The following is a 72,089-nucleotide window of genomic DNA, read 5'->3' as shown; positions in this document are numbered from 1 at the left end:
CTGGTCTCAAGGGGGAAATTGGTGTGTATTCATGAGTTCACGATCAGAAGAGGATTTGGCGGTGGCAAGAGCTTTGTTGAGGGTGGCGAGTCCTTATGATATACAGGATTCTGTTACCTTGGGTGCATATGGGAGATCGTATAAGGTTAAGATTAGTGTGGGATCGGTCAGTTATAAACAGGAGAGTTTTTTTTGCAGAAATTCTTCAGGTGGCCGGAGATGGTGTGTCTAGAGTTGATTCTTCATCGGAAGAGAAAGAAGTCCGGAGTTCAGGTGGAGTAGGTAGCCCACAATTGCCAGCTGAGAATTCTAGGGACACAGTACAGATGGTTGGTAGGTGATGTCTGCACAACAGTGGCAGGAGGCAGTGGAAGTAAACATTTAATACTGCAGGAAGGAGAAAGTCAACCTAGTGGTGCTAAGGTGTCAGGTTTTTCTGCAGAAGATTTGAATTTTAAAGAGGACTATAGGGGCCTGGTCTAAGGAATGTCTCTATTAATGAATTTGAAGAAGCCCATTTAGAGGCTCAAGTGAGTCCAATACAAATATCTACAGAATAGTACCTTCTGGGCCAGCTGTTAATTTATTAAAACTGGGATATGGTAACCGTTTGGAGTCTCGGGTGGAATTTGCAGGTTCTCAGCAGCAATCTGATTCAGATAAATAAGGTGCAGAATTGGGCTAATGTCTCGGCAGACTTAAATCCAAATTGTTGCCTGCTGGGTCTTCACAATCTAACAGGGAGTATGATTCACCAGCTAATAATCTAATTCCAGGGGGGCATGATGTTAATTAAGTAGGATGGAGGTTCAAGGAGAGTTTCAGCATTCTGTTTTGGTAGACTCAAAATGCAGAATTCGAATACTGATTTGTCAGGTTACAAACATATTTCGATTGAGGGTGGGTTCACGGATAGAGTACAGTCTCAATCTGAAGGGATCTCAAATAAGCCAAATAAGGATCTGTTAGAGGAAGTAGTAGTCTTGGAAAGGAAGATTGTAGGGGGGTTGGAACTGAACTGATTAGGGATAGAGACAGATCGTTGTTCCAGCATAGAAGAACATTTTGTCCCAAAGTTTGCCCATAGAGAGGAGGAAATGGCCAGCTATAAAAGACATTATACCAGGTCGAGGGTGAGAATTAACTGGTTTGAGATAAACACAAAGGTATTCCGGTGAGAAAGGATTTGCAGCCTCCTTCAATAATATGGAAGGTGAAGGGAAGTGATTTTAAATGGTGCAGCTGATGATCAGAACCCTTATGTGGCACCAACTAATTGTAATAGTTCTCGGAGGTCTTGGCAGTAGTTCCTTTCTCTGCTGTAGGGTCAGAAAGGTCTAAAAGAAGGGAGAGAAGAGTTTTAACAAGGGAAGCAGTTGATATGGTTAATTCTCCTTTAGTTTTTACTCCTCAGTTCTCGAAGGCGGTTGAGGAAGCGATGGTTACATGGGAAGTATGTAAAGTTCTAGGAATTTCTTTCAAAGATGGGAAGAAGGCTTTTTGGACAAAATTATCAACCTTGAAGAGGGTTCGGCTGAGAGTAGGGAACAGGGAAGTCAGGGTTTAGTCTCTATTTTTCTGGAGACTAGCTATAAGGATTTGGTGTAGATCTTCTTGATATGATAAATGTCAACATTATTCTTGGAATGTAAGGGGTCTTGGAAAAAAGGAAAGTCAAGAGTGGTAGCTAATTTGGTGAAGAAGAATAAGCCGAACTTGATTCTAATTCAAGAAACAAAACTAGAATCTGTTTCTTTGGCTCTTAGAAGAAGGATAGGGGGAGATTCCTTAGAGGAGGGATTGTTGCGCCAGCAGTGGGATCTGCTGGTGGATTGATGATTATGTGGAATGAAAATGATTTTGAAGTTTCGAACACCCATCTTAATGGCAGATTCATAGCAGTCTTTGGGAAGTTCAGAAATTCAAGTGAAGAGTGTCTGATTATCAATGTATACGGTCCATCAATTGAAGCAGAAAAGGAAGATTTCTTCAGGGAATTGTTGGAGTTTGTTTCGGCTCAAAATATGTTAGTGTGTATTGGGGGAGATTTTAATGTGTATCTTGATCCGGACGAGAAGTTGGGAAAAATCACAAAACTGGCATTCTATTGATTTATTTAGAAACTTCTTACAGCAATCACATTTAATTGATCTACCGTTGGTGGGAGGAAGGTATACTTGGTGTAATAATAGAGAAGACTCGACTTGGGAAAGACTAGACAGGTTCTTAATCTCTGGGACGTTTCTGTCATTTTCCAAATGTAGGCAAAGTCTCTTGCCTAAATCCCTATCTGATCATAATCCTGTCTCATAGAGGACAAAGCTGTTAATTGGGGACCGAAACCATTCAGGTTTTTTAATTATTTACTAGAGGAGGAAGGATTTGAGGAATTGGTTAAATCTTCAATGCTTGCTATGAGGGGAGAAATAATAAAAGGGGTATTTTCAGTATCTTAAAAGGTACTAAAAATTCAATCAGAAATTGGTCCAGCAGTAAATTTACTGGGATCCCTGAGTCGATTCTGATTAGAGAGGAAAATTAATGAATTGGATCTTAAAGCTCAAGGTGGAATTCTTTTGAAGCAGGAGTGGGATCAGTTGAGGCTGTGTAGGACAAATCTATGGAGGTTGTATAGGACAGAAGAAAGCATCTGGTTTCAGAAGTCAAGGGCAAGATGGATCAAGGAGGGGGATAGGAACACAAGGTTTTTTCATCTGTCTGCTCTGAACAGAAGCAAAAGAAATGAAATCTTAAGCTTGAAGATAAATGGGAGTGTGGTTTCAGATCCTCAACAATTAAAGGTACATATTTCAGAATTTTTCAAGGCAGCCTATAATTCCAATTCAACATTGGAAACGGAGGATTTACTACTGGATTTTGCTAAGCTATCAGGGGATCAGTCTAAGAAGCTTGAAGAGCACTTCTTAGAACAGGAAATTTGGCAAGCTATAGTCTCATCAGACAGCTCTAAAGCTCCAGGACCAGATGGTTTCACCATGGGTTTCTTTAAAAACTGCTGGCCGATTTTAAAGGAGCACGTGGTGAAATTTTTTGAAGATTTCTATTTTGGAAGGAAATGGGAGCACGGTATAAACCATGCTTTTATCACACTTATTCCGAAGAAGCTTAATCCGGACAGTGTAGAGGAATTTAGACCAATCAGCCTTGTAGGCAGCTTATACAAGATACTTTCTAAAGTTCTTTCGAAGAGACTGAGTTGTTGTGTTGGTGATATTATTAGTCACTCTCAGTTTGCGTTTATACCAGGGAGACAGTTGCTGGATTGTGCTTTTATAGCAAACGAAGGGATTGATTACTGGAGGAAAAAAGGGTTAAAAGGGGTTACCTTCAAAGTAGATTTTCGTAGGGCTTATGATTCCGTGGAATGGCCAATTTTAATTAGAATAATGTCAGAGATGGGTTTTGGTAAGAGATGGTTGTCGTGGATATCTCAGTGTATTTCAACAGCTTCAATCTCAGTTCTCGTAAACGGGTCTCCATCGGAAGAGTTCCACATGGCCAAAGGACTTAGGCAAGGGTGCAGTTTATCTCCGCTATTGTTTAACATTGTAGGTGAGCTGCTTAATTTGATGATATCTAAAGCAGTGGACAGGGGTCTGTTTCAAGGCTTTGTTATTGGGGAATCTGAAAATTCTGTTCGATTGACACATCTACAATTTGCAGATGACTTGATCATCTTCTGTCAAGCATCTCTCTCCCAGATTAAAAATGTCAAGAGAGTATTGAGGATTTTTAGTGTTATGACAGGGTTGCATCTTAATCTAGCTAAGAGTAAGCTATTTGGTATTAATGTGGAAGAGGAAGTTTTATCAGAATGGGCATCTTCGGTGGGCTGCTCTATTGATTCTCTTCCAACAGATTACTTGGGACTTCCTCTAGGTGCTAAGAAAAACTTAGAAGCCTTATGGGATCCAGTTTTCAAGAATTTTAGTTCCAAACTAGCCGGCTGGAAGCTAATTGTCTCTCATTGGCGGGCAGGACAGTTTTATTAAAGTCGGTGTTAACATCCCTACCAATATTCTTCTTATCTCTTTTTAGAATGCCTTGTAAAATTGGTAAGAAGCTTAATTCTTTAATGGCCAGTTTCCTATGGGGGATAATGAGGACAAAAGGAAGATACACTGGGTTAATTGGAAATCAGTCTGCACGCCTCTAAATTGTGGTGGCCTTGGTGTTCTTGATGTGAACATATCTAATCGGGCTCTTTTGGGAAAATGGGTGTGGAAGTTCGCCAATGAAAAAATACTTTGTGGAAAGTGTGTTATGTTGCAGGCACAAGGTAAGTAGTAATTCCATGTCTATTTGTAAGGTTTTTTCGCCCAAATCTTCTTGGATTTGGAGAGGGATTGCCAACATTTCTTGAAGAACGACTCGGAGGTGAACGTATCAGATCTAACTCCAAGTTGAAACTGGGAAATGGAAAGTCTATTGCATTTTGGACGGATTCATGGGCTGATGAGTCTCCTTTAAAATATCTTTTCCCTAGAATGTATGCGTTGTCAAAATAAATGGGGTATGGTCGCTGAGTTTGGAAGTTCAGATTCGAACGGTTGGGTGTGGAACATCGATACCAGAAGGAATTTGTGTGACTGGGAGTTGGATCAGTGGCTGGATTTAATGACAAAACTGAAGGACTTTAAACTGACTGATTCAGTTGAAGACTTTCTTTCTTGGTCTGCAAGGGGATGGACTGTTTTCAGTGAAATCCTGTAGAAAGGAACTCGGCAAGGTGTCTGGGGAGTCCGATTTATGGGTAAAAGGGGTGTGGCAGGGTTTATCTCCTCCTCGTGTTGAAGTCTTCTGTGGCAGCTAGCTCATCAGAAAGTGGCAGTGAGAGAGGAGTTGGTGAAAAGAGGTTTGCAGCTAGGGGATGAAATTTTATGTCCGTTTTGTAAAAAACAGGGGAATCAGTTCAGCATTTATTTATTTCATGTGATGTTGTTTGGGAACTTTGGAACAAGATAGCAAGCTATTGGGAAATAGCCTTAGTCCTTCCAAAGGATCCACCTTCTTTGCTATGTTCTTGGGGTGAGCTGAGGGGGAAATCGTTGATTTGGAAATTTATCCCGGGAGTAGTTTTGGTCGATATGGAAAGCTAGGAATGCAATGGTGTTCGATGGTTCCCCCTTGGATAGGATGTCTCTGTTTTTTATTGCTAGATTCAGGTTATCTAAATGGTTTCTAGCCAAGTATCCTAAGTGTCCTATTCAGGAGGATGTGCTGATTGGTGATCCATCTCTTGCAGATGGTATTAAAGCTCTCAACATTTACAATTTTCAGGTTTCTCGCTGGATTCCACCCCCTATGGATTTTTTGAAGATGAATGTCGATGGAGCTGTTAGACTGGATGGCTCAAATGGAGGTATAGGAGGTATTTTGAGAGATTGGAATAGCAATTCCCTTCTGACTTTTTCAGAAAATGTAGGTCAGGGTCCCCCGCCGGTTGCTGAGTTAAAGGCTATTAAGAGAGGCATTGAAATCTATATGTCTTCTTGTTGGGTTAAGGTTGGAAGGTTGATTGTGGAAAGTGACTGTAAGTCGGCTGTGGAATGGGTCCATACACCAGCTATGGCCCCAGTTTTTATCCTCCCATTAGTTAAAGAGATTTCATCTTTTATCACGGACAGGGTGCACTCTATTAGACTGATTCCAAGGGTGTGTAATGGGGAGGCTGATAGTTTAGCAAAGATGGGAATTGGTTGATGTTTAGTCGTTTCCAGTGCGTTTTATCGTTTGAGTTTAGGTTTTCGGTTATGTTGAGTAGCTTAGTCTGTTGTGTTTTTTTCAGTATGGTGTCTACGTTAAATCTTATGTAATTTCGGAGGAGTAATAAAGTTTCTAAGGCACTCTTTTCCTCCTTCTTTGATCAAGAAGGAGGTTTTTAAGGAGGCCTGTCATTCTTATCAAAAAATAAAATAAAAGTTGAACTACAACCATCTTATTCATAAAAGGCTACACGATTTATGATTAAAGTCTTTTACTAAATGAGTATTATTTAGAAATGAGAATCAAATTACAAACATTGCATCAAAGTGGGGGAAAATTATTGCAATAGATGAAAAATCCCAATATCCATCGTCCTTTGATCGGGTAAAAATCCAAATCTACACAAATATCATCTCTAGAATTGATGAGGTAGTACGATTGAAGGTTGAAGGTCAATCGTTTAACGTCCTGGTTCGCGAGATCGATCCGAGTTTCAAGCCTATTCCTTGGGTTCCCGAGGAAGATGAAGAAGACACGATTGCCCATGACAATGAAGCTCCTCCCACTGGTCGATGTTCCCCTGAGGCTTCACCAGGTTCCTCTCCACTTGGATTAATGGAAAACTTGTCGAATCAGATTGGGAAAGAAGTTGTGCCTGGCGGTGGAACCAATGGTGGTGAGATGTGTTTGGCTTCAAAGCCATGTTCAGTTTTGGGGTCTTCCTTACCTTGTGCCCTCGATCGATCAGATCAAAACGTTGAGGAGTCTCATGCCTTGGAAGACGGTCTCAGTAGTGGGGCAATAGGTGATTCTAACCGGTTGCAGGGAAAGGGTCTTCGGAAGGGATCAAAGTGCGGAAAGAGAAAAAAAAACCTCGCGAATCTAAAAGTAGCAAGCAAAAGGATGAAGTGGCTTAACTATCTCGGACGAATATTGGGTTTTTGTCTGTTAGCGGTTTTGGAAGGAGTTTTAATTGATTGGAGTGTGTTGCTTCTCCAAGATATAGATGGTTAGCCGTTAGGAGTCGGTTGTGTTATATTAATGGATTTATGTACTGCTTTCGAATATTTTTGGTTTTTAGTGATGTGAGGCTTGGGATAGGTGTGAGTGGGTATCGGATAGGGTTGACCTTGTAATATTTGGATGTTTAAGGGGGATTTTAGAGATTTTATGGTTGAGATGTGGTGTATGTATCTTATTGGGGTGTTATTTCATACAAGGTGTAATGGTTATATTATTTAATAAATCATGAGGTACTCTTTTCCTCCTTCCAATTTTCGTTGACATACGTTTTAGTATGTTGATGATTATGAAGGGGGTTTTTAACGAGGCCTCTAATTCTTATCAAAAAAAGAAAGAAAGAAATGAGAATCAAATAAACAGTAAAGATTTAATTATCAGAATGGAAGATCCCTCAAAAATGATAATGAGACCGGCAGTAGTTTTGAGTTCTCGCTAGTTCTATTTCTTGGTCACTCCAGGAATCAATTCATATCTTGAAAGGCAGAGCATGTTTCAATTAAGTGATAAGCTTCGTAATTATCAAATCCACTCCTTGATTGAGATACACAATTGATGAAAAGTATAACATATTAACAGATTATTGAAATTATGTGACACAAGTATGTCATAAGTTTTCAGAATAACCCTTAATCAAGATTCACTGTTGCTGAGCTACCATAGTGCTAACTTAAAGTGCATCTTTCAAGAAGCATTTAAATATCCAGAAGTTTAGAAACTATATCACTTGGATTTTGAAGTCTTTTCAACCCTTCTAACACTTTTAAGTTTTAACCCTATTTAAAGTCTATTTATCTATTGCCAATAATTCTTGGATGGTAAGCAACAATGAAAACTACACCCTAACATTAAAGTGTGCAACAAATTGCATGCAAAAGGTACAAATCTTCCCAATATAATTTTTTAAATGCAGCTACATCAAAGGGTCAAGTCACATGAATGGATATGCACAGCTGCACAAGTAACATCTCTATTGTATTGATATATTTGCAGCGAGACAAATGAGTCATTGTTACCTTTCGGTGGCCTTCACCTGCTATTTGTGCTAACAGCTTACCATTGGGTCCAACGATGGAAAATGTAGGCCAAGAATTTATACCTAACTCTCGCCATAAATACATATCTCCATCATTGACAACCTAAATCATAAATCTTCATATGGTAAGCTTCTTTAAAAATTAATAAATAAAGAAAAGGGAGAGGAAAATAGGAGACGAGCTACCCAAGAAGATTATCAGTAGATGAACAAAAATTTATTATAAGATATATAATATTGATTAGATATCAGGGGGGGGGAAAGGGTCGAGACTTGCTCATGTTATTTATATCTCTGAAAAAAAATGATTCTTCCACAGTTCATATTATTTATATAAAAAGGTATCTGTTCAGTTATGACTCATTACATGGATCTCATCAGTTAAAAGAAATCAACTCGGACATGCTGGATGAATTAAAGACTTCGGTTTGCCAAGAAAACTATCTACCTAAAACTTAGTTCTACTTCTATGATGCCCAAGCACATTTAGAAAGTTAAGGGTTCTGCTTAATGTATAACCCAAGAATTCAACTTACAGGATGCGGGATGTCATAACGCAGTACTGCATTACGGATGGCCTCTAAATCCTTCTCGTTATCAAACTTTTCTGACTGCACTCCGATAACAGTGAACTGTAGAAATAGCCACCCAAAAACCAATCTGATACAGGAATACAGTTAAAGATTTGGCATCCATTGAGAATTTTGAAATTAATTACATTCAGTATATCAAATATTAAATAGTTAGATTGCATACAATATGTCTTTTGTCTTTCTTTCTGTTCATCTCAAATCTTGACTCTTATTTTTACCACAATTTTTACACAGATATAGAATTACCACTAATTACATAAAGTTTATCTTGGAGAACCTTTTTTAACCTGCAATTTTTCCCCTCTAAGCATATTTAATCCCAAAATTTCAATCTTCACTCTAACGCCTCCAAAACTATGTTTGTGCCCTTTTTCTTGTAAGTTCCCAGCTGCACATGCATTAATTGTTGGCAAAACTACTCAACCCTAAAAAACTAACAAAATTGATAAGAAAATATCACACTGAGAAATTCTGAATAGCCATAAGATGAAACTTGTTTCATTTAGTGAGAGGAGAGGATCTTACAGGCTTATCTTTGTATTTCTTCTCCAAAAAGTCTAGATCTGGTAAAACATGCATACAGTTTATACAACAATAGGTCCAGAAGTCGAGCAAAACTACTTTTCCTTGCAAATCCTGCTCAAAATGTATTAAATCATGGAATCTCACATTGAATTACATTATCTCAAAATATAATTAAAAAATTGTTCTGAATTGATGATTTTCTATAGCTGAGACTGTCCTGATATCCCAACCAGAAATAAATATAGATGTATTTTTTCTGAAATGAGCCATATTGGTGGTGAAGAGGGCATACCTTTCATGATTAATAGCCATTTTACTTTCAATTCTAGTTAACAAAGAATAAGAATAAGAAAAGACATTGATTCCATAACTTGGAAGTTAGAAAAAAACTGATGTTGCTCTCTCCTTAAGCCTTTTCACTTTGAGCATGAAACTTCTTATATACATTAAAGGCTACATAGCATGTGAATATATGGTTGGAATGAGCCCAAAGAATTTTCCCTTTGAAACTGAAGTGGTGCCGTATTCAGGCAGTCAAGCTTTGCAGGAAATTCTGGCACTTTAGGAGCAGTTCCTCTTACAAAAGTGAAAGACGATACATTTAAACCAAGTAAGTGAAAAATTTAAGAAAGGCAATTAAAAGAAAAGATGCTGCATGAAGCTGAAAAAAATGAATGACATAAATGATAAGAATGAACCATTAACAGTGGAGAAAGAGAACTTCTTACCTGGATTCCAGAGCAGATAAATAATTCACGAATTGTTGAACTCTTGCAGAACGTGATCCATCTATAACCAATCAAATGCAGCTTGGTTTGAGACTATGGCTTCATATGACTTGAGCATATTTTAGATCTTCATAGCAGTTTTCTTGTTAACCAATTGGTAGGGAAAGTGGGGAGTCCAATTTGAATATAAGAGCACAAGAAATCCAAGACTTAACAGATGTGAGATAGCACCACCTAACACTCTCCTCAGGTGAAGTTGAACGAGGCCATGGACAACCTCACATGGGTATCAACAGAACAGAATGGGCTTTGATATCATGTTAGTTATAAAACTTAAACCGATTGGTAATAGGCGGAGGGTTCAACTTGATTGTAATACCCGAGAAACCTAAGATTTAAGAAATGTAAGATAACGCCACTTATCGCTTCTCATATAGAATAGAGCACGTTTAAGATTAGAAGAAAAAGAATATGGCACAAACACTAAAAGAATTGCTCGACACATACTGTACCTTCGGTTGGACCAGAAAATGGGTTTTGAGCTGCAAACAACGTATTCCAAATTGCTTTTGGTGATGCTATTGCATTGCCTGTGAAAAAGGTCAGATCGATGATTGCACATAAATCATACAATAACAAGAATACCAAAAAAAGTAATAATAATAATAAAACAAGAAGAATATAATGCCTTTCCAGTATCCTTGTGAAACCAAGTCAGTTGTACCTTCCAGTTTGTAAGAGCGAAGTAGAGACAAGATAAAGCAATACCCAAACTTCCATATCTTAATATGTCTCGCCTAGAGCCCTGCAACATGCCATAAATTATTTCTGCAACCTCAAGTAGTTTCAATAACTCCTTTGCTTATTGATAACAGAAAGTCAGTGAAAACAATTTCATTCTGATGGGTGAAAGTTTTGTCGTATGTTAAATGTTGTAAGCTAATTACAGACCATACATGGCGTGAGTTGAACAAATTTCATCTATAAAATAAGATACATCTTAAAGCTGGATACCAAAATTTCAAGTCCAAAAGAACTTTTATGAGGAAGAAAATTTTAAATTTTTAAATGATAAGAGACAATGTTTTTTTTTTGATAAGAATGACAGGCCTCCTTAAAAACCTCCTTCTTGATTAAAGGAGGAGGAAAAGAGTGCCTTAGAAAATTTCAATTCTATTGATTAAATGATAAGAGACAATGTAAGTTCAGCTTTTTGCACACATATGGGTTACATCTTACCCTTAACAGAGAAGACATCACTAGGGACATCCACACCAAGGGTTGATCCATTATAAGTTCTTTCATTGAGAACTGTTGATGAATTTTGTTCAGAAACTTGCAGAAACTGCATATCCTGCACCGTCTTACTTGCAACAATATGTTCTTATTAGAACTTTATATGCCAAAATCTACATGCCCTAGTAATTACTCAGGAAAAGAATGGGTAGAAGGATATTAAATGCCGCTTAGGTTAAAGGTGAGCACTTTCCACGTAATTTCATCTAATTCAAGATCAAAATTTAGTAATACTAGCTTGTATGTGCACAAGGACGGATTTTATCAATAGAATTGAAATTTTTCCAGTACATAGGATACTCATTACAAGAAAGTGCCAAAAAAAAGAACACTGAAAAGCATCACCAGTTACAATGTTGATAGTACAAAATGACATTTGCAGCATATTCTCAGGACTACAGACTATAAGCACCTGAGCCACCACTGAGAGTATCATCAAGCAAAACACTTCCTATATCATTTCTGATAAACGATGGACCAACAGCTTTTAGAGCCTCTTCTGTCAATGTAGTTGTCACCGCTATACATCTGCAGCCATGGAGAATGATTAGAATTTACTATAAAGTTACTCCATTTCTGTATGATAAGAGAAGCAAATGGTTGACATACAAAACCTGAAAAACTAAAATATCATGGTAAGAAAAGGGAAGCAGATGGTTTTGAAACAACATACTAATCCTGTATGCAAATAATTTCCTTCACCTAAATTGAGAACATTTAAAAAAAAAAACGCATAATTGAAAGAAACATGCATATAGGATCATTACCTCATATTTGCTGCATTAGCTGCCTGTACTCCAGCCACAGCATCTTCAATAACAATACACTGGCAAATAATAGGCAGATGTCATATTCCTCAGCAGGAAAACTACAATGTCACTTTAGAAAACAAAGAGTTCTAACAACTGAAATCTGCAGGATTATTAGAGCAAGTATATGAAATTTTCCAACCAAGTAACAAAGCTATCAAAATTCCACATTATGACCACCCATGAGAGAAATGGGAAGTACCATAGGAGCATGAAACATGGCAACATCAGTAAGTTTGTATATAGAAGAAAAATCCATTCTCTCTTTCACAGAAATACAAATAAAATTTGCAAAAAGTATACAGGAGAATCACCATTCTCATGCAGAGTAACTCTTTCGGTAAATGAGAAGGGAAGAAAGACGTTTCAATTGGTAGAGGGGAGAGAATTAGGTATACCTCTTCAGGGGAAATGTCTAATATCTTTGATGCAGCTAAGAAAATATCTGGAGCAGGTTTCAGATTCTCGAAAGCATCTGCTGACACAATAGCATCGAACCTGGTATAAAAAGGCTAGAACCATAAGAAGAAGAAAAGAACAGAAAGAATGATGCTGCAAAGCTAAAAACTGAAAATTTACAACCACTATATGCATCTAAACAACTATATTAGGTTGGCTTACATCGATATTGGCAATCCAGAAGCAGCTAAGTTAGCATCAACCTTGACACGATCAGCACTGGATGCAACACCAACTTTGAGGCCTTTGTTTTGACACTGTCACACAGAATACTCCATCATATGGCATGAATCTGATGTGGCATCATTATCTCATTTGTGACAATTGGCATACGTACCTGAGTAATGAGCTCAAGAGCACCTGGGAATCCTATTCCAGAATTTGGTTTTGCATACTACGAGAAGGACATAACATTTTGTGTGAAATTTTGTTCATTGAAAAACACTAAAAATCAGCATTGAAAGATTGTAGTTTCATAAGAAGACACGCCTACTCTATATAAAAAGGACTAATTACCTTATCTAGATATATCTCAAAGAATCTCTTTTTCGCTGCCTCAGTGTCAAATTCTTTAACACCCTTAACAGCAGCAACGCCTCCTAAAAAGTTTGCTTCACCTGGTATATCAGCAAAGTAGAAAAAGGCAGGTAAGATCACAGATTTACATATATACAATTAATCAGCTACATTCCTGAAAATTCATACTTTTCTGAATCAATCAAATTTAAGGAAGACTATCCATAACATAATAAACTTGAATCAACAGCAAGGGATGAACCTAAGATTTTTACCCATTCCAGTGAAAGGAGCTAAGTCCTCAGCAGTGCATTGGACACCCATTTCTGCAAAAAACATCAACAGCTGCCTTCCTGGAAGGGTTCTCACTATTGCACAATACACCGTCCATGTCAAAAAGTACTGCCGACACCTTGCCCCATCCTTGTTTACCAGTTTCTTTCACGTTCGTTTCTTCCAGTTTAACACATGTCGTTACCACCATTTTCCTCGTGAAACCTCTGCACTTGGATCTCCATTGAAAGAAGGAACTTGTTTTGGTGATGGGATGAAGAAGAGCTTTGCTGGGTGAGATAGAGCAGTTGGAGTTGAGAGTAGTCTCACGGCCATAGCTCAAGTCAGTTTTCTGTTTCGAGTGGTGGTTAGTGGTTTCCAGGCAAGGAAGTTTTTTCAGGATTAAATTGGCTTTTTCCTGGACCAAATCATCATTTATGTGATTACACTATGCATCTGAATAGTGGTTTCAAGTTGGGTTTTTTGTCCTTCTAGTGCACTGAAAATGATTGGAAATATAAGTGGTGGAGAAAAAAGACATCGTCTTGGGCTGGATTTTCATTTAAGGCTCTGAATAATTGGTGCTTTATCCACTTAAGTGTTAGAGGGAGAGAAGCAACCATTCTTTTCATTTATCTGTATGGTTAGAGTCCAATTCCAGCCTCGGATACTGATCACAAAAAATTTAAGGTAAATTATCTATTTAATATCTAAACTATCAGTTTTAATCTATTTTAGTACTTAAACTTTTAATATTTTAATCTATTTTAGTACTTAAACTTTCAATGTTTTCTCAAATCATACTTAACATTTAGTTTTTATTTCATTTTAGTAATCCGTCATTAAAAACTTAACAGATGGGTTGACGGGGCACAACTCCGGTGGACGGACGACTAAACCGAACGGTGGACCACGAGAGAATGATGAGTCGACCAACATAGTACAGTTTAAGGCTCATCGAACGGTTGACAATGGAGATCGAAAGATGAAGAAGCCAAATAGTCAATCGTCGATTTGGGGAGATTGTGACATTTTCCGATGAAACGGAGACCAAAATCATGTTCAGGGTGTTAAAAAGGTGCAGGCTGGAAAGTTCGACCGACAGATGCTACGACCAACAATTATAGACGTGGCGGCCGACGAGCCCGTTCGTTAAGTTTTTAATGACGAGTACTACAATGAAACAAAAACTAAACGTTAGGTATGATTTTCCAAAAATTGAAAGTTTATGTACTAAAACAGATCGAAATTGATAGTTTAAATACTAAACGTGTAATTTACCTATATATATATATTGTTTAGATCCACTTACACGGTATAAAATAATAAGTTTTACATCAATTTATAGCCATTATATTTAAATAAATAAATTACCTGGATTTAATTAAAATTTATAACTAATAATATTTCTTTCACTTTAGTGTTAGATTTTAGAATTTAAGGTTTAAGATTCAAGTTTTAAGGTTTGGGAGTTAGAGTTTAGAGCGAGGATTGTAGGGTTTGGGTTATCGTAATATTAAACTTTAGATTGCTCCTAAAAATAAAATTTAATTTAAGTCCTCTTAAAATAATATTTTCAAACTTCAATTCAAGAAAGATTTATAATTTGATCTTGGCTTCTCTTATGCCAAGTTTCTAGCTGCATCCTCGAAAATGAAAGTAGAGGTTGCTAATGGAAAAAATTGCCAAACGATTTAGCAGTGTTCTTAAGCGATTGTGAAGGTGGGCCATGAGTTCTGGTTACAACACTAATTATTGAACGGCTTACTCAATTAGGCCAAGAGTTGTAGGGTAGTCATGGAGATACCCACTAGAGAGCGAACGGAGGAAGATGATGAAAAATCACTCTCATCCATACCCAGAAACCAGAAGAGAATACGTAGCATATTGAGTAGTATATGTTTAGGGCGGCTGTAGGACATGAAAAATTTAGGATATGCCTCTTCGACGTAGCTGATGAGAATTTAGGTGGTTTTGTTGTAAAAGCTGCCCCCAGATTTAATAAATGTGCAAGATCATCATATTTATGATCATAATAACAAGTTTCGCTATATTCGGAATTATTTCATGTATTTACATGAAATAATTCAGGATATAGTAAGTAATTGAAACCCATGTTCATTGTCTGCTTTAATGTGTTATCATCTAAAGAGATCTGGCTAAATTAAAGACCTGCTATACAGAGGCTTATTTACCAAGTAATGATTTTCCATAGGATTTCCTTCCTATGTCAATTCACCGTTACACAATATATATATACAAGCCTATATGCACACTTGTCTGAAGAACATAGATCCATAGCTTGCTATCACTGAAGCAAAATGCAGTATAAACCACCACTCATGCTCATGTTGTTAACCCTTTCTTTGGGGATCTCCGTAGTCGATGCCGATGAGTGCACCGGAAGTGGTGGATCTCAAATTGCATACACCATCGTCGTAGACAAGTCCGGTGGTGGAAATTTCACCTCGGTTCAATCTGCCATTGATTCGATTCCGTCGAACAACGATCGATGGATCAAAGTTCATATTAATCCCGGTGTTTACTTGTAATTTTCTTTTCTTAAATGCTTATCAGTGTACCTTTTTTTTCCATCAGTTCAGTAACACAAGGTTGTTTCAGGGAGAAGGTAACTATTCCGAAAGATAAGCCTTGTGTTGTTCTTGAAGGACAAGGTCGTTCTGTCACGACGATTAGCTTTAACGAACACGATCAAACGGATAAAAGCGCGACTTTCACCTCCGCTGCGGATAATTTAGTTGCAAGTGGTATCACTTTTGAGGTAAAGCTTCAAGCCGTTTTTGTTTCATGTCCAAGTTACCAGATTCAACTTATGTGTATGTAACTCTTTGAGTTTACCAACTGTTGCTTCTATTGCAGAACTCCTTCAACCATCCATTGCTGATAAAACGTGCTCTGAACTACGGACAAGTTCCTGGGGTGTTACCGGCAGTTGCAGCAAGAATTTTAGGAGACAAATCTGCATTTTTTGAGTGCGGTTTCCATGGGGTGCAAGATACGCTGTGGGACGCGCTAGGCCGCCATTACTTCTACAAGTGCTACATCGAAGGTGGAGTGGATTTTATCTTTGGTATTGGCCAATCTTTGTACGAGGTAACCAATGAGAAAGAACAAAGATCATCCCGTTGACTTGTAACGCAAGCAATCAAAAACATGTTTCGCTATGTTTTTTTCCCCCACAGGACTGTTCGATCAACGTTACCGCTGGTGAATTTTCTTCGGAACTTCCGTACGGTTACATAACAGCTCAGGGCCGACAATCACCGGATGATCCAAGTGGCTTCGTGTTCAAAGGCGGAGTAATCTTCGGCACGCTGCAAGCGTATCTAGGAAGAGCCTGGGGACCTTACGCAAGAGTGATATTCCAGGACACAACGATAAACGCAAATGTGACCCCTCAAGGGTGGGATTCCTGGAAATTCCCTGGGAAAGAGTAAGTTTTTACTAAACCCAGTTCATAAACACATAATTTGCGTCTTAAAACTCTGTCCAGTCATTAATTAATGCGTGTTTGGCGTAAAAGAGAGAACTTTATGTATGCTGAGGTGGACTGCCAAGGACCAGGATCCGACACATCCAAGCGTGTTTCATGGGAGAAGAAGGTGAGTACAGGCCAAATGCAACAATTTTCACTCTCGTCTTTCGTTGACCAAGACGGTTGGATTAGCAGATTGCCATGAAAACAGACCAGAGATTTTCCCAGTTGTTCTTTTCCTTTCTGTTTTTTGCAAATGCAGATAGACTTGACAACCCTGTCCCTGGTTGATTTGATTTGTAGGATGACTTGTACAACACACACAGTTTCGAATTTGTAAACACAAATTTAAATACAAATTTGTTAGAACTATAATAATTCGAGACGATAAAAAGAAAATCTTATTAAAAGAAATTGATTCGCACAAATAGCGACAAATAACATTTCATTCCAAGACAATATCTCATCGTAAACACATATTAACGTCTATGATTCCAAATCAAACTTGCCTGATGTATATGTAATAAAGTCCATCTAAACTATAAAAGGATGGATGAATTGGGACATCTAACTCCCCATTACTTGTAGGAATTTAAAACTTTAAATTATAAGAGACTCATCTTTAGTTAAGTAAGGATTTAATATTTTTATATTTAATTTTTAAGTAGATCGAATAGAGACCAAACATGAGCCCCTGTACATATATATTTTCAAGAATATAAATTTGAAAAGACCTTAAAATTAAAGAAAAACATAAATTATTTCGAATAATTTCATAGAAGATTTTTTTATTGTTAGAGATCCAATAATACATTTTTTTTTCATTTAAGATTCTCTATTTTCAGATTTTTAGTCAAAAATATTGCTTCCACTTTTCATTATATTTCAGCTTCCAACTATGATTTTTTTTCTTGAAATGTATTGAAAAAAAATAAAATATTGTATGATTTTATTAGGAAAAGCTATGGTTTTTGGGTAGACAACGAAACATCATTGAGAACCTGAAATAAAATTTTAGCCTTATTATTTTGGGTGTTATTATCGTGAAGACTGAAAAGTCCTAATTGTCATTTGTGAGTGAGTTTAAAGTAGGAATTATTATTTGATCCTAAAAAGTTTTAAGTTAATTGAGTTGTTTTTTTTAAATTTTATAATTTAAATTTGATTTGATTTTTTTTAGTCGAGTTAAATTTTTTAAGATCCGAGTAAAATCGAAGTTGTTTGAACTTGTGTTTAAATTTTATTATAAATAATTATAATTGTAATACTAATTGATTTCAATTTAAACTATTTTCATAATCATATATATATATATATATAATGCCTATATTATGTAGATAGTCTCTTGACAACACTCCCAGTATGTTCCTCTTTGTATATCAGTTTATTCTCGACTCGGGTTTTATATCCTCTAACATTTTCCTTTTGTTCTATTCGTTTTCTTGATTAGGTACTATCAGAGGAGGAGCAGAAGGCTGTTTATGCAACTCCGGCGCACCCGCAGGCATTATATGGTAAGACATTTTATTTTAATTTATCAAAGCATAGTAGAATAATCTTAAAGACGTTCATATTACTAAGCTGTGGTATTACCAGCTGCTAACTTTAAGGACATTCATATTTCAGCATTTTATGCAAGCTGTCTGGCCGGGAATGTAGTGGAACAACTTTGGAATTTTGCTTGGCCTTCTGCTCTTGGATTGCTTCATCCAAGCCTTCTACCTGTGGCCGTCATGGGATTCTTCACTAAGGTATAGATGAGACTACCAGCTTAAGTTCACTACTATGACGGGATAATGGAATATTTTCTAACAGAATTTGTGTTAATAGTCTATTATCATCATTGGAGGCCCTTTGGTTGGAAAACTTATGGATCATTCTCCAAGAGTACCTTCATATATCTTTTTGAATGTTGTTCAGGTACTACAACTAACATTTTTTGTGGTTCAAGATCAATGTAAAATTAACAGAGTCCTAATTAGTTTTCTAAATTTATTGGCATCTTCCACGCTTCTCAATTGTTGTCAGCGGCAATGATAATTCATGCTCATAGTGTTTCTTCTACTTCTGCTTCATCTATTCTTCTATGTCCTTGGTTTGCTGTGCTAGTCTTAGCAGGAGCTATTGAGAGGCTATCTGGAGTAGCACTCGGGGTTGCTATGGAGTGTGACTGGGTCGTATTGGTATTACCCTATTCTGCGATTTTTTGTTGTTTTCACAGGAAATATTGATCATCCATCTCTAGGAAAGTGGACTGTGAATTAAACTAGGGTTCTTGTGTTTGAAGTTAGCTGGAATAAGTAGATCAATTGCACTGGCACAAGCTAATGCTGTTCTCAATCGAATCAACCTGCTCTGCGAGGTATTTGATAACCTTGAGATCTTATATATTTTGGAAACATTGGTCTATGGAGTTACCTTTTTTGGTTCAAGCCATCATAATTCTTTGTTTATTTGTAATACATAGAGCATGAATCCTAATTAAATGCTGGGAATTTTATAAGCTTGCAGTTATCTTAGCAGTCAAGTTATGGAAGAAATTTCTGAATGAGAGATTCATTATCATCCAATATTGCAGATAGCTGGCACTTCATCATTTGGAATTCTTCTCTCTAGATATGATCCAGTAACGTGCTTAAAGTTTGCTGCTGGGTTGATGATGTGGTCATTACCTGTTATGGTAGTTGCTTCTATTCTTGTTCTGATTATATATATCATTTGGAGAAAGGATCCACTTTCTCTTCTAATTCTAACAACATTCTTCACATTGCTCCGACATGGTTAACAAACAAACTTTCTACTGGAGTTCTTGACCGTGCTAAGTGTTCACAATCCTGTTGCATATCATCTGATGAGGGGCCTCTTCCAGATGTCGATAACTTCCGTAAAACTCGTTCATCTGATTACTATTCAAATCCCGACTTCGTTCTTGCTCTATTTAGGGATTGCATCTTTTCCAAAAATTGATTTTAGCTTGACATATAAGTTATTCTGTTTTTGTGGATGGCCAGTTAATACAGGTTTGGAAGCCATCAAGCTTGGCTGGAGAGAATACATACAGCAGCCAGTTCTTCCTGCAAGCCTAGCATATGTTCTCCTATACTTCAATGCTGTTCTCACTCCAGGAAGTTTAATGACGGCGTCTTTAACTCAACATGGTATTTTTCTATCTATATAGATGCAACACTCCTGATTGTTTATAGTTTCAACCGAATCTTGAGGAGAGTTTGCCAGTTTGGGAAAGATAACAAAAGCAAAAAAATATGTATTACAGCAAAGAGGGCTTACATATTCAGAAGACATGCTATAAGAGTTTTTGTCTAAATGTGATCTCTTAAAGCATAGCATTCAGTGACATGCCTAAAGTCGCTCCATGCCAATTGTTTATTGTAAATTACAGCCTTTTTTCTTCATTTGCTAGATTGCTCCTGATTACTTGAATGGGTTCTATATTTAAGCTGAGAAAAATAGCTTTGTATTATTGCAGAAATTAATTTTTGACTCCAAAGTGCTATGTGGTTTTGTGTAACAGGTTTAAATCCATCTATTATTGGGGGGTTTAGTGGATTATGAACTTTCATGGGTGTTGCGGCAACCTTCATATCTGCAACTTTGGTTGAGAGATTCGGCATTTTAAAGGTAAGGTTGGTTCTTTTGTTTGGTTTGCGTGCAGGAATTTTCTATTTTTAGGGCAGATCTAACTGCCATTTTCTCTTCAAACAGGCTGGAGCAGTCGGATTAATTTTTCAGGCTTCACTTCTCACCATAGCTGTTGCTGTTTACCAGATTGGATCTCTTGCCCACAGGAATCCCCTTCTTGTCTTCTTATGTTTGATTGTAAGAACAACTTTTAACTTCCATGTTTCTTCATGGACTACTTTGACTTTTAGCATAAACCGAGCAGCCTTGTGGCGAACTGGGAATCTAGAAAGCAGGACTCAATTCGGCGTACAGCATTGTCATGGTCAAAATTTAGATTCAGTGACACAGCCGTATATCTTACTTATCCACTATAGCACCAGAAAAAGACTAATAGAAAAGATCTCCTAAAGGTCTTAACTCTTTATTTCGGCAGTATCAGAACCTACTGCAACCATCACATCCATTTTGATGTCTCTAACAAGTTGGTGGCTGCTCTATCGAAGGCCTGGAAATCAGGCTTAACATAAACATGATACCTTAACCATCGTCATCTCCTGTATGCAGGTATTATCAAGGTTGGGACTCATGTCATATGATATTGCCGTGGCCCAGATTCTGCAAACAGGAATCCCATCATCCAAAGCAAATCATATCGGAACAACTGAGATTTCTGTTGCAAGTTTAGCTGAGTTAATGATGTTGGGAGTCGCAATAATTGCAAATGAAGTTTCGCATTTCAGGTTTCTGGCAGTGCTGTCATTGTTGTCGGTAGTTGGAGCCGCATGGATATTCTGCCGGTGGTTGTCGAATCCTACAGATGAACAAAGAAGCCTTTTCTCTTTTGATTAGGTTCCATTGTCTATGTGGGTATTTTCCCTGGGTTTACATATCTATTCAATTGTCTTCTCTCATTTTTCTTCTAAAGTCATCAACAGCAAAATGCCGTGGAAAAGTAATGAGATGATTTATTGAAGTCTAAAACACTGTCCATATCCAATTTACATACTGAGATGCCCCCTGTATATAGCTTGATCCAACATGGTTCTATGATTTTATTGTCAAAAGACGAGCAGCTGTTTTTGATCTTTCAGAATGGCCAACATTGGCACTTTATCGATTAAATTTCGGTTCACGAAAAAAATGGCTCTTTTACTAGCCATTGTAATAGATCATTAATGGATAACATCACTAGGAGCTTAAGAAATAAAAAACAGTAAAAAAGCATTCGCAACCACATTAATCAAATGATAATCAGCTTCAATCTCATAAGGTCCAACCAGACAAAACATGCAACAAATTCTCTTCCATCTCTGTTTAATGTTCTTTTGATATAACTGCGAAGAAATTTCCAGAAGGGTTGGAATGTTTGCTACAGCTACCATGATCCTACAGCACCCTGTGTGGGGTTCTCGAAAGCAGAGAATTCCCAGCAGGTCTTCAATGAATATGGCTGGGAAATTGTCATGCCTTCTTAAGTGATCTTCGCGATCTGCAATCAATAGAATTCAAGTACGCAAAACATCAATATTTATAGAATTTTGCCTCGGATTTCAATTTTCGGGTTGAAATGAGTAAGTTTTGGGCAAAGGGTATCGGTACTGGATGAACAGTGCCGATACTCCAAAGCAAAAATAAGTGAAATCTGGATTTGGGTATCGATACTGGAAGAACAGTATCAATACCATAAGATAAATTGTATGAATCAGAAGAACAACATCTATACCGGAGGAGTAGTATCGATACCAATGAATAAGTATTGGTACCATTTTTAGAAGGCAAATTCTAGAATGTAGAATAGGTATCGTTACTGAAGTATAGTATCGATATCATAGTGAGGAAGTATCGGTTTTGGGCCTAGGGTACTGATACTATTCAAAATGAAAACGTTAATTAAGTGTTTATTTTAACTTAAGCTATTAATGATTGATTTTAGTGATACGAATTTCGATATTCATATAGATCGTATATTTGTGTAGATATCGAACGAAGGCAAGTCCTAGAAGATTCAAATTTATAAGATCAACCAATAGTGATAAGGATTGTGCTTTGACTAAGTAAGGCTGAGGGGAGTGCATACTACAATGCACTTTGGGACATTTCTATGTGGTCCTACGGGACATATCTATGTGGTCCTTCGGGATATTTCTACGTAGCACTTCGGTGTAATTTCTACGCGGCACTTCGGTGCAATATATATGAATTGTGGTGACAACATTAGTGCACAACCTCAATGCACTCACATACCTTTAGTTCTCAATAATGTATTTGGGCTATTAAAAGAATAACTTAAATGACAGTGCATCATATTATATGTTCTTGTTTGGTGAAATGTATGATGGCTTTTGTACCCTATGATGTATATTAAAAGTTAAGTATATGATTAAATGTTTTAATGTTTTATTTACGCATTATATGCCTCACTAAGTCAAAGACTTAGCGTGTAAGTATTTCACACGTAGGTGCAAAAAATCAAGAAGATTAAAGCTAGGCAAATCAGGACAACATCTCTTTCCCGAAGATTAGATCAAAAACGAATTGAACCGTATGTATTTTGTTATACTGAATTTGGTTGGCATGTGATAACTTCCTAAAAAGGCTACTTTTAAGGCCTTTTTCACTTAAGTTATTGTTTGTTTAAAAGCTCATTTTAGTCATTTTAAGATCATGTAATTGCAAATAGTTGCATTTGTGGTGGTATTGCTATTTTATCTTTTAAGGATGTTGTATGAGTGAAAGGCGTAGTTGCTTATGGTGTGCATGAAATAGTAAACAGAAGGTTGCACTAGGAAGGAATGTCGTGACATCACGCGCTGCTGAAGCAGATTGAAACGCCTTAGCATTTCTGGCGCAGAAACGAACAAAAAGATTTTTTGTAAAAGGACAGTTGGCAAGGCGCGTGTCTGATGGTTGTAACCGCCTGTTGGGGACCACTGCCACCAGGAATGATAAGAATCACGCCCAAGGAGTGACTCTAGGTGTATGATGGGTATTTTGAGTGCAAAAATCCCATTAATACCTTTAGATATTTTTATTATATAATACACCTCATATGAGAGAGAGAGAGGATCTTCAACAAAATTTTCTTACCTTCTTCACCGTATCCTTCTTTTCATTCTCTAGTGGTGTTCCTCCATTAACAAGCTCCAAGGAGTGGCGAACTAGACGTCCGAGAGGAGCTAGTGAGCTAAAGCGAGTATTAGTGGTTGAAGAGAACTCCGGATGCGCACGTCGAAGGTTTCTTCTCCATTCCCTTTTGCTGCTATTTTTCTATTTGATGATTGGGTTGTTTGGAACATATATATTTCATGGCTTGTTTCATGGATGATTCGAACCCCACCATGAACTAACTTTATTTGGTGGGGTTGTTTTATGGATGTTTAACGTTATTTTAATGGTAGATTTATATTTATCTTTTGTATTCGCTTATTTTGCTTATGAATTCTTCATCGTCTAAGTTTGTAGGAGGCATGAAAGTGTCCATTTCTTAGATGAAGGCTAGGTGTTCGAGAGAAACTTTGCTAATAATACTTGTAGTATTCGAGAGAAACACAAGAAATATCCACATAAGCAATGGGGTGTAGTATTTTCTTAAGCTTTGAGCCAACCTAGTAATACTATACCCTAATCCCTTAGTACTTGATAGAGACTAAGATAGGATTTCAACGACTAAAAGGGGTAGTTTTTATCAATAGTGTAGGTTGTCATAATTGAGACTAAGAGGAGATATCATGGCATTATATGTTATTAGGTTCCTTCGACTAGAGATAGCGGGAGCATTTTCAGTAAACCTTGTCCAGCAGGTTAAGTTTAGATAGATTAAATCTGCCTGAGAGATAATTTTTTGCATCCTTAAATCAATTCCTACCATTCTTTCCTGTGGAAGCTTGTTGTGTGAGGATTATCAAACTATCATTTATTTGTTGTTTTTACTGTTTTTCATTGCCTTGACATTTACATCATTTTCAATATTATAATATGTTCTTGCCACTACATTTCCATTTGCTACCCCATCAGACTATCAATCCATATCCACCAACATACACTTTCCATTGCTGTGACATTTTTCATTAGTACATATCAACACTAACTATACTTAGATAGAGTAGTGCTTTGCTTTGGTTAAACTTTGTAATTTCCACCAATCACGATACTCACTCATCACTTTATTACTTGAGCGATTGTGTATACTTGCACATTATTTGCATATAAGTTTACAGTACTCACAACATGCAACATCATGTAATTAAATGTTCGAATCGTATATGCTCTAATTAGTTTTGTAAACAACTTTATTGTATTTATGTAAATTATTGAGTTTATAATTTCAAATTGAGTTTGAACTTTCTTTATATACTTTGATAAAGGGTTCCACCATTTTTATATAAATAAAAGTTTTAAATTTTCAACTATCTTTTAAAAAGTAAATGATTTGAAAAGTCAATGTGACACCTCGGATTCGTATTCGAGTCGGATACGGGTTGGGGGCGTTACATTGATGTTACCAATCCCTAAAATTCATAGAAAAATTCTCTGAAAACTTAGAAAAGAAAATTATACTTTAAGAATATATCACTAAATTACATGAAGTCCCTCAATTATGGGTTGAACCCCAAGAACACTTAAGCTCTAAATTGAATAAAATCAGTATAAAATGAAAGCTAGAAAATAAAGCTTACCAAATATGGAATTAGAATTGATTTACAATGCCTAAATTGCAAGCTTTTTGACTTTATAGTCCATGAATGCTTAAAGAGGGTTTAATAATGGTGGAATGGTAATAGGTTGAAGATGAAGCCAAAATGTTTTCTATATCTTATGGGTTTGGAGAAAAAAACCTCCTAGTCGTCTCTCATTTCTATCAACCTAGTTTTCTTTCAATATTTTTGTGATGTCTTCTTCTTTATCTTTAATTTTTATTTAGTCGGCGGCTTCATTAATCTTATTGTTGGTTACCGACTGCCGGTGACTATTAGTTCTCTTATTTTTTATATTATGTTTTTGTTTTTATTTTTTTTGCTTGAGTCTTTTTAATTCTGAATAGGATTCTATGTCATTGTGATTTTAAAATGTATATGATATTATTGAATTCATTGAGTGATTTTAGTGGTAAAAACAAAGATTGCTATCTATAGAATACTCAAATTCGAGCAGTTGCGTATGTAGAATGTGTATATGTTATCAATAGACTAAAAAAATTAAAACAAATCTTACCTTATAATTACCCTAGAATCCTTATAATATTAGATAAGTTGTGTTTGGTTTGAAAGAAAGTAGAAAATTACATTTCATAATGAAATTATAGGAGCACAAGATTACTTGTTGAAATGTTTGGTGTATTATATTATATTGTTTGTTTAATTTTGTTGGAAATAACATCAAAGAGTTTAGTTTATAAAATATAAAATTACCCATTAACAATTAATTAAAAAATACCCGTAAACAAATTTTACGCATTTATTTTTATTATGGGTTTTGTTTTTGTTTTATTAAAAAAATCTATTAAATTATCTTAATGAGAAAAGATTGTTATATTTAAATGATTCGAGTTCAAACAATTACATCTGCAACCTATGTAAGTTGTTAATATATTAACAAATCCTATATCTGATTATAAAACAAATTAATCTATATATGATTATAAAACAAATTAATCATTCTGAATATTTAATTTTAATTCTATTATTGACACTATGTAGATTAGAATATGACTTCAAATCTCATCGATCACAAATATGGATCGAAGCAAAAATTTATATAAGAGGTGCAAACTTAAGAAATTATATTAAAAATTTTAGGAGTGTAAAGTTATAAAATTTTAGGAGATACGAAGTTGGATAATCAATAAAAAATATAAAAAAAAATTAAAATATAAAATAATGTAAAATTTTTAAAGGTACGATTTCACCCCGTAACCCTTGTTTCCATCCCCAATAAGAGTATAAACACTCTTGAAAATCTAATATTGATTGATTTTTAGGGTTTATCGACTACCTGAAAATAACTTCGCATACTTTTTTCCAGCACTCTTTTTATTAATACATAAATAAAATCTTAAGACTAACATCAAATATAGATACTTTAAAATTATAATATTATAAAACTATTTAATAGTTAATGCTTTTAAAATTACACTAGTAATGTATTTAGTTATTTCTAAAATAATTTTTATTTATAATATCTAAAATTAAAATAATAAATATTATTTAAAATAGCCAATGCATCATGGTGTATATATTTTAATTGGTGTCGTAGTTTGAAGTAATGCGCAAAATATCCGGGTATCCCACTACACTTTCCGGTGAACAAACTCAGTAAGATAAGCAATAACATAACGAAACGTGGCATAATGTCATGTCTCTCCGCACAGAGAATTAGATATATATTTTTCACATTAATTAACTTAATAATAAGAACGGGTTTGGTTTACAGAAGGTAAGATTACCAGTATGAATATAAGATTATCAGTGGAAATGTAAGATTACCGGTGGAAATGTAAGATTACCAGGGAATAGGATTACTGAGAATGTTGTATTTTGTGTTTGATTGGTTTAGCAGGAATGTAAGATTACCGTGTTTGGTTAAAGGAATAAAAGATTATTGGAATATATATTTGACCAAATTGTCTTCATTATATATTTATTTTTTAACAAGTTGAAAAATATTTATATATTTTCTTTAAAAAATTTAAATTCATAAAATTCATATAATTTTGTTTACAAAATTGAAAATATAAAAAGGTTTAATGAAAGGGTAAAATTTTATTTTAACCCTTGAACTTTATATAAAATTTTAATTATAGATTTTTTTTGTAAATCTAAAATAGTTTAAGGATAAATTTGTAATTTAACCTTCATATAATTTTTATTATTCAATGAAAGAAGAAGATTTTTTTTGAGAATTTTTTTAAGGACATTTTAGTCCAAAACGATGGTAATCCAACAATACCTAAGGAAAGGGAGGTAATGACATTCCCGGTAATCTACCCCAAAAAATCTACTATTGTTAATCTTACATTATTGGGAATGAGATTCTCATGCTAACCAAACGGGAGAATGTGGATTCCATTATGAGGGAATGTAGATTTCATTCCCATGGGAATCCCACATTCCCCCAACCAAACGCCCCCTAATGGTAATCCAGACGTTTGTACCTAAAAATTATTTTGACAGGAATTAATTATTTGTCAAACACAATTTTAAAATTTTTTATCGATCTAGCACCTTTTCTGATAAGATGCAGATCATCATCTGCACTTTTTGTTGACGTGGCGTCAACTCAGGTAAGTTGCGGATGATGATCTGCGCCTTTCTGGGATGGGTGTTAGATCCGTAAAATTTTCTAAAATGGTGTATGACATATAATTAATTTCTGTTAGGTGATTTTTGTGTAAAAACGCCACGAAATATTAAGATAGTATATGTGTTTTGTTTGTTGAAAAAATATAAAATTTAATTAGCTAATCATTTTCATTTTCTGTCTTCTGAAAAATTAAGTTATATGACCATAAAGAAAATCACGTGTCTTTTACACTTATAATTTTCTTCAAATAATTATTTTTTTCTTTTTTAATAAATTTTTTCATAAAATCCTGGAAATAAGATAATAAAATAACTTTTTTCTTCAATAATAATAATAATAATGAAAAATAATGTTAATAAATTTTGTCTCGTCTCTTGATTTTGTTATTTTTTAACCAACCTTTTTGTGTTGAATACATTTTTAAATTTAATTGAGTTTTAAAGTTATTCTTAGATACGTTGAGATATTATATATATGTCGAATATAAAATTCTTATAAATCTATATTTTAATATGTTTATGATACGCTGATTGAATGAATAATTAGTGAATTCTTATAAACCACTACTTGTTTAAGGGGATACGTTGTTTAAGGGAATGACGTACATTTAAAGGTTCACTAGCATGAACTCATTAAATTTTTATTAATGTGTGATGCCAGTAAAAGAATACAAATTAGTGACTCAATTATCAAAATAAAATGAATTAAAAATATAATAATAAAAAATATTTTTTTTTAAAAATCAATAATGAAAATAAAATATATTAGAAAAATACAATAACACAACACATAATTGCAGGGGGGAATGGTTCTTTAACATGGGATTCTCGAAAACTTTAGCTCAAAACTCATTTTCATCTTTGTAGCAACAATCAAAACTTTACAAAGAAGTAAAAATAAGATCAAATAAAAAAAGTGTACCAAGTAATTCGCCCTCTCCAATGCAAGTTTCCAACAAAATGATTAACTAATTAAATTTTATCTTTTTTTCAATAAACAAAACAAAGCTACTCCCTTAATATTCCATGGAGTTTTTACATAAAAATTAATCTAACAGAAATTAATTATCTATTAGAAAGGGTATTAAATTAATAATTTTTTTAAAAAAGATATGTAATAGGTAATTAATTCATGTAAGAGTGATTTTTTTTAAAAAAAAACATCGGTAATCCAGGTTGTTTTTGGTCAGAATAAAGGTAATCCAAGTTGAAGTTGAATGAAAAAAAAGTAGGGTTTTTTGTCAGATGAAATGGAAATGCTTCATGAATGAAGCACCTTCACTGATAGAGAGCGTGGGAACACGTGTGGTGAGTGATCGAGAGACCTTCCCCCCCCCCCCCCTTGTTTTTATCCTTTTATGTCTCGTCTTTGTCATTAGTCATTACTTCAACTTAACTAAGATGTGAATTCTACTTTTTCTGAGCTCTCATATGTTTTTGCTTCCTTCTCCTCCTCCTTCTTCGACTCTATCTTTAAAAGGGTCCGCCTTTGGTTTCTCTAATGGCTGCTATTGTATCTTGTTAGCCATAGTTTATTGGTGTACAAGTACTCAAAAGCTTGCATTTCTGGTGTTAGTCTAAGGTCATTATTTAATAAACTAGGGCAACTCAAGTTGTTTTAAGCTAGATTACTATACGTTTAGATTTTGATACCTGCACTTTTCCTTTGGAAATACATTTACACCATGGAGGATCTGTACAGGCTTGATGATCCTACAATCTCCTGTTCAAATGATATTGTAAGGGTTGATAATTTTCGTGCAGGAAGCTTTTCTGCTACTGTTACCACTGATTTTCTCAGTCCAGTTTATCATTTACTTCAATTCGATCATCAAGAAGTTGATACAGATGCCACTGGATCAGATATGTCTGAGCTCATCAAGTCCCAGATCTTGAATCACCCTCGTTATCCATACCTAGTATCTGCCCACATAGAATGCCAAAAGGTGGTTACGTTTTTAACCTTTTTTTTTTGGGTTTTAATGATTCATTATCATAATTACCTTTTGCTTCTTTTGTTTACTGTTTAATGATAGTGCGAAGGGCTTAATCTTTAAATGTTTTTTATTATTTTGTATATATAGGTTGGAGCAACGCCTGAGCTGGCGTCGCTTCTTGAAGAAATTGGCAGAGAGAATCGCTCTGTTAGTGCTTGTAGTCAGATAGGAGCTGATCCAGAACTTGACGAGTTCATGGTAAATCTTATGGATTTTTATCTTTAATTATACGCTTTGTTTGGTTCTTGAGAAAAAGTGCCAGGGAAAGAGAAGAATATTACTTGTTGCATGAATCTCAATATTCCAGGAATAACTTTTAACTGGTCTTCTTTGTTTGAAGGAATCATATTGCGAGGTTCTTCATCGCTACAGGAAAGAGTTATCAAAGCCGTTCAATGAAGCGACAACGTTCTTAAGCAACATGGAATCACAGCTAAGTAATCTCTGCAAAGGAGCACTGACCGAAAAATTGGATAATCATCCCTTTGGTAAAGTTTTTAATTAACCGTTTTCTCATCCCAAATTGCATATACTGTTACTGATAAATGGTGCTGCAAATGCAGTATTTATAATTTTACTGCCGTTTCCTTTTGTGCGCTTACCTATTTTGCTGCCCTTTAAGAAACCCAGAGTTTAAGACCATCCTAGAATGGCAAAATCCTAGAGCAAGAGAACTTAAGATCATGTCCAAATAGTATTAAATTGCGAATGAAACGTTTTTAAATGGAACCTGTAATAAAAATCATAATTATTTTTAGGAAATAAATCACACGGTAACGTCCGCAACAGCGCAGCTGCGATCACACTTGCAATTTAGTAATATCCTGGACATCAGTTTTATAGATATTTTGTGGATTGAAATGTTCTTTCTTCGTTGCTGAGTATTTGAGCAGACTATTTACATGTTATTTGTTTCATATAACAAATACAGTGGAAGAGTTGAGTTGCGGTGGGGAAGTTGAAGCTTCTGAAAATCAGGAATCTCTGGACTACTGTGGAAGCGAGGATGTTAAAGGAATGCTCATGCGCAAATACAGTGGCTATCTGAGCAGTCTGAGGAAAGAATTCTTGAAGAAAAGAAAGAAGGGTAAGCTACCAAAAGATGCAAGGGTGACACTGCTTGATTGGTGGAACAATCATTATAGATGGCCTTATCCCACGGTAAATACAACTTAATTACTACTAGTTTTTTCTTCTTCAGGTGACTTTCAATATGGAGTTTTGTGAAAGAAAATACTACAAACAATAACTAATTTCATTATGAAATGCTAGTGTGCTCTCAGGAGGGTTATTTTCAGCGTTGGAGCATCGCACTCTTTAGTAGAAAGACTACTGCGTTGTCCTTGAACCCTAATTTAGTATGTTTTCATCCCACCCAGTCCTGAAACAATGATAGTTAACACGAATGTTTTGATGAACATCAAGTTTTGTTTGCTAACTAAAAGAAGATCTTTATCTGGCCAAAAAAGGAAAAAAAATGAACCTGAACATAAGGTTTAGTTCAGATTTTCAATGTAATTATCTTTGAAAAGTGATCTCAAACAGATTTGGAGTTCAAATCTCGACATTTTAAACCTTTGTTTTATTCCAACATTATATATCTTGTTGAGATTCATGTGTTTGTCTAGGTTTAATGATTAAGAAGGGTTTGTGGTGTGATTGCAGGAGGAGGAGAAACTAAAATTATCAGAGATAACAGGACTAGAGCAGAAGCAAATCAACAACTGGTTCATCAACCAGAGGAAGCGGCATTGGAAACTGTCCGAGGATACAAAATTCGCTCTTATGGAAGCGGTTGCCGGACACATCGGAGGGCCTATGTGCTTGGATCATGGAGTTGGAACCAATGGCAATAATATTTAGTCAAAACAACTATTTTAAATCATCCTTTCATCATGTAATATTATTTAGGTTTCAACATGTGCAACATTCCACACCTGTAAATCAGTAAATGTTTTAATCTTTTACTATTATTTTTTTTTTAGAAGTTATTAGGTCACATTGGTACTTGTCAATGCATAGAATGGTTACTGATATCTCCATATTTGATCCAATAAATTCCCTGCTGTTGTGGTGCATGCAAATAGCTTCTGAAAATGTTGCAAAAATATGGGTCACTGAATCCCGTTTGGCCATTGGTGCCACTGAAATAAGAAAATTTGTAAGAAATCACCAGTTTCTGGTGTTTACCTTGTTTGATGAATTTGGTTTATGACTGCTGGTATTAATGTTGCTTTCAAGGCTTTAATTGACGAGTCTTTCCGCGTTGGAATTAAGTGGTTCGATGCCTTAAAGTATCAGCTTTTTCTTTCTTTAATAACCTTTTAAGTGAATTAAGTGGTTCGATGCCTTAAAGTATCAGCTTTTTCTTTCTTTAATAACCTTTTAAGTGTTTAGTCTCGTAAGCAGTAGTATGTAAGGCGGGTGAATCCATGAGATAATGTTCTCGAACTTTTTTATTCACGAGATAATGCACATCCCAGATTAATTGTTGAAATGGGGTGAATTCTACAGTGAGCTTGGAGGTCGCCATGGCATCCGGGCGACCTTGGAGGTCGACCTTGGAGGTCGCCATGGCATCCAAGCGACCTGTGGGGTGTTTTGCAAAAGATAGGTCGCCATGCAATCAAATAGTGTGGTGTTTTCAGATTCAATTTTTAAAGCATTTTTAGTCTATTATTGTATTTTATTTACATTTATTTATAATATACCTTTAGGCATCTTTGTTTCTCTGTTTAATTTTTAAGATTAACAGAGTTGTGTGTATATATAGAAATTTATTATTGAATTTAGGTCATCCGAGGCCATCCGACCGAGGCCATCCGAAAGCATCCGATGCCATCCGAGAGCATCCGAGGCCATCCGAACGAGTTATATGAGGGCAACCGAGCGAGCTATGCGAGGGAATCCGAGGGCAACCGAGCGAGGGTAGGTCGCCATGTACTCCGGGCGACCTACCCTCGCTCGGTTGCCCTCGGATTCCCTCGCATAGCTCGCTCGGTTGCCCTCGGATGCCCTCGCATAGCTCGTTCGGATGGCCTCGGTCGGATGGCCTCGGTCGGATGGCCTCGGTCGGATGGCCTCGGATGCCCAACGTGTTGGGGCGTGCATGGCGACCTGGTAGGTCGCTGGGCGTGCATGGCGACCTACCCCAGGGACTGATCACCCTATCTGAGCAATTAATCTGGAGAGAGCACTATCTCGTGAAAAAAAAAATTTCAACGCATTATCTCGTTGATTTTGCCTATGTAAGGCACTCAGATCCTGTGAAGTCATGTCTGCATCTCAAGTGTTTCTTTAGGGTACATTTTTTTTATTATAAAACTTGAATTTGCTGTGCTCTTCTTCCATTCAGAACAAATAAATAACAGTATTAAATTTGAAAGCAAACACAAGAACAATATGGACCTTGGGTGGGAATGAGTATTCGAACAAATTAGAGTATAAAAATTCAAGTTATTTAAATTTATAAATAAATCTTATCATTTAAATTTTATTTAAATTAAGTCAAATGTAATATTTGTTGAGTTATTTAAGTTTACAAATAATCTTATCATTTAAATTTCATTTGAATTAAGTCAGATGTAATATAATTGATGTTTATATTAAATTCAAATATATTTATTTATAATGTTAATGTTTCTAATTGACTGTAATTTAAACTATTTTCTTTAATCATATGTGATTTACATGTATATTTTTTCATTTTTTTCACATGTGTATATAAGATTTTAGGGTTTGTTTGTTTGTCGTAAAATGAATTACGGAATTGGTTTTCCCCGAAATCCCGTGTTTGTTTCATGTAATTCGTTTTCCGGAAAATGTTTTCCCGTGTTTGTTTCGCGTAATTCGTTTTCCGGAAAATGTTTTCCTGTGCTTGGTTGGAGGAAAACTGATTGGTCAACGTAAAACATTTTCCTGGTCAACATAATTTCCTTTGTGTTTTCTGAAAAATGACTTACGGTATAATTTTCCGTAAGTCATTTTCCGAACTTTTAACTTCAAAGAATAAATACTCAAAATAATTTTATTTTATGAATTTAATATTAATAAAATATTTTAATATCATTTTCATCAAAATATTCATTATTAAAATATTTAAAATATTTTTATTAATATGTATAATAATATAATATTATATTTTTAATATTATAGTAAAATAATCAATTATATTATAATAATATAAGATATTATATTTTTATTTTAATAAATATATATAATAAATTTTGTATATATTTAATATTAATATAATAATCTAATAATATTTTAATAAAGATATTTAAAATATACTAATTAATATTTTTAAAATATAATATAACACTATTACTTTAATGAATTATTAATATAATTTATAATATTTTTATTTCACTAAAATATACCAATATTAATATTTTTTATTAATAAAATTATAAAAATAATATTTAATAATAAATACATTATTTTAATATTTTAAAATAATAATATTAAAAAAACTCATCAACTAGTGGAAAAAATGTTTAAATAACATCTTCCAAATATCATAAAACGTTTTTCAGATGTTTTTCAAAAAATGTAATTCATTTTACGAAAAACAATTTTCGGAAAACGTTTTCAAAAAATGTAATTCATTTTTCAGAATTCAAATTCCAGTAATTCATTTTCCAGAAAACCAATTACATCCAAACAAACAGACCCTTAATGTTATTTACTAAATCAAATATCATATAAAATTATATAATATTATTTAAAAAATATATATTTTGAGGACAAAGTATTAATGAAAGTATAAAGAAATTTAGGAATTGATGAGAATAAAAAAAAATCAGAGAACTGTAATGAATGATCAAATTAAAGAAAATATAAAGTTGAAGAATTAAATTAAAAATAGAAAAAATATTGTAAAAAGAGAAATTGAAATTACATAGATATTCTACGGTGTTAGATGAGCATGTTGTTTAAATTTAATAAAAAAAAAACTTAAAATAAGAAGAAATCAAAGAAATAAAAAAAACACACAAAACTAAATCGCCAAAAAATCGTCAAAATAACCTCAGTGATCAAAAATGTCTTATAATATACGATTTTAATCAACTTTTTTTGGATTTGCCAAAATGACCAACTAAATCGCAATGCGATCGATAATTCGCAACGCGATCTGAAGTATCGCAAATCAGTTTCCAGATTCGCAACGCGATTCTGACTATCACATTGCGATTTCCCAAATTCACGTTGCGAATCGCAATGCGATTACGTAAATCGCAATGCGAATTAGGAAAATCGCAATGCGATTACGTAAATCGCAATGCGAATCTGACTATCGCAATGCGATTTACATAGCACCATTCGTATTAACGCGTATTTTTTTTCAAATTCCAAATACGAATATATTAATATATCGGAAACTGAACTGTCCACAGTATATCCCGTAATCGCAACTCATAACCTAAAACCTAAAATCACAACTCAGTCCCATCTCCATCTCTCACTCTCTACGGTGAAATCCGTCCCCATCTCCGGCGAAATCCCTCACAACCATTTACGGTCAGAAATCCCTTACAATCATTCAGAAATGGAAAATCAACCTCCGAGGGTTAGTTTTTTTAATTATTTTTATTTTGAAATTTTTGCATTATTTTAGGTTTTTCATATTGAAATTGATGATAAATTTAATGGTAATTTCAATAATAGATTAACCATTTCACTTAGATTTCTTATTAAATTCATTCGATTGCTGCCAATACTGCTAAAGTGTTTAGTCTTTAACCCTATGAAGTTAGTATTTGTCTTTGTTTTGTCTTTTGGTTGAAGTAATGCAGAAGAAGAATAGTTTCTAAACTTAAAATCGCAACATGAAAATGAAAATCGCAACACGAAAATGACTATCGCAACGAGAGAAATGAAAATCGCAACGATATAATCGCAACGCGAAACCAAAATCGCATTGCGATTTTCATTTCGCGTTGCGATTCTCTCGTTGCGATTTTCATTTCGCGTTGTGATTCTCTCGTTGCGATTTTCATTCTCCCGTTGCGATTTTCATTTCAACCAAAAGACAAAACAATGTTGCAAATTTTAGTTTCAAGAATAAACTACTATTTATGTTTATTGTTTTTGGTATATCTTCACAGTGTAGTTTTTGGTATATCTAACTTGGTATGTTTATTGTTTTTGTAGAAATTTTTTTCGGCTTCATTGACATTAAGGAATAAAGTTAGCCTAGCCACTACAATTGCTTCGAAGCTTTCACCTGCACAAAGAAAATTGTTTGAGGAAACCTGCTTCGGGCCATGGCTGAGAGTACAGCATCCGGGTGGAGATGCTAATTTGACCCATTTGTGGCTTCAGACCATGACTAGCGATCTACCCAACAGTATACAACGTGGTGAGGAAGAGATATGGTTTCATTTTCCACCGGCGTATACTTGTTTTGGGCGGAAGGAGTTCTGCTTAATCACTGGTCTACGATTCAGACACGATGATGTAGGCCGGTACACTCGTCATATCACCCGCCCATCATGGTTATCCAGGGTTTTTCCTGATGAGTCAATAAAGAAGTCGAACTTACACGTCGACGACCTGAAGAAATTGTTTAATAAGAAAGATGGTTTTACTCGGATGAATGACGTCGATGTTGTCCGAGTATGCCTTCTAGTACTTTTGTATGCCGGCTTTTTAGGCAGAGAGGCCAGACAACCTATTCCTCAGGAGCTAATATTATTGGTAGAGGACCTAAATGCATGGAATCTGTTTCCGTGGGGTTCGTATATATGGAAAGCTACCTGGACTAAGTTGTCGTCTGCCTTTGATGACCGCAAAAGTTTGCGTGGCGATGGGTCAAAATACACTTTTTCAGGCTTTGTTTGGGCCTTTAAGGTAAGAATTTCTATATAATGTTTTCAAAATTATAATTAATTATTTAACAATTACTAATGTTTGTTATTATATTGTTTGTAGATTTGGATATTCGAGGCTTTCCCCAGCATGCAGACATATGCATTAAAAACTTCAAATGATATTCATAGGGCTATTTCCTGGAAGAGGAAACGTCTGTTGGATTGGGAAGACTTAATACCATATGCGACAATAAATAATGTAAGTTAACACAAATACTATCATATATAAACAAGTTATTAATAGTAGACGTTTAACTTTGTTTGAGTTTTTATATTTTTAGGAGGTCAACACTCTATTAATGAGACTGACACCCACGGAGGCTGAGCTTGCCACTGATTGGTGGCAAGCTAGTCAGCGTTTTCTTGATGGCACGAATGATGAGCAGCCTCCACTTCCTCCACTTCGAGAGCCATCACCTCACCCAGAGCCATCACCTGATCGACCCGACTATACACCTCTACAACGAGAGCCATCACCTATCCCGTCACATCATCGAGCCTCTTCTCCATCATCACCTCATGATAGGCGACCGAAAAAGATGCCACGACTTCTATCTCCCTGTTCTCCACCTCCACGGGATGAGTCAAGGGAGTTACGTGATGAGGTCAATACCTTGCGTGAGGAGATCGGTACTCTACACGATAACGATGGTGCATGGCGTGTGGAGGTGTCTACTTTACGTGGTGAGGTTGCCGCTCTACGTGAGATGGTAGTATCGTTGCAGAATGAGGTTCATACTCTACGCAACGAGGTAAGTTTAAGATTTTCCATATTTAACTTGATGATAAATTTACTCGTAATTTCACTTAGATTAACCATTTCACTTAGATTGTTTAGTAAATTTATTCGGTTGCTGCCAATACTGCTAAACTGTTTATTAACACTGTGAAGTTAGTATTTGTCTTTTGTTGTCTTTTGGTTGAAGTAAATTTATTTAGTTGCTGCCAATTCTGCTAAACTGTGTATTCTTTAACACTGTGAAGTTAGTATTTGTCTTTGTTTTGTCTTTTGGTTGAAAGTAAATTTGTTCGTTTGCTGCCAATTCTGCTAAACTGTGTATTCTTTAATACTCTGAAGTTAGTATTTGTATTTGTTTTGTCTTTTGGTTGAAGTAATGCAATCTATTCAAGTTTCAATTTGCAGAAGAAGAAGAAATAGTTTATTCTTGAAACTATATTTTAGCAACACTGTTTTGTCTTTTGGTTGAAATAAAAATCGCAACGAGAGAATGAAAATCGCAACGCGAAACGAAAATCGCAACACGAAATGAAAATCGCAACGCGAAACTATAATCGCGTTGCGATTTTCATTTCGCGTTGCGATTTTGTCATTGCGATTTTCATTTCGCGTTGCGATAGTCATTTTTCACATTGCGATTTTAAGTTCCAGAAACTATTCTTCTTCTGCAAATTGAAACTTGAATGAATTGCATTACTTCAACCAATAGACAAAGACAAATACTAAGTTGACAGTGTTGCAAGTTTGAAACATATTTGTCTTTGTTATTTGATGCATTTTGTGAACTATGATAGAATAATGACTTGGGTGAATTCAATGCAAGTTTGAAACATATTTGTCTTTGTTTTCACTGTTTAAATACCATGTCTGTTTATTTAATGATTTTTGTATTTAATTATTTAGCGGCCCGATAAGGTGGATGCTTTACGTCGGGTTTTTCTTGCACGACAAAGTTCACGCATCAGACGACGTGCACGTGCTATTAAGTCTCCGTAGACCCCAATAGTGCGAAGACACCGCAAGAAGAAGCCCGACTCGCCTGTCATCCCTCAAGAGTCCACTCCTATCGTTGAAGAGGCCCCTATCATTCCTCGAGAGTCCCCTCCCACTGTTCAAGAGGTCACTGTCATCGTTGAAGAGGTTCATTCCACCATTCAAGAGCCCGATTCATATGGAGTCATATGTAGGATTCTTGAGAAACCCTCTGACGTGCCGGACATGATGGATGATAGTTGGCTCTCGTATGAGTTACCGGCCAGTATCATTCTGGTATCTGAAGTGGAGAGGAGACAACTACCAGACACAATTCTAGATAACACCCTTTGGGCTAAGACCGCAGTTGATTTTTATCTACATGAGCGGAGCCAGGGGTGTTTCACTGACATATGCAAGCTCAACGATGATATCTATTTGTTGCTTGATCGGTCTTGATGGGGCGTATTATTAGGGGTTGAAGACAATGGCTATTTCGATGGAGGGGTAAGTCTTATATTTTTCTTATATTTCAATTTGATTATTTTTTTTTAATTTATGTAAGTTACTAATATATGTCTTTTTTTGTAAAACAGCATATCGATGCGTGGGTGTCACGTCTTCTAATAATTAGGAAACTTAAGGAAAATAAAAAAAAAATACACGATATACAATTATATCGACGTCTTTTAACGCCGTTCACTTAAAGAATCAACGAGATGAATCATTTGCGTTGGGCAATGGACAAGCTAAACTTTATCCTGCATGGTGGGAGGTCGATAAGGTTAGTATTTATTTTAGATTAAGTTTAAAGGTATTCATAAATAAGTGCGCAAATGAATGAATTATTACTTATGATTGCAGGTGTTTATCCCTGTTTTGGAACGTAAACATTGGCTTCTCGTCGAGCTTCAGCTCCCATCCCTTAAGGCAATAGTATATAACAGCATGATAAATTACATATCATTGGCTGATTTAAGAGATATTATTAAGGGATGGAGCTCTCATTTGGCTAAATTCTTGGATGCGATAAATTATTAGACTCGTTCTGGAAACAAGAAGCCAAAGAAGCTCAATATTACAGTTAGCAGAGACGAGACCGCACCACAACAAACGAATGGACCCAGAGGAGATTGTGGTCCTCTTGTATGCTTGGCGTTGGAGCGTTTGATCACAGGAAGTATAAAGTATCTACCTCCCACCGATAGAGATAGAACTGCAGTAGGCTTGTAGTTTCGGCATTATATGGCTAGATCGATATATACGAGACGCTGTCTACCTGCATTTATAAAAATGTCCATAAACAATTGGTAAGTTTATAGGCTTTTGGTTTGAAAATGTTTGGTTAAGTACCTAGAATTTAATTATTTATTGTTTGTAGGTTTTAGATGTGTAGAAAGTGTTGTTTGAGCAAATGTTTGGTTTTTGCAAGTTAATCTCATAAGTGAGCTGCGTGAAAATGATGTATGGCTGCAAAAGTTTATTCAATAGTAGATGAGGAAATAAGAATTATTGCTTATTTTTTTATTGTTTAATTGATTTGTAAAAGATGATTTGTAAAAGTTGATTTGTTTAATTGATATGAACATAATTCTTATTTGTGCTTGTTTAATTGATTGAAATGTAATGGTTGATTTTGTTGATTTATATCTGCATTATGTTGAAGGCAAAAATGACTATCGCAATGCGAAATGAAAATCGCAACGCGAAACTAAAATCGATAACAACTGAACAGATCATGGTAATTTTCAAACTCAAGTTACTAATACATGCCTAACTGAAAATGTTAAAAGTTCACACATAAAATCCACATAATACAACGTTTGCATTTAAAAATCACCTAAGTTAACAGTCCCAAAAGGTGAAGCCGGTTGTGATTGGGATTTTAAAGATGATTGCGAATTTGAAATTCAGTATTGCGATAATCAGAATATCGTTGCGATTTTCCTAATTCGCATTGCGATTTACGTATTCGCATTGCGATTTAGAAAAATCACAACGCGAATTTGGGAAATCGCAATGTGATAGTCAGGATCGCGTTGCGAATCTGGAAACTGATTTACGATACCGGAGATCGCGTTGCAAATTATCGATCGCATTGCGATTTAGTTGGTCATTTTGGCAAATCCAAAAAAAAAATTGGTCAAAATCGTATATTATAAGGCATTTTTGGTCACTGAGGTTATTTTCTCATATAAATATTCTATGGTTTGAATTCGACTAAAAAAAATTTAAAACAAAAGAAGAATTAAAAAAAAAAGAAATCAAAAATCATATTGCAAAACAATCCGTTAAAGATCAAACACCATCATTTTTACATTTAATGTTTTTGACTATCCAAAATTTACAAATTCAAACTTGAAATCAGAATAAAAAGTTTGAGTAGATTTGAATAACTCGGAATATATTCAAATCGACCCTTATTCCTGGAATAAGACCAATACTAGGGTCTACCAAGCTGCAGCAACTTTACAATGGCCACACTGTTATGAGTTTCACTATTTACCAAGTTTATGGGATGAAGAATCATAACTTCACATTCATAGGAATAACACAGAATATGCATTAACAAACTGGTTCCATAACCTGCCATAGCTGAGGGGAAAAAGAATTGATAGAGGACAATTTAAGAAGTCGGTTGTCTGAACTGAATGCACATCAAAAGGAAACACATGTTTCTATATATAACATAAACTATCAAATCTATTTTGCAAGAGTCGGAATTTGTAAGGTACTAAGAAAAACAGTTATCCTATCATCTACTTCGAAAATTAGCAAAGCCAGAAGAAATGAGGCTGCAGGAAATGCAACTTGGGGTCATAATAATTCTAATGGTTCATACTACAACCAAACACCTGCAGTCTGTTCTAGGCAAAACTCAACAGTGTTGGGATCTTTTCTGGTCAAAAGATCACCAGATCTGCAACACTGGTGTTTGCTGACTCAACAGTGTATCTTCACACTAGGCAAGGACATTACGAGGCATCATCGGGTGCAGCTGCAGTATCACTACTTTTGTCAACTTCAGAAGCACTTCCCTCGGCATTCATGTCACTGAAACTCCGTTTCTTTAATTTGGAGTTTGAATTCTCCTTTTCTTTCCCTTTTCTTTTCTCATCCTCGACTTTCTTTTCAGGCTGATGTTCATTCAAATTAGGAAAAAGTGGAGGCTCCCTGCCACTTAGTTTACAATAGACTCTCTCCACCGTTTCACTTATTTCCTTCCCCAAACCATTTCCGTCCAGAATCAACTCCCAAACTGATTTTGAGGCCCTCTCAAGAACTGGGGTCCTGCCCAGTAATATCAAAATTCAATTCCATTGTACATTTAATGCGAGCACATAGCATATTGTCCATGATGACCGAAAGTTCTATAAATAAACACAAACATAGGATGAACGAGTAAATACATAAAAGGTCTATGTTACACCATGTAATCATTCTCGAGTTTTAGCCGTTCAAAAACCAATGAAGAAAAGCGAAAACACTCACTCAAGTTCCTGCCTAAGAGCATCAAACAATTCTCTTTTCGTCTGTTTCTCTGCACCAGGGGTGTTTAGGACCTTACTCTGCTCTGCCATTTTAATTGTTGTATTCTTCAACTCCTCCTATAACAGAGAAAAAAATACAGATATCATATAGAACCAGAGGGTACATGACGAGTCAACTCTTCAACTTCAAGGAATGCAAGTTTATAGACTAGTTTAAAATTACTAATTAATAACGTCAGCAATTCACATTCGATACACATAAGCAACTTCAAAGGAACAAATAGCTGAATTCACATAAGACCTTACGATTTTAGGTGAATCGATGATCTTCGGTCAAGTTAGAACAGCAAATATAACAAACAAGTCACCACAACTTCAAATTTCAACACAATTATTCCAGAATCCAAATTAGTTTCCTCAATCACATAGAAAACTTTATATCTTTAGGGAAAAAATTGTACTACTATATCTTTAGTAAGTACAGTAAATATATAACTTTTATATCCAGTCCCAAAGAAAGAACACAACGTTCAACCTTGGAGAAAAAATGGGAAGGCATGTGTAACTTTAACTTCAGAGCTTCATTCACGTCATATATTGACAATTGACACTGAAATAAACTTTTGCAGCATTTAATAATATCAAGTGGGGTTTCAAGTGCAGAAATACCAAAGGAGTGAATTAGGGCAAAGGATAAGAAGATAAGAGCAAATCACAAAACATTTGACCAAAAGGGTTCAGTGAGACGGTTGATAATTGGATTCAAGGGAAGAAAAAAAATCACATTTAAAACTATAAAAAAAATCAATGGGCATAACTGAATTTGAAAAATCTTCATGATAAAAACACATATTGTAGTGACATTAACCCAGAAAATCACTGAACGGAATATTTTTACGTTAAAAGAAAAATAACCAGATAAAAATTCCAGCAGTTCGTATACATATTTACCGAGAAAGACAAAAGAGACTCACATTGGCTTTAAGCTGATTGATAATCTTCAGCCTGAGAGCATCAATGGTTCCATCATTCATCAATGACTCCAACACATCTTCTGGGGTTATTACCGATGATGATCCCATCTTTTAATTCGAACAAAAAGAAACAAATTTAAGAAAATTTAATTCCTTCAACACTATGCCTAAAAATAAGAAAACGAATCTTATAAGGTCTTCAACAATCAGAATAAGAAAAAGTATGGTCCTTTAAAAAGAAAATCAGACAAAAAGAGAGGAGGAGATGAAGAAGAAGAAGAACATTAGAGATGGTTCGGGGAATCAGCGCACCTTGTCGTCTGTCAATCCACAAAATAGAAATTAAACGATGATCAATTTGTTGTTAATCTTAAGAAAACACACGCGAATATATGGATTTGGGCGGAGTCCGTCTATGAAAAAGACGTCGTTTGTAAATACTTTTTAATATATTTATTAGAATCTTGAGTAAGGTGAGTTGCGTAGAAGCCAAATTAATTAACTACAATTAAGTTGGAAAATGACAAGCTCATTTAGAATTATAATATTAATTTAAAAACGATATTGCATAAATATTTAAATAAGTAATTTAAATTATGATAAAAAATTAGGGTAAAATACACAAACGGTCCCTTAACTATAAGGCACTACTTTATTGAGTCACTCAACTATTTAAAATTATAAAATAGTCCTTCAACTATAGAACGTTGCTTTGTTGAGTCCGTTGATTATTAAAAGTTACAAAATAATCATCTGACTATTCATATGTTACAAGCTCGCCATTTTTCGTTAAAAACCGACGACAGTCTAAGCTAGATATTAACACGCTAGCTGAGATATGATAGTCGTTTGAGATTCTAGGATCATATTTTATTATATCATAGACAACAAGCTAACATCCAACTGGTCAATTTGTTAATGTAAAAGGACGAATTTGGAACATATGAATAGTCGAGTGATCATTTTATAACTTTTAATAGTTAGAGAACTCAACAAAATAACACTCTATAGCTGGGAAACCATTTTATAACTTTTAATAGTCGAGAGACTCAACATAACAATACCTTATAGTCGAAGGACCATTTGTGTACTTTACCCAAAAATTTATTTGTAAATATTTTATTATTACTAATTTAGGTATTAGTAATATTTAATATTATATTTAGAATTATGTACAAAAGATCTAGATATTTGTAAGTTTAATGACTAAAATATTGATACGTGTCAACAATCTAATGACCATTAAAAAATATAAATAGGAGTTAAAGTTATCATTGATATGTGTCAACAATATTTGTGTTAGTTTTAATATATGATTGATTATGTCTTTTAAATAATAATAATTAATTCTATCATTTTATATCGATTTTACTGTTTAAATGATATATGATTGTCCCTGTCGTCTAACTATTATTATACACTAAAAAATTATAAAATAAAAGGTTAATCAACGTGAAAAACTGATATATTAACGATGGATCCTAGGTTTTCTATGGTATGTGCATTTGGCTCGTCGAGTTTATGATAGATAGATTAATCTTTCAAAAAAAAATTGAATACCAAATTTTTGAATGATAAATTTTACATAATTCGACTATTCATTTAATCGTAAAGTAATTAAGAGCCATTTGATTCATGAAATATAATTGCTCAAATCTAATTTCTTTAGGAAGAACAACATTTCATTTTACTACTTAAATTACTCAATAAGTTACACTAATATTGATATATATTTATTTTTTATGTATCATAATATCACTCTCTATCACTATAAGTGTAAATATGTCAAGGGCACCATTAATAAGAGTAATACTTTCATGACTTTATTTGGAGCCCATTTAATATCTCAAAGATTGTATTTAATAGGGTTGCAGCTGAATATAGAATGATTAATAGTGAAACTGTTGCGGTAAAAAGTAATTATTTTATGATTGTTAACATTGTCTTTGTGGTGATTATGAATCTTTCAATTGTTATGCTATATTTTTATAATATTTTAGATAAAGATAAGAATTTTTTAAAATATCTATAAAATAATTCAAATATTTATAATATTCAATATTATATTTAAAATTATTTATAGGAAATTCTAAATATTTATAAGATTAATAATTAAGATGCTGACATGAGTTAACAATCCAATGATCACTAAAATATATAAATAGGAGTAACAATTATCATTGTTATTAGAGTGAAAATTGAAAAGAGTGCAAAAAAAAAATGTGAGTTAGAATAAGAAAGGTTTGAAGTAGAAAATAAAAATATTGAGTTAAGTGTGCAATATTATATTTGCATTGTATATCAATAAAAATGTTTTATTCTCTTTTAATTATAAATTTTCCTCTTGAATAATATGATCGAGTTTACTATTCAAATAATATATGATCTACCTAATTATTATTATGCATATTAAAAAATTAAAATATAAAATGTTAACCAACATCAAAAAGTTGATAAATTAATGATAGATAAAAGGTCTCTATAGTGTGTGTTGGACTCATTAATTAAGTTTCCAACAAATAGGTTTACCTTTCAAATTCATTTTAATTTAAATGTCAAATTATTAAATATAATTTTATAGAATAAGACGATTTATTTGGTCATAAAGTACTTAAGAGTTTTTTTTGTTTATAAGATGTAAGATTATCTTTAAAAATAAAATTATTGAAATATAGCATTAATTGATATATTACTAAAAATAGTGTACTATCTTATTTGATTTGTTTGATAGTAGTGTAAAATTATAATATTTGGTTAAAAATATTTATATTTTATTACTCAATTCATACTATTTTTAAGATCTAAATTCAATGAAATAAATACACATGACTTAGACTAGTGTGAGTATATTTTTTTTGAATATTCTGGGATGATCACAAAGTAGTATCCGCTTAGAATCTTTATTAACATTGAGAATGCACACATCCGATAGATATAACTTTTTGAATCTGAATCTTCTAGAGAGAAAAAGATTCTCCTTTACTATTGAGATAACTTGATGAATTCCACTAATATTAATGTGTTTATTTCTACGTATTATATTATCACTCTTTATGACTGTCATTGCAAATGTGTACTATATATATATATATATTTTGAATTAATCATTGGTATTCGATCTATTGATTGATTAATTTAAATCGAGTTTTATAGAGACCTATTATGGGGCGTAATATATTTTATTTTAGTAATATATGTGCTCACTTTGATTCATATCTGCGACTAGTGTCATGTTACGAAGGAGAGGATGATTACCCCAATATTTTAACTTTTCTTTTCTGTGCTGAGCATAACCAAATCGATACGAAATTTATTTGTCGATAGATGCAATTGTTACACGGTGGACTCTTATGAAAAAGAGAGGTTCCTCGAGTCGAAAAACGAGTTGAATGCTTTCCTCTCCGATGAAGCCTAGGCTAACATCCCATTCATCATCTTAGGTAACAAGATTGACACTCCATATGCTGCCTCAGAAGATGAGCGCGTACCACCCTGGCCTTACCAATTCACCACAGGAAAGGGTAAGGTCAACTTGGGAGACTAAAGTGTTTAACCCCATGAGGTATTTATGTATAGCATTATTCGTAAGATGGGCTATGAAGATGGTTTAAGGCGACTTTCTCAGAGGATAAAGTAAGTAGAGCTACAATAAATTTAGACTTGCTTTCTTTCTCTAATGATATTTTTCTACGGAATTGAATTTGATGGAAACACTTTCAGAAATTCTTGTAGGTAAGGACGGATGTAAGATTTTACGTAGAGACGAGTTTTTAAAATTTTAAAAAGTAATCGATTTATAAAATTTAATGGGACGAAAGTAGATTTTCAATAGAAAAATTTTAAATATATATGATAATTTTAATTTTCAAAGAGGCGATTGCTCCCACCCTTCAGTCCAACCCTAATTGTAGGTGTTTCAAACCCCTTTTTCCCTTTCGTTTTATTCGTTTGAATTGATAAACGCGCTCTCCTCTACAATACGATGAGGCATTCGAGTCATACTTTCAGTATAGTTATCTCATTATATTTAACGTACTGGATGGTTGGGGTCAAGGCAACTTCTTGAGTAAGAATTGGATTTTGTGTGTTTGCACGCCTGTAAACGGACAAATATTGAACACCACTTGCTTATTAGTCCCAAGCGTGTAACCGGTTACTGGGTGTAAAACATAGTTTATGATTGGATTCGAGATTGAAACAATCATGTTTTGAATGGCATGCATGGCTCATTTGTAATGTTATGGCCTTGAAATCGTAGTAATTGCTAAATCACGCGGGGTTCAACTTGTTTTTTCACAGAAGTGAATTTTTCAAGTGCAGTCTCGTTTCGGCATTGCCCTGAATGCCATGATACCAGAAAGCTAGCAGAGCTAATGGAATAATCATCATCAAGTTGATTTAAAAACTAATAATAAACTGTGCTAAATGAAAGTCGACGGGGATGTAGTTCAGATGGTTGCTTAGCAGGCGAGAGGTACGGAGGTCGATATTGTATTTTATTTATCACGCTTCCTGGAATTCAGCTATGGCGATGTACATACGAATCCCTTATCTTTTTCTCTGTCATTCTCTTCCCTTTCTTCTTCGTTGTCTCATAGCTTGGTATTGATGATTAGCCTTACTAAATTGCTTCATGTTTTGTACGGGTCTTCAAACTGGTGAAGATTACTTGTACTATGCATGATGGAAGTCTGAAGATTGGGATGACAAGCAATACATTCCTGATCCTATAAACACAAGAAGCCAGAGGTAATAAAAACCTTTCATTTTATTATACTACATCTACATGTATAGCCAAGCTAATCTCTAGTGTTTGATTTACCATAGGGTTTTGATGACATTCCAATTTCCAAAAGAGATCCTTGATCCTCATGATAAGAAGTTAGTCGTATAATTCTTCTGCTGTAATGCCTTGATTGTAATGAAGGTTTAATCGTTAACATCATTTACACCAGCCTGAAGGTTGGGATGATAAATAAGATGGCGAATGGAGAGACTGAATAATTCCCAATCCAGAATCAAAGGGGATGTAGCTTAGATGGCGAGAGGCTCGATACCCCGCATCTTCATTTTTTACTTTCTATATCTGTTTTGCAAACTATATGATCATTGACACCCACTAAACCCTTTGGGTTTTACGTTTTGATCTTATATAATTTTCTAGATTCTAGGGCAAAGTGAGATGGAAAAATACTGTATTTTATTTATCAAACTTTGGCAAAGACGAATCAAAGTTATAGCCATGGACAAGAAAGCATGTCTTTAGTATTCCTAAGTGAAATGGAAAAATACTCTATGATCATTGACACCCACTAAACCCTTACTAATGGCTTCATGTTTGTACAGGTATTCAAATTCGTGAAGATTACTTTTACTATGGTATTCAGGCTAGGTTCCCACAAGTTAACAACAAGGTCAAGACTCTAGTATTCCAATTTTCTGTCAAGCATGAGCAGAATCTTAATTTTGGCTATGGTTATATGGGACTGATTAGTGGTGACATCGACCAGAAGAAATTCGATTGTTAAACCCTTTACATGTTTTTTTCCCCTTACCCTATGATCTCTAAAAGATAATAAAGATTTACTGATTTTTTGTTATGTTGGTTGGGGACAGCATTAGGTTCGGGCCTGAGACATGTGACCAAAGCACTGAGGCAGTTCCCTGTGAGAGTGACAAACTCACCCATGTTTATACATTTATTCTTATTGATAATATTGAGAAACAAAAGGGTAGCTTGTACACTACACAGTACACTGGTTGGAATCTTCTCCTACCCAAGAGAATCAAGGATCCCAATGCCAACATGGTAATTAGTCACAATTCATGTCTTTTCTGTTTTGGATACAGCTAAGTACTTTGCATAATGGCAGCCTGAAGATTGCTAAAGACACTAGTTTTTTATTTCATTTGTTTTATTTATTATTATTATTTTGTTTTAATATTATTATTATCATTATTATTATATTATTATTATTAAATAAATAATTATTATTATTACAAACAGGCCAAGTCCGGCCCAACCCAGACGAGCCCAGTTACAAGAGACCAAACCCAGATGGCCCAACAGTAACCGTAAACCAATCTAGGGTTTGTATCATCACCAGCAGCCACCTCCACCTCAGCCGTTGGATCTGTTTTGATCCAACGGTCCACAGCTTTCCAGATAAAACCCTAGGGTATCATAACCCTAAGGCCACGTCCCAGCCGCCGCCAGATGGTCCAATATCTGCTGCCGACGCTTGCTGCCTCATCGAGCTTTCCAGAAGAGCCAGCCGCCCCACACGTCGCAACTATTGGGGTGAGTCACCACATAGCTCGGTGACTCACCGAAAGCCTCCTAAGGGACCGGTCCAACGAAAGCCTCGGTGGTGGCTATAAAAGCCACCACACCTACAAAATAAGAGGAGAAGAACCGGAGAAAAACAGAAACAAGAGCAAGAACTACACCAACGATCCCAGACAACTACGTAAGAAAAGCAACGAGAACACAGCAAGCATCAACAATCGAAAATAAAAACAGAGAAGAGAAGAACTTACCCTCGAGATACCAAACGTCGCCGAAAACAACCAAAACCCGAAGGTACTTTCGTAGATTTGCTCCGATTGGGAGCTTTTTAGGGAAAAAGAACACCTGAATCGGTTTTAGATCATCCCGATCTATATTTTGGTGTATTTTAGAATTTTCCGGCCACCGTTAATGGTGGCCGGCAGTGGTGGTCGGAGCCCGGCAGCGGTGGCTGAGCGGGACTGTCTTCTCTCGTTTTAGAGAGAAGCCAGAGACAAATTCTGGCTCTCTCATTTTTGAGAGAAAAGAGGGAATGAAGAAATGAGAGAGCTGGCCCGAAGGGCCAGCCGTTTCGGGTATTTAAATACCCTCTCCCAAACGACGCCGTTTTGGGGAGGGTATTTCTGTAATTTCATAAAGGGTAAACCCCGTCCGCAGTGCTCCAAGTTTGTATACCTTGCAATTTAGTCACTGAAAATAATTTTTGATTATTTTAATTTAGTCTTCTAATTTTATTTTATTTTAATTTAGTCCTTATCAGCATATATATATATTTAGGAAAATATCAAATTTAGTCCCTCATAGTTTATTAATTATTATTTTAATCCCGTATTATGAATTATGGTTAAATTACACTTTTAATGCCCATCTTTTATATATTTCGAATTAGTACTCTAGTTTTATAATTTTACATTTTAATCATTAAAATTTCATTTTTGATTATTTTTTTAATATTTTATATTTTAATACTATATTTTTAATTCCTTTTATTTTAATTATTATTTGCAATATTATTATATTATTATTACTTTTTATTATTATTCTTATTATTTATATAAAAAATATATATATAATAAATAATATTTGTTTATTCGTTAAAATCTTATATTCCATAAATTACTTTTAATAATCATATTTTAATATATATTTATTTATTTTTCAATATTAAGAAAGTGCAGTCTTAAAACAACTGGATGTCCATTTTCTGATATTTTTAAATAAATAAATATCTTATTTTATAAATTATATATTAATTGTTTTAATTAATTAATTATTTTTTAATATCAAAGAAAAAAGCTGTCTTAAGGTACCTAGAAGTCCTTTTCTGATATTTCTAAATAAATAAATATTTTATTTATAAATATATAAATTAATATTTTCCATAATTATAATTTTGAAATAATAGGATTATAAATTAAATATATTTTGAATTTTTAAATTTCTAATAATAGAGACAATTTATAATTAAAAAGTACCAATTTTGGGCGTTGTAGGGGTGCTAATCCTTCCCTAAACGTAACCGACCACGAATCCCTTTTTATTTCTAAAAAGAATGAATTTTTGGTTAAAACGCAGATCAGTTTATCTTTTAACTGATGTTTTCTTAAAAACTCTTTTAAAAGATAATTTTTTTAGGTATTCGACCTACCTGACCCAAAAGGCTGATGGCGACTCCCAAATTATTTTAAACCATTTATTCACATCACTTTTCCCGCCAAGTAAAAAATTCGTGCCCGAACGAAAACCGGTTGCGACAGCTTGGCGACTCCGCTGGGGACCTGGTCAAACTTTTAAAATCAATTATAAATTGTCTCTTAAAAATTCATATATTTAATTTATAATTCTTTCTTTTCAAATTTTTTATACTTATTATTTTTATAGTATTTATATTAATATTTCATTTTTCTTGCAAGTATTTTATTTCATTATTTATTTTTCTGTCAGAGGTTTGAACATTTCTCCTCACACACAACACTTGCATTGCATAACATAAAGCTCTATAAGTGAGTTTGTCCCTTTTAAGTGGGAGTGAAAGCGACGTCTTCGTGAGAATTTATTCTCCGTGTCAGACCTAGCAAGTAACTTTCGGGGTTCATATGCTCTATGTCTTCGTGAGAATTTATTCTCCGTGTCATGTATAGAGAAATGTGTCCCCTCGAATTGAACTCGATCCGCTTAAGTCTGTAATGGACTAGGATTGAGGGTTGACAACCCAATGGGGCATCAACAAGGACAGTTCGAGTACCTTTACTCCTAGAACTGAAAACCTGCATATAATAAACCCTATAAACTCTCCCGATCTGAAACCATGCCGAAATTTTGTCAGTAGGTATACACAAAGTAGAAATAAGTTTTAGCTTTTAATTTATTTTTCCTTTTCTTTTTCTTGAATAAATGCATGCGAACTAGAAATCATGCGGTTAGGTTAAATTTTCCAAACAAAGCATGGAACTAGAAAGCATGAGGTTAAGATTTATACCTTGATAAATAGAATTTTTCTTTCCATTAATTGGTACTAATTATTCTATTTTTGTTTTCTTATTTTTCCATGCATGTTACATTGCTCTAATCTGTTCATTTTGATTTCTTTTGTTTGCATTGCATGATCATAGCATAACCAAAAGGTGTTTACTGGAAAGACTGTTCATCATATTGGAAAGAATTTGTAAATTGACAAAAAGTTTTATTATCAAACAAAATATGATGCGGCCAAAGAAAGACATCCTGGGGAAACTCCGAGGATAGAAGCAAGCAAAGCACACAGAGATCCTGTTATATTAATACCAAAAGTATTACACAAAGATCCTACCAGATTGATACCAAAAGCAGTCTATTGTAAGAGCATCAGTCAGGGCATTCAGATTAGTGGAGGTTTTTATGAAGCTCAAGCATGTTATTTGAAGGACTTGAACGACCAAAACAAGAAATTGAGCACAGAATAGAAAACCATGCATGAAGATTTTCAGAAGATCAGTCAAGCCTTTCAAAATGCTGGCATAGGAAACATCCCAGGAGAGTGGATCACAGGGGTCACCAAGCTGAAAAAGAACTGCAACATATATGAAGATCTTGTTCAAGAACTTCTTGGACAGAAAGGTTCTCTTACAAGGGAAAATGAGCAACTCCGAGAAGTGACACAGAAGATGAAGGAGAATGTCATGGAAGAAGTTGCAGTCCAGACAAGCAATATGTCCCTTAAGCTGATAGACTAATTTGGCTTTGGAAAAGTTAGGAATGAAATATATCCCTATATGTAAAGTTTTGTTTGATGTAACGAAACTTTTGCGTTTAATGAAATCTGTTCTAAGATGATCACTCTTGAGTAACACCTTTTCATACATGCATTTATATTTTGCATTTGTACATTTTTACGTTTGTATTTACATTTACATTTCTAAACTTACATCATGCATTAAAACATATTTAATTAAATAATAATGTTTATTTATTTTCAATATCAAAGAAAAAGGGCAGTCTTAATATAACTGGATGTCCTATTCTGGTATTTTAAATAATTTACATTTTTACATTTGCATATTTACATTTGGCATCTTTGCATTTGTATTTTTATGTTTACTTTTGTATTGCACAATTTGTATTCTTATTATTACATTCACATATTTACATTTGCATTTGGCATCTTTGCATTTTTTATGTCATAATACATTAAAACATTCATTCATTAAAATAAGGATTTCAAACGAAGTGATCTTGGTTTTTCCTTGAAGCAAGAACGCTCAGCACGACACAAGAAAAATGTCTAAAGAAACTGAAGATAGGCTAGCCAAATTTGAGATAGAGCAGAAAGAAATACAAGAGGAATTGAGGAGCAAGTTGGCACAAATTGAAGCTAATATTACAAGTTCTCATATCGATCTATTGAACAATATGAAAGAAATGATTGAGAAGCACCAGACCACTGGAAAGAGTCTTGTTGAAAACCCCATAAATTCTTTGGGTGTTACACCTGTTCATATTCCTGAGTTCACCTCTGTACCCCAGGAAATTCAATCACCGATTTACTTCGCTGTTAAGAACTCACCATATCAAGCTGGAGCATCGTTCCCCACTGATTGTCCTACTACTTCTGAGTTGAAGCCTGATGATTTTTGTATTAGTAATGAGGTCCTTGACCTAAACAAATCAGTTGAGAAGGAAAAATTCACTCAACGACTGGAAAATATAGAAGATGTGATAAAATCTATAGAGACAGTTGAGTCATTTTATGGGTTTGATGCCAAAGAACTAAGTTTGGTCCCTGGCCTGGTTATTCCACCAAAGTTCAAGGTTCCAGATTTTGAGAAGTATAATGGGACCACATGCCCTTCATATCATATCACTATGTATTGTCGTCGTATGACTGGCTATGTAGAGAATGAAAAGTTGTTGATCCACTATTTCCAAGACAGTTTATCTGGGTCTGCATTCAGATGGTATAATCAGCTAAAACGTACTCAAATACGTTCTTGGAGGGATTTAGCTCAAGCTTTTTTGGGCCAATACAAGCACATGACTGATATGGCCCCTGATCGAACAATGTTGCAAAGCATGAATATGAAGTGCAATGAAAGCTTTCGACAATATTCACAACGATGGAAAGACGTTACTTCTCAAGTACATCCACCATTGACTGAAAAAGAGTTCACTACTTTGTTCATCAGCACATTAAAATTTCCTTATGTTAATCACATGATAGGGGTTGTCCCTAATAATTTCTCTGACATCATCATAAGTGGAGAAATCATCGAAATGGCTATCAAGAATGGCAAGATAAGAGGCTCTGACAATACTAAAGTCAAGAAAGAAGTTGGGGTTAATACAGTGAGGTCTTATTCAGTTAAACATGGTGCCAAACCTTATAGAGTGATCAAGAAGAAAAAGAATGTGTAGGGATTTCAATTTCCTCCCTTCCACTGTTCGAGTGAAAAATTGCATCCAAAAATGCTCTCAGCCAGATCAATTACTCCACAACTTGATCAATCACAGTGGCCTCCAAATGAGAATTGGACCAATAAGGAAGTTCCTTGGATAAATCAGACTGGAATTCCAAATTGTTCAGCTAAGGTTCCTGGTAACCTTAAGGGAAATTTCCAAGACCCTTTAGAGCAAGCAATTCAAAAATGCAAGATAAAAGAAGGGGTTAAGGTTCAATGTTCAGAAACCGTTGTTGCAACATAAACTAATGTAACCAAATCCTACGAAGAATATCGGGCACAAGAAAATGGGAAAAGAAATCAAAAGGCTCCCATGGATGTAATTCGAGATTGGCCTATAGGTCTAAGAAAGAATGAGGCATATATAACCCAGAAGACACCTCAGATACATGTATCAGATTTTTCGAAAACCAGTAAGGCAAAGGACAACTTAAGAAATCTGGTTAATATTACCCCAGTTATAGCTGAAATGAGCATTCAGAACCCCCTCGATAACATGAGAGCATTCATTCGTTCAGAACGATCAAAGAAAGTGATAGCCTCGCGAGCGAGAAAAACTCTGAAGGTGTTTCAAGAATCTATCTCAGACCTGTACCCTCATTTGGTTAAAGGTCAATACATCACACCAAGATTGGTGAATGTGTCACCAAAGCCTTATGCCCATTGCTATGATCAAAATAGCTTCTGTAATTTTCACTTGGGAGTATCTGGACATTCAACAGGGAATTGTTGGTCACTGTTAAAGGAAATAGAGACGCTCGTCGACAAGGGAGTCTTGACACAAGAAATGATCAAGAAATGGAGGGCAAATAAGGATGAGAATCTTGATCCTATTACATACCCAACATTAGAGAAATAATGAAGCATGATAGATAAATAAGTGGAAGTGTTACCTACCACTGTAATACTTTTCTATTTTCAGCATCTTGTTTGAACTTGTTTTTTGTTCCTTTTTCCGTCTTTTATACAATAAATAAATTTGTGCTGCTTATTAAGGTTATGAGAATTGAGTCAATTTTGCAATCTTGCAGTTCTTTGAATATCAATTGGATTAAAAAATTCTTCATGATTAGAGTTATAATCTTTGACAGAATATCAGGATTGAAAACCAGAAAAACAAGGATCATTGACCTTACCTCAGAAGAAATACACCCAAACACTATCCTATTACAAATATGAGATAGCCTACTCCTATTGAAAAGAATTACAAAAAGGCTTGGTATTTATATATAGAAGCGTACAACATGGGGCATCATTGGTGTATTATATTACAAAACCGACTAGAGTATTTTTCTATTGATGACGTTCAATGATGAACGTAATCTGCACAAATAGGTAAATCTAGTTTAAGTAAGTTGCTTGAGAATTGAATTCTAACAAAGAGATTTTCTGAATTCCACCAAAACACCTAGACTATAACATGTTCTTCTTAACAAGCTTAAGAAATTGGATTTGAACACCCATGTTATATTATTATACAATAAAGCCTGAGTTGTCCCTCTAGAGTAATTGGTCAATCGCCCTGGCTTTATGGATAATATTCAGCCAACCCATTATATTATTATATATAATAAAGCTGTCCCTCTAGAGCAATTGGTTAATAGCCCCAGCTTTATGGATAAGTTTCAATTAACCTGATAAAGGTGATTATATTATTATATACAATAAAGCTGAATTCAGCTAGCCAAAGTGGCAAATGTGTTAACAAATGGACTAAGGGAGTTACGAAACACCTGTTATAGTCAACTTCACACAAGCACTCAGAAATTTCATTTTTAGACCGATATTTTTGTACTACTTTGATTAGATGAGTCTAAATGAAAGATTCCAGAGAATTGAAATAGAAGGATTCTAGAAGGTCTAGTGATTAGCAATCCTAGTTGCGTCATTTTGTACGCATCCGGTTAAAATACCAAGTCCTCAAAGTGAGACATGTGACAAAGTTCACAAAGAGCGAGAGATGAGTGACATCTTAAATATATGTAACCATAGAAAATAGGAAGGCCATCCTGAAACCAAACCAAATCTTGATACTTGTCAAAGAATTATAATTCTCAAACATTACAGAGTTGTTGATTCTTTTGATATTCTTTGAATTCATGCTTATGATTTGATTTTATTGTGAACCTGAGAAGGGAATTACTTTTCAAAATTCTTTCATTCTTCAATAAAGAAAGGAGAAAAAACATTTTTAAACAGGACAGTCTCAAATGAGGAAGGTCCTTGAAGCAACTGTTGCTTATTCTACCTCTGTTGTAGAAAAAGAATGAACGAGGCCAGAATAATGAAGCACTTCACATTTTTGAAGGCAAGTGGTCCAAGAAGCCAGAAAGTCTGGAGAATTGAACTTGTGACACTCTCCTATGACATTATTAGTAGCTCATCAAGAAAGATTGTCGTTTATCTCATGCTGAGGGCGATAAGCATCACCAGACATATTATTTTCCCCAACCATCAATTCATGTTCTCTAGAAGATTACATCATAGAGCCATGAACAAGTCACTACCTGCACTCTGGTTATACCGTGATGCTGGCTCAAGTCTTGATACAACATTGCTGCCTTTTCCATGCTGATCAATTTCCTTGACAATATTATATCCATTATGTCCTTCATAAGATTGTTGAATTTGAATTTGAGGACTTATGGCACAGAATAAGACATTGGAACAGAATCTACCCTTATAGGCCTTTTATATAGGGTAACATTGGTTACAGGATTCCAAAAGTTGAAGATAACCAGTTTTACCATCAACTAAACCTTTCTATGGTTAAGGAAGAGTGGGATATGGCAGTGTGTATTTTGGAGCAACAAAAGAGACAGTCACTGTAGCAGTCATTGTAAGAAAATGCACCAATAAAAATCCTCGAGTCCATCTTGATGGTGTTTAGTGCTTCCATTAAGGTTGTTACACGGGATGCCTCCGACAACAAGGTTGAGTTCGTTAAATCTACTCATCAATTGCTCCAACCGATCATCATTCAGTTCTTGCACATCTGTTTTCAAAAGTATGCCAAGACAGTAAAAAGGCAACTTATGCATCATTGATCCCAGAGAAAAGAGACATGACATTGATACCACCATGGAACATGTCTCTATACAGATCCTTGTGTATGGTTTTTAGGGAAACCTAGAAGCATTTCCACCTCATCAGGTTCAAATGGAACAATTTTATTCCTTCCAACCCATACCAGATTCTATTTTCAGCACTCATCAAGAACATACTTCTGGACACTCGAAGGTGGCTCATCGTCATAAGCTTCAAGAGCCTTACAGATCCTTTCTGTCAATTTGGCACTTCCTGTACATGTTTGTAAACAGTTCAACTTTGTTCTTGGATCCCATGAAGGTCACCAGTTTGTTGTCAATGGAAAAGCATCATGTATAGTGCGGGGAGAAAACAAGATAAGAGGAAATATGTTCTCAATTGGCAGATTATGAATATAGCCCCTTTTCAGTGTAGCAGCATGAAAATGCTTCGAATCTACAAATTCTAGCTCTACATCGAATAAGTACTGTGATATTCCAGTCCAAACATTAACTGGAGCAAGTGCCACGTTCTCATAGTAGAAATAAAGAGACCCAATAGCATCTTTTGGAAGTGTTCTTTGAGTTATCTGATCTGGTTCGGTAGGAACCCCAGAACCAATCATTGGAATTGAAAGATGAACTGCATGATCGTCTTCATTAAGAAGCTTCTTTTCAAGCTTCCTCTGCTTCTTCCTTTTCAAAAATCATAGCCCAAGTTTTGCCTTTTCTTGTAATTGGGGTCATTGCATAATGGCTTCCTATCTTCTCCTAAAAGAAGTGCGTCAGCAGCCTTAGCCATTTGAAAAGCACATATAAAATCTGTCAACTCTACAATTGATGAATTTAGAATCTGTCAACTCTGCAATTGATGAATCTGGACCACATCTCTCCATAGTTATTGAAGCCTCAGCCTCTTAGAATCCCATTTTTGTCAAGAATAACAGTTTATTCTCGTCATCGGAATCAGAATTCAAGATTTCCTCGGTATCAGAAAGAACTATCAATATCTGTGAAATCATCCTGAAAGATCGCTTCATAATCAGATGAGTTGTTATCATAATCAACATGTTGCATGGGTGCAGATTTTTCAAAAGCATGTACCACTGTATATGTAATCTTGCTATTGCATCAGATTACTGTTCACATAAATTGGTTTCTCTCCCACAGAAAAGTATATTTCAGAGATGGCTTTCACTGAAAGATGATAAGCCACTGTGTCAGTCTGGAACAGATTACCAAGCTATTTTTACTACTATGTCTGATTAAATCCCTCCAGATACAGAAAATGGTCACCTCATTCAGAAGACACATATCTCAGATGTTTCTGTCAGAATGATTGAGTACTTCTTAAGTTTGTGACAACATGAAAAGAATTCTTCCAGTTACTTGACAACACTGCTGTTTAGTGACACCAGAATGAGAGTATTCAAGATAAACAGATTTGGAGCACGAATAAAGCCACAAGTATCCACCACAGTGCATTGTCAAAATTGGACCTCATGGGGATCATGATATTCTAGTCAAACATACATTGAGAGTGAATTAGAAGCAGAATATTGAGGCATCTCGAAAGCCCAATTCAGACAGATCTAGAGGGACATCTTGAGGGCCCATTTCAACCAGAAATAAAATATTAGGGCATTTTGAAGGCTCACAGCAATATGAATATTTGGGCATTTTGAAGGCTCATCTCAACAAGAAATAATGTGAACACACTTTTAACATCTGTATCAGCAAATGTTGGGGCATTTTGAAGGCTCAGATTAACAAGAAGCAAATGTTGGGGCATGCTGAAAACCCTTTTCAATCAGAATCAGGAATGTTGATGTATCCTGAATGTTTATATCAACAAAATGCGGGGGCATGCTGAAAGCCTTTTTCAATCAGAATGAAGAATGTTGATGTATTTTGAATGTTCGTATCAGTAATTGTTGGGGCATGCTGAAGGCCCACATCATCATGTGTCAAGATCATTGACTTGAACAAATATTTCCAATGAGACAGAAAGGTATGCAGAATGAAAATGGTGAAACAATGACAGTGAAGTTGACTATACGTAATTGCTTCGTTCATCAGGCAGTTACATTATGATCATGTTGTTGAACAAATATCTACTCAACAAGTATGTTTTCAAATACCCAATCTTCTTAACCGTGTTTCACATGACATCGTGTTCTTTGTTAAGCTACATCACATTTGCATGAATAAAGATGGTCCCCAGGTAGACTACTCGATCCAGGGTTCAGTTCCTCAAGATCTCAGTTGCATTTTGTGTGTCGGTGATAATTGAAAATATTTCTTTGAGATTCCTGTCAGTTAGTTTCAACCATACTGTTGAGGTTACGAAGCTGTTTTTCACATCAGTTTTGTTTACTTGATGACATTGAAGAGAGAAACTCATGTATATTGCTCTTTCCCGTAGTTATTGAGGTTATCATGCCAGCCAGGAGGAATTGAGTTTTCATCTATTTTGGGTTTTATCATGTACGTTTCATCCCCAGCAGTAAGAATTCCACGGATATCTTTCTATGCATATATCCTATAGCTGAAGTGTTTCTACTTTCTACCATGCTCATTACAGAAGAAAATGTGATCAGTATTACACTTGCCCTTGCCCGAGATGATATCGAAATCAATTAGTGTCTCCTATTCAATTCGACACCAGCACATTTGGCGAATTTGACCAACTTTTTGGTCATACCAGTATTTCACTTGTATTCCTATTGAGTTTTGTTCTCAAGTGGTCTTATGACATCATACAAAAACATTGAACACCATGCAAAGAGCTTCAATGATTGAGAAATCTTGGCAGAAGCCATAAAAAAGGGATAAATGTGTTGTCAAATGCTTTACGAACATCTGAGCTGAAACCACATGAGAAGATGAATGCATTGTCAAATGTTTTACGAACCATTGATTATGGTGCTGAACCAATGTTGCAATCATATGGTTTCCATTTATTGATACAAGATGAAGATTTCTTTCCACAGAAGGAGAACTGAAATTTTAAATAAGAAACTAGTGGTACCAACTAAGGTTGAATTACAGGTTGTTGTTAAGCATCTCGACATGATATGGTCCAAGTTGCCTTATTCGAGATCTGATTTAAATGTGGGGACATGAAAGGAATTGAATAAATCTTCCTTATGATGTGTTTCAAGAGTTAAGTTAGAACAGACTCTACTCTCCTAATTAATCCCTGCTGAGTCAGGCATATCTACATCTACACTCTTCAAAGATGATAGATTCCCTTTTTAAAAGATGACAAATTCTCTTTTCAAAGATGAAAGCTTTATCGGATTTCTGTACAACTCCAAGCAAAGAAAGTTGGTTTTATCCAAGACAAAATGGGGCATCAGGGTCATAATTTTGACTACGATAAGAGTTCCACAAATGAAACAATTCTTCTGAGACTTTCATGAAGCAAAGAAGACATAAAAATACAAGTTGATCAGATGGTTCTTCGGAAATGCAAGCTTGATAGCATAAGTTGCTACACTGATATCCAGAGGTGACCCTGACAATAAATGATGAAGTGGAGGAAAACTGAGTTCACCATTTTGAAGTCAAATGAAGATTGCATCAACATTCATGCATCATATTTAGACATTTTCAAAATAGGAGCATTTTCATTCATTTTATCCATGTTGAATATTTGACAGGAATTTCAAAGATTTTAGCAAAGTTCAAATCCATCATTCAATGGATCAACATTTCTAGAAGAGTTCATAATGAGAATAACTCATCTGAAGAAGGAAGAAAAAGTTCATAATAAGAAGAACTTGTTCAACTTTTCGCTTGAATTTATCATTCGATGGATCAACATTACCAGGTCGAGTTCATAATGAGAAGAACTCATCTGAAGAAGGAAGAAGAAGTTCATAATGAGAAGAACTTGTTCAAATTTTCGCTTGGATTCATCATTCGATGGATCAGCATTGCCAGGTCGAGTTCATAATGAGAAGAACTCATCTGAAGAAAGAAGAAGAAGTTCATAATGAGAAGAACTTGTTCAACTTTTCGCTTGAATTCATCATTCGATGGATCAGCACTGCCAGGTCGAGTTCATAATGAGAAGAACTCATCTGAAGAAAGAAGAAGAAGTTCATAATGAGAAGAACTTGTTCAACTTTTTCGCTTGAATTCATCATTCGATGGACCAGAATTGCCAGGGCGAGTTCATAATAAGAAGAACTCATCTGAAGAAGGAAGAAGAAGTTCATAATGAGAAGAACTTGTTCAACTTTTCGCTTGAATTTATCATTCGATGGACCAGCATTGCCAGGGCGAGTTCATAATAAGAAGAACTCATCTGAAGAAAGAAGAAGAAATTCATAATAAGAAGAACTTGTTGCTCGAATTCATCACTCGATGGATCAACTTTTCCAGAGAGAGTTCATAATGAGAAGAATTCATCTGAAGAGGAAGAGGAAGTTCATAATGAGAAGAACTTGTTCAATCTTTTGCATGATTCTATCACAGAAGGAGATAGATCAGCATCAACATTTCCAGATTACATCACAAAATGAGACAAATTATCATCCCCAGTGGAAAAGTTCATAATGAGACGAACTAATCCCAAAGAAGATTTTGTTCAACATTACCATCTTAATCAAGTGAAGTCAAATGAAAAAAAAAACTTATTGTCCTTTAGTCTTTGTCCTATTCTCGTTAACACAAGAATGAACAAAGAGGGGCAGCTAAAGACACTAGTTTTTTATTTCATTTGTTTTATTTATTATTATTATTATTTTGTTTTAATATTATTATTATTATATTATATTATTATTATTAAATAAATAATTATTATTATTACAAACAGGCCAAGTCCGGCCCAACCCAGATGAGCCCAGTTACAAGAGACCAAACCCAGATGGCCCAACAGTAACCCTAAACCCATCTAGGGTTTATATCATCACCAGCAGCCGCCTCCACCTCAGCCGTTGGATCTGTTTTGATCCAACGGTCCACAGCTTTCCAGATAAAACCCTAGGGTATCATAACCCTAGGGCCACGTCCCAGCCGCAGCCATTGTTTCTAGAGAGCCACGTCCCAGCCGCCGCCAGATGGTCCAATATCTGCTGCCGACGCTTGTTGCCTCACCGAGCTTTCCAGAAGAGCCAGCCGCCCCACACGTCGCAACTATTGGGGTGAGTCACCACATAGCTTGGTGACTCACCGAAAGCCTCCTAAGGGACCGGTCCGACGAAAGCCTCGGTGGTGGCTATAAAAGCCACCACACCTGCAAAATAAGAAGAGAAGAACCGGAGAAAAACAGAAACAAGAGCAAGAACTACACCAACGATCCCAGACAACTACGTAAGAAAAGCAACGAGAACACAGCAAGCATCAACAATCGAAAATAAAAACAGAGAAGAGAAGAACTTACCCTCGAGATACCAAACGTCGCCGGAAACAACCAAAACCCGAAGGTACTTTCGTAGATTTGCTCCGATTGGGAGCTTTTTAGGGAAAAAGAACACTGGAATCGGTTTTAGATCGTCCCGATCTATATTTTGGTGTATTTTAGAATTTTCTGGCCACCGTTAACGGTGGCCGGCAGTTGTGGTCGGAGCCCGGCAGCGGTGGCTGACCGGGACTGTCTTCTCTCGTTTTAGAGAGAAGCCAGAGACAAATTCTGGCTCTCTCATTTTTGAGAGAGAATAGGGAATGAAGAAATGAGAGAGCTGGCCCGAAGGGCCAGCCGTTTCGGGTATTTAAATACCCTCTCCCAAACGACGCCGTTTTGGGGAGGGTATTTTTGTAATTTTATAAAGGGTAAACCCCATCCGCAGTGCTCCAAGTTTGTATACCTTGCAATTTAGTCACTAAAAGCAATTTTTGATTATTTTAATTTAGTCTTCTAATTTTATTTTATTTTAATTTAGTCCTTATCAGCATATATATATATATTTAGGAAAATATCAAATTTAGTCCCTCATAGTTTATTAATTATTATTTTAATCCCGTATTATGAATTATGGTTAAATTACACTTTTAATGCCCATCTTTTATATATTTCGAATTAGTACTCTAGTTTTATAATTTTACATTTTAATCATTAAAATTTCATTTTTGATTATTTTTTAATATTTTATATTTTAATACTATATTTTTAATTCCTTTTATTTTAATTATTATTTGCAATATTATTTTATTATTATTACTTTTTATTATTATTCTTATTATTTATATAAATAAATATATATATATATAAATAATATTTGTTTATTCGTTAAAATCTTATATTTCATAAATTACTTTTAATAATCATATTTTAATATATATTTATTTATTTTTCAATATTAAGAAAGGGCAGTCTTAAAACAACTGGATGTCCATTTTCTGATATTTTTAAATAAATAAATATCTTATTTTATAAATTATATATTAATTATTTTAATTATTTATTTATTTTTTAATATCAAAGAAAAGAGTTGTCTTAAGGCACCTAGAATTCCTTTTCTGATATTTCTAAATAAATAAATATTTTATTTATAAATATATAAATTAATATTTTCCATAATTATAATTTTGAAATAATAGGATTATAAATTAAATATATTTTTAAATTTTTAAATTTCTAATAATAGAGACAATTTATAATTAAAAAGTACCAATTTTGGGCGTTGTAGGGGTGCTAATCATTCCCTAAACGTAACCAACCACGAATCCCTTTTTATTTCTAAAAAGAATGAATTTTTGGTTAAAACGCAGATCAATTTATCTTTTAGCTGATGTTTTCTTAAAAACTCTTTTAAAAGATAATTTTTTTGGGTATTCGACCTACCTGACCCAAAAGGCTGATGGCGACTCCCAAATTATTTTAAACCATTTATTCACATCATTTTTCCCGCCAAGTAAAAAATTCGTGCCCGGACGAAAACCGGTTGCGACAGGGATGACTAATACATTCCTGATCCTCAAGACAAGAAACCAGAGGTAATAATAACCTTTGATTTTATTAGACTACATCTATATGTATAGCCAAGCTAATCTCTAGTGTTTGATTTACAATAGGGTTTTTGATGACATTCCAAAAGAGATCGTTGATCCCTCAGTCATGCTAACAGGGTAGTCATATAATTCTTCTGTAACGTCTCTACTATAAATGGTATGCCTTGATTTGTAATGAAGGTTAATAATGGCTAAAATCATTTACACCAGCCTGAAGATTGGGATGACAAATAAGACGGTAAATGGACACCATGAATAATTCTCAAATCAAAGTAAATGGGTAGCTCAGATGGTAGATCACATGCTTAGCATGCGAGAGGCATAGAAATCGATACCCCGCATCTCCATTTTTCACTTTCTATATCTCTTTTGCGAACTCTATTATCATTGACACCAACTAAAACCTTTAGAAAAGAAATGGAGAAGAAAGCCATTGAAATGCCATGCCTCGACTCTTCTACCCGTCTTATGACTGCTTTGCGATCCACACATTTTACGCCTATATGCATAATAACCCTTTGTCATTTTTTCAACCAAATATATGGAGAGTACCATTGATCTCGAGCATGATTTCCTGACAGCTTTCTCGCAAACTTTGCAGTGTAAACGTACCCTGAATTCAACAACCTCTGACAGACAAAAGAAAAGGAAGATAAATATGGGAAAGAAAGGAGATGGAAAACCTCCGTGCTATTCATGATTCTTTACATGCATGCCCGTCTCAAAAGACGTAAACACTCTGTACTATTTTTTAAAATAAGATAATTGAAATATTTTATAATAAAATAAAATTATAAAAGAGAAAATAACTTCAGTGACCAAAAATACCTTATAATATACGATTTTAACAATTTTTTTTTGGATTTGCCAAAATGATTAACTAAATCGCAATGCGGTCGATAATTCGCAACGCGATCTCCGGTATCGCAAATCAATTTCCAGATTCGCAACGCGATTCTGACTATCGCATTGCGATTTCCCAAATTCGCGTTGCGATTTTCCTAATTCGCAATGCGAATACGTAAATCGCAATGCGAATTTGGAAAATCGCAATGCGATTACGTAAATCGCAATGCGATTACGTAAATCGCAATGCGATTACGTAAATCGCAATACGAATACGTAAATCGCAATGCGAATCTGTAAATCGCAATGAGATTCTGACTATCGCAATACTGAATTTCAAATTCGCAACTCGATTTCTGAATTCGCAACAGGTTTTAATTTCGCAACACAAATGTTTTGGGTATATAACTACGCAGCAGCAGCAACTCATAACCTAAATCCCTAAATCGCAACTCATTCCATCTCCATCTATCACTCTCTCCGGCGACATCCGTTCCTATATCAAAGACATCCTTCCCCATCCGGCAACAGGTTTTAGTTTCGCAGCTCGTTTGTTTAGTAAATTAATTTACAATAATGAAATCATCTAATGTTGATCATGTTTGGATAGATTTGTGTTTTGGAGGGTCATGGGAGAATGTTCATTGTGTTTTATAATATATGCCTTTACCCATGAATCTTCAACTAAAACTGTCATTAAAAAAATTAACTTATGAAACTCTAATGTTACGTGTTGCAAATAAATTGAATTTAGAGCCCCTAAGTGGATTTAGGCTATCTTATCAGAGAAATGGTAAAGTTTATTTGTTAACCGACAATGAAGATGTTGAACGATTCATTGCTTACATTAGTGTTTCAAGTGATGATGTAATATTGTATGTTGTTGAATCTAGAAGTAGTGAAGTTGAGTCAGTAGCGGGTAGTAATCAACTAAGTTTTTCAACCCCAGTTTATTTTCATCACCAAGCAAATATTGTTTCACCACATTTCCAATACCAAACACAATCTCAAAACCCGCAACCTTTCCCTAATCCAAATCCCAATCAACTTTCAGCACCAAATTCCGGTTTTCGTATTGACCAGTTAGACGATGATGAGCCAACAGAAAAAATTGTGAGTACTAGTCAGTATTCGAAATTTGATCTTGGTCAATACCCGAACTTTGATCTTGGTCAATACTCGGATTTTGATGATTTTTCAGAAGAAGAAACAGACCCTGCGTGTAATGATTTTGATATTGGTCAATACCCGAATTTTGATGATGAAACAGCCGTTGCCGAGGAAAATGTTGTTGATGATAATGAGGAGGAAGTTACGACTGTAAATGAACATGTTGAACATCCATTCTGTAATTCATATAACACTGAAGAAGAAAAAGAAGAAGAAATCCCCAAAGAAAAGTCCCCGAAGAAAATGCCACGGGAGTATAACTGGAATATGCCAGAATTACTTCAGATACCGGAAGAAGAGTTGGTAAAGATAGCAGTTTATTGTTACACAAAAAATATTCGTATCAAGAAAGATTATTGTTTTGATACAAAGGAAGACTTGAAGATAACTTTGTATACGAAATGTGTGGAAGATGACTATCAACTAAAAGTTAACAAATCAAGCAAAGATCGTTTCGAAACAAGGTGTATGATTGACAAAAACTATATGTGGCGTATGATTGCAAAGAGGATAAAAGATTGCGAAATGTTTCAAGTTAGGACTTTTATTGATAAACATACATGTTCAAGAACCCAATTTTTTCCTCACCATAGACAGGCAAACAAAAAGGTGTTGGGTGGTTTTCTGGCTGAGTTAATGTTTTTGAATGGTAGGGTATATCGGGGACATGAAATTATGACTGACATGAATGCTCGGTTCAAGATTAGTATCTCATATTCTCAAGCTTGGAGAGCCAAATGTTATGCCTTGGAAGTGTTGAGGGGGTCGCCAGAAGCATCGTTTTCCCAACTGCCGGCTTATTGTCACAATTTAAAGCTGAAAATTCATGGGTCGGTAACTCATATCAAAACAGATAGAGATGGACGCTTTGAGTTGCTGTTTATCGCCATTGGTGCTGCGGTTAGTAAATCAATATAATTTTGTTGACTCATTTTTGTTAGTTACATGCATTTCACATTTAAATGATTATATTTCTCGTGTATATGATTTTGTAGATTCGTTCGTTTATTAATTGCATGCGCCCAGTTATTATAGTTGACGGAGCACATTTAAAAGGTCGATACCTTGGAGTAAACTTATTAGCAGTAGCCATGGATGCTAACAATGGGATACTGCCAATAGCTTACGAGGTTGGCAAATCTGAAACCTCTGATTCATGGACATGGTTTATGGGGCATCTTAGGGATTGCATAGGTCCTATTAGCAATCTGAAAATCATATTCGATAGGGCAAACTCAATTGACAACGCTGTTAGAAGGTGTTTCCCAGATGCTTTTCATGGACTTTGTGGTGTTCATTTGTATAGAAATCTAAAATCAAGGTCTGCTGGTATAAAAAATCACAAATGGACATACTGGAAGGTTGTAAAAGCTTATCGGGAAGTGGATTTTAATAAGCATATAAATTGTTTAAGACGTGTTTTGCCTCAGTGTGCTCAAACACTAGAAGATGTCGGGTTTGAAAGAAGGTCAAGAGTACATCAACTTGGAGCAAGATATGGTTTCATGACGTCTAATAGTGCATAATCAATCAACGCTCTAAGTCGTCATTCCCGGAAATTACCCATTACTATGTTAATGGAGTTTTTTCGAGCCTCTATTCAACAGTGGTACTACAAGAAAAGAAACCATGCAGGTATTATTTCTTTAAATTCATAACTTATCATATATTTTACTAAGTATTATTTATATAAATTTACAGGAACATTGGAACATCGTGTTACACCATGGACAGAAAAAAAGATAATGAAACGTGTTGTGAAGCCAACGTCATGGAGAGTTGAACCATGTTCAAACACTTTGTTTGAAGTACTGGATAATAACTTAAATGGGCTTGTCGATCTAAATGCAAAGACGTGTAGTTGTATGAAATGGCAAACATCTGGTTATCCGTGTGGCCATGTTATAAAAGTTTCTCTTTATCTAAACCAAGATGATTCAAGCGCATATGCTATGGATTGCTACACTACAGAAGTAAATCGACAGACTTATGGCGAGATTGTCTACCCTATTCCACATCCTTCTGAGTGAGACATACCAGATGACTTACAAACAGTTTTGCCACCAGCCATGGACAGAAGGCTACCTGGCCAAAATATGGATCACCATCAAAATCCCAATCACAACCGGCTTCACCTTTTGGGACTGTTAGCAAACGTTGTATTATGTGTATATTATGTGTGAACTTTTAACATTTTCAGCTAGGCATGTATTAGTAACTTGAGTTTGAACATTGCTATGATATGTTCAGTTGTTATCACTTATTAGACATTTATTTGACTATCGCAACGCGGAAATCGCAACGCGAATATGACTATCGCAACACGGAAATGACTATCGCAATGCGGAATTGACTATCGCAACGCGGAAATGACTATCGCAACGAGAGAATCGCAATGCGAAATGAAAATCGCAACGAGTGAATCGCAACGCGAAACTAATTTCGCGTTGCAATTTTCATTTTCGCATTGCGATTCACTCGTTGCGATTTTCATTTCGCATTGCGATTTTCATTTCGCATTGTGATTTTCATTTCGCATTGCGATTCTCTCGTTGCGATAGTCATTTCCGCGTTGCGATAGTCTGTTTTGCATTCAACATAATGCAGATTGAAATCAACAAATCAACTATTACATTTCAATCAATTAAACAAGCACAAATATTATGTACACATCAATTAAACAAATCAACATTTACAAATCATCTTTTACAAATCAATTAAACAATCAAAAAATAATAATGAAATCAACTTTTGCACCCATACATCCATTTCACGCAGCTCACTTCAGGATTAACCTGCAGAAACCAAACATTGAATCAACAACACTTTCTACACATCTAAAACCTACAAACAACAAATTATTGAATTCTAGCTACTTAACCAAACATTTTCAAACCAAAAAGAGTAAATATGTTTAACAACACTTGCATTTGACTTACAAATTGTTTATGGACACTTTCATAACGCGGATGCAGGTAGGCAGCATCTCGCATATATCGCTCTAGCCATAAAACGCCGAAACCACAAGCCTACTGCACCTCTATCTCTATCGGTGGGAGGTAGAAAATGTGTCTTCCTGTCGTCAAACGCTCCAAGCACATGCATACAAGAGGACCACAATCCCCTCTGGCTTCCTTCGTTTGTTGTGGCGCGGTCTCGTCTATGATAACTGTAACATTGAACTTCTTTGGCTTCTTGTTTCCAGACTTAGTCCAATAATCAATTGCATCCAAGAATTTAGCCAAATGAGAGCTCTATCCCTTAATCATATCTCTCAAATCAGACAATGATATGTAATTTATCATGCTGTCATATACTATTGTCTTTAGGGATGGGAGCTGAAGCTCGATGAGAAGCCAATGAGTACGGTCCAAAACAGGGATAAACACCTGCATCGAAATGTAATAATTCAAATTGCGCACTTATTTATGAACACCTTTAAAATATTTAAACAAATATACTAACCTTATCGACCTCCCACCATGCAGGATAAAGTTTAGCTTGTCCATTAGCCAACACATATGATTCCTGTTGTTGATTCTTCAAGTGAACTACGTGAAAAGACGTCGGCATAATTGTATATCGCGTTTTTTTAATATTTTTCTTCAATTTCCTTACAATTAGAAGACGTGTCACCCATGCATCAATATGTTGTTTTACAAAAAAAGACATATATTAGTGAATTACATAAATTTTAAAAAAATTAATCAAACTGAAATATAAGAAATATAAGACTTACCCCCCATCAAAATAGCCGTTGTCTTCAACCCCTAATAATACACCCCACCAAGACCGTTCAATCAACAAATGTATATTATCGTTGAGTTTGTATATGTCAGCGTAACACCCTTGGCTCCGCTCATGTAGATAAAAATCAACTGCGGTCTTAGCCCAAAGGGTATTATCCAGAATTGTTTCTGGTAGTTGTTTCCTCTCCACTTCATCTGCCGGAATGGTACTGGCCGGTAACTTATACGAAAGCCAACAGTCATCCATCATGTCCGACACGTGAGGGGGCTTCTCAATAATTTGATATATTACGCCGTATGAATCGGGCCCTAAAATGTTGGGAGGGACCTCTTCAACGATGACAGTGGCCTCTTGAACGGTGGGAGGAGAATCTTGAGGGATGATAGGGGCCTCTTGAACGATAGGGGAGGTCTCTTGAACGATGACAGGTGAGTCGGGCTTTTTCTTACAGATTCTTCGCACTATTGGGTTGAACAGAGACGTAATGGCACGTGCACGCCGTCTGATGCGTGAACTCCGTCTTGCAAGAAAAACCCGACGTAGAGCATCCACCTTAGCGGGCCGCTAAAAATAAATTAATACATAAATCAGTAAATAAACAGACATGATATTAAACAGTGAGAACAAAGACAAATATATTTTAAACTTGCATGGTATTCACCCAAGTCATTATTATATCATTGTTCACAAAATGCATCAGATAACATTCCAGAAGTAAGCACTTATATAAACATTTAAAAGGACAACATATAGGTTTAGTTCAGGTTCAATGACAACATAAAGAGTCGTAGTTTATTCTTGAAACTTAAATTTTCAACACTGTGAAGTTAGTATTTGTCTTTTGGTTGAAGTAATGCAATTCATTCAAGTTTCAATTTGCAGAAGAAGAATAGAATCTGAAACTTAAAATCGCAACGCGAAAATGACTATCGCAATACGAAAATGACTATCGCAATGCGAAAATGACTATCGCAATGCAAATTTGACTATCGCAACGAGAGAATCGCAATGCAAAATGAAAATCGCAACAACAAAATCGCAACGCGGAAATGACTATCGCAATGCGAATTTGACTATCGCAACGAGAGAATCGCAATGCGATTTTCATTTTGCATTGCGATTCTTTCGTTGCGATAGTCAAATTCGCATTGCAATAGTCATTTTCGCATTGCGATAGTCATTTTCACATTGCGATAGTCATTTTCGCATTGCGATAGTCATTTTCGCATTGCGATTCTCTCGTTGCGATAGTCATTTTTGCGTTACGATAGTCATTTCCGCATTGCGATAGTAAACTATTCTTCTTCTGCAAATTGAAACTTGAATGGATTGCATTACTTCAACCAAAAGACAACCAAAAACAAATACTAACTTCACAGGGTTAAAGAATAAACAGTTAAACAGTATTGGCAGCAACTGAATGAATTTACTAAGCAATCTAAGTGAAATTACGAGTAAATTTATCATCAAGTTAAATATGAAAAATATTAAACTTACCTTGTTGCGTAGAGTATGAACCTCGTTCTGCAACGATGCTACAATCTCACGTAGAGCTGCTACCTCACCACGTAAAGTAGACACCTCAACACGCCATGCACCATTGTCATCGCGTAAAGTACCGACCTCCTCACGCAAGGCATTGACCTCATTACGTAACTCCCCTAACTCATCCCGTGGAGGTGGAGGTGGAGGTGGAGGTGGAGGTGGAGGTGGAGGTGGAGAACATGGAGATAAACGTCATGGCATCTTTGCCGGTCACCTATCATGAGGTGATGGTGGAGAAGAGGCTCGATGATGTGACAGAATAGGTGATGACTCTCGTTGTGGAGGTGTATATTCGGATCGATCAGGTGATGGCTCTGGGTGAGGTGATGGCTCTCGAAGTGGTGGCTGCTCATCATCCGTGCCATCAAAATAAAAAGCTTACTAGCTTGCCACCAATCAGTGGCAAGCTCAGCTTCCGTGGGTGTCAACCTCTGTAATGGAGTGTTGGCCTCCTAACAATATAAAAGCTCAAACAAAGTTAAACGTGTACTAGTAATAACTTGTTTATAAACATATGGTAGTATTTGTGTTAACTTACATTATTTATTGTAGTATATGGTAGTAAATCTTCCCATTGCTGCAAGGACCGTTTCCTCTTCCAAGAAATAGCCCTAGGAATATCATTAGAATTTTTTAATGCATATGTTTGCATGGCGGGAAAGGCCTCAAATATCCAAATCTACAAACAATATAATAACAAACATTAGTAATTGTTAAAGAATTAATTATAATTTTGGAAACATTATATAAAAATTATTACCTTAAAGGCCCAAATAAAGCTTGACAAAGTGTATTTGGAACCATCGCCACGCAAACTTTTCCGATCATTAAAGGCAGACGACAACTTATTCCATGTAGCTCTCTATAGATACGAACCCCACGGAAACAGGTTCCATGCATTTAGGTCCTCTACCAATTTAATTAGATCATTAGGAATAGGTTGTCGGGCCTATCTGCCTAAAAAGCCGGCTTGCAAAAGTATTAGAAGGCATACTCGGACAACATCGACGTCATCCATTCGAGTAAAACCATCTTTCTTATTCAATAATCTCGTCAAGTCTTCTACGTGTAAATTCGACTTCTCCGTTGACTGCTCAGGAAAAACC

General features: G+C 35.1%; 4 protein-coding genes and 2 pseudogenes across 4 annotated transcripts; 3 read left to right on the top strand and 3 right to left on the bottom strand.

Moving 5' to 3' along the window:
• Window positions 1–8,319: 8,319 nt before the first annotated feature.
• LOC120153769 (protein SUPPRESSOR OF QUENCHING 1, chloroplastic-like) lies at window positions 8,320–9,690 on the bottom strand. Its single transcript, XM_039165651.1, has 4 exons — window positions 9,659–9,690; window positions 9,402–9,477; window positions 8,902–9,012; window positions 8,320–8,443 (listed from the first exon to the last, which is right to left on the bottom strand). Exons 1-4 carry the CDS (start codon window positions 9,688–9,690, stop codon window positions 8,381–8,383), a joined length of 282 nt encoding a protein of 93 aa, XP_039021582.1. The 3' UTR covers window positions 8,320–8,380.
• On the bottom strand, window positions 9,408–13,402 carry LOC120154020 (annotated as a pseudogene).
• A 1,901-nt stretch (window positions 13,403–15,303) lies between these two features.
• Window positions 15,304–16,683, top strand: LOC120154211 (probable pectinesterase 66). Its single transcript, XM_039166031.1, has 5 exons — window positions 15,304–15,530; window positions 15,605–15,764; window positions 15,863–16,096; window positions 16,186–16,436; window positions 16,527–16,683. The coding sequence occupies exons 1-5, from the start codon at window positions 15,304–15,306 to the stop codon at window positions 16,681–16,683; spliced, it is 1,029 nt and encodes a 342-aa protein (XP_039021962.1).
• Window positions 16,684–16,734: 51 nt separating this feature from the next.
• LOC120153767 lies at window positions 16,735–21,194 on the top strand (annotated as a pseudogene).
• A 7,862-nt stretch (window positions 21,195–29,056) lies between these two features.
• Window positions 29,057–31,333, top strand: LOC120154212 (homeobox protein knotted-1-like 1). Its single transcript, XM_039166032.1, has 5 exons — window positions 29,057–29,364; window positions 29,503–29,613; window positions 29,756–29,903; window positions 30,347–30,576; window positions 31,081–31,333. Exons 1-5 carry the CDS (start codon window positions 29,104–29,106, stop codon window positions 31,276–31,278), a joined length of 948 nt encoding a protein of 315 aa, XP_039021963.1. The 5' UTR covers window positions 29,057–29,103; the 3' UTR covers window positions 31,279–31,333.
• A 9,317-nt stretch (window positions 31,334–40,650) lies between these two features.
• Window positions 40,651–42,865, bottom strand: LOC120153666. The gene is made up of 4 exons (XM_039165577.1): window positions 42,776–42,865; window positions 42,464–42,630; window positions 41,491–41,606; window positions 40,651–41,289 (listed from the first exon to the last, which is right to left on the bottom strand). Exons 2-4 carry the CDS (start codon window positions 42,569–42,571, stop codon window positions 40,974–40,976), a joined length of 540 nt encoding a protein of 179 aa, XP_039021508.1. The 5' UTR covers window positions 42,572–42,630; window positions 42,776–42,865; the 3' UTR covers window positions 40,651–40,973.
• Window positions 42,866–72,089: the final 29,224 nt, after the last annotated feature.

Source organism: Hibiscus syriacus, unplaced genomic scaffold (assembly GCF_006381635.1).
Source record: "Hibiscus syriacus cultivar Baekdansim isolate YM2019G1 unplaced genomic scaffold, ASM638163v2 tig00111105_pilon, whole genome shotgun sequence".
Taxonomy (NCBI): Eukaryota; Viridiplantae; Streptophyta; class Magnoliopsida; order Malvales; family Malvaceae; genus Hibiscus; species Hibiscus syriacus.
The sequence above is the reverse complement of the archived record's forward strand: the minus strand, read 5'-3'. Positions and strand labels throughout refer to the sequence as shown.

Bases quoted from the DNA above. Each gene is read 5' to 3' on its own strand.
- LOC120153769 (XM_039165651.1), bottom strand. From the start codon at position 9,690: ATGGATCACGTTCTGCAAGAGTTCAACAATTC. The intron at 9,478-9,658 runs GTGAATTATTTA...CACTTTTGTAAG, and splicing joins CTGCAAGAGTTCAACAATTC to AGGAACTGCTCCTAAAGTGC. The intron at 8,444-8,901 runs GTAAGATCCTCT...TTCCTGTATCAG, and splicing joins AGAAATACAAAGATAAGCCT to ATTGGTTTTTGGGTGGCTAT.
- LOC120154211 (XM_039166031.1), top strand. From the start codon at position 15,304: ATGCAGTATAAACCACCACTCATGCTCATGTTGTTAACCCTTTCTTTG. The intron at 15,765-15,862 runs GTAAAGCTTCAA...CTTCTATTGCAG, and splicing joins CAAGTGGTATCACTTTTGAG to AACTCCTTCAACCATCCATT. The intron at 16,097-16,185 runs GTAACCAATGAG...TTTCCCCCACAG, and splicing joins TTGGCCAATCTTTGTACGAG to GACTGTTCGATCAACGTTAC.
- LOC120154212 (XM_039166032.1), top strand. From the start codon at position 29,104: ATGGAGGATCTGTACAGGCTTGATGATCCTACAATCTCCTGTTCAAAT. The intron at 29,904-30,346 runs GTAAAGTTTTTA...TAACAAATACAG, and splicing joins ATTGGATAATCATCCCTTTG to TGGAAGAGTTGAGTTGCGGT. The intron at 30,577-31,080 runs GTAAATACAACT...GTGTGATTGCAG, and splicing joins ATAGATGGCCTTATCCCACG to GAGGAGGAGAAACTAAAATT.
- LOC120153666 (XM_039165577.1), bottom strand. From the start codon at position 42,571: ATGGGATCATCATCGGTAATAACCCCAGAAGATGTGTTGGAGTCATTG. The intron at 41,607-42,463 runs GTGAGTCTCTTT...TCTCTGTTATAG, and splicing joins TCAATCAGCTTAAAGCCAAT to GAGGAGTTGAAGAATACAAC. The intron at 41,290-41,490 runs GTGAGTGTTTTC...ATTACTGGGCAG, and splicing joins GCTCTTAGGCAGGAACTTGA to GACCCCAGTTCTTGAGAGGG.